The following is a 72089-nucleotide window of genomic DNA, read 5'->3' on the forward strand; positions in this document are numbered from 1 at the left end:
CTAATTCCAAATGATTCCTTACAACTCTATCCCAAAAACTAGTCGTACAGGCTGCTATCAGGGTCTTGTCAGATTTCATCCCGAGTACCTCATTAACACAAAGTTTCGCCACCGATGATTTTTCAGGCTATTGTAGCCCCTTGTATAGGAATGCGTTGTGTGTGTTCTTTCGGACACGTACGAAACAAGTATGCGGCTGTGGTACATTATATGTAAATTGAAGGTGGAGCTGGGGGAGAAAGGAAATAAGAGGCGTGTTTTTTAAGTAAGGTCCGTTTTGTTGTAGACACTAGTAGTTCGCGCGCATACCGCAACGAGCGCGTGTGTCGTGTACCGGCATGCCTCGGGAACAACTGTGCTCAGTTTCAGCTCTGTAGCTAACCAGTACGGTTCTGTTCTGTGCTTTCAAAACTCGCCCGCAGCGTGTGAGGTTCGCTCAGTGATACGGTTTTTGTCAGCAAGGAACCTGTGTGCTGCAGAAATTCTTCGACAGATTTGCGAAGTGTACGGTGATACTGTTATGAGGGAAAGCAAAGTGCGTAAGTGGGTACTAAAATTCAAAGATGGCCGTGACAACGTCCATGATGAGGACCGCTCCGGTCGCCCTTCCTTGATTGCAGACGATTTGGTGGCTTCAGTTGAAGCGAGGATTCGTGAGAACAGGCGCATCACAATGACAGGTCTCTCAAACGAATTTACTGACGTGTCGAGATCAGTGCCTTACAACGTTGTTTCTGGACACCTAAAGTTGGGTCCCGTGCTGCCGGGCTCCCGTTGGGTCCCAAAACTCCTAATAGAGGACCACAAAAAACAAAGATTTGAGTGTGCGATGAAGTTCTTGACTCGTTTTCACGAAGAAGGTGACGGCTTCTTGAGTCACATCGTAACTGAAGACGAAACTTGGGTTTCGCATTTCACGCCCAAATCGAATCAACAGAGCATGGAATGGAGACACACACACTCGCCTGTAAAGGTGAAGGCCAAACCGACTGTGTCCCAGCGCAAAATCATGGCGTCGGTTATTTGGGATAGGCATGGTATTTTGTTGGTCGACTTTATGCAACGAGGAACCACTATCAATGCAGAATCATACAGCCAAACCCTGAGACAGCTACGCAGAGCGATTCAAAACAAAAGATGCGGCATGCTGACAAAGAGAATTGTCCTTCTCCATGAGAATGCAAGACCTCACACTGCAGTTCAGACCCGCGATATATTGGACAGTTTTGGCTGGGAAGTTTTAGACTACCCACCCGCCGGCTGCGGTGGTCTCGCGGTTCTAGGCGCGCAGTCCGGAACCGCGCGACTGCTACGGTCGCAGGTTCGAATCCTGCCTCGGGCATGGATGTGTGTGATGTCCTTAGGTTAGTTAGGTTTAAGTAGTTCTAAGTTCTAGGGGACTGATGACCACAGCTGTTAAGTCCCATAGTGCTCAGAGCCATTTGAACCATTTTTTGAACTACCCACCCTACAGTCCTGATCTTACCGAGCGATTACCATATGTTGCTCCACCTCAAACAACACCTCAGTGGCAAGCGTTTCAGTGATAACGACGACGTGAAAACGGCAGTGAACTTCTGGTTATCGGAGCAGGCGGCAAGTTTTTATGAAGAGGGATTTTTAAAATTGGTTGAGAGGTACCATAAGTGTTTCAAAAAACTTGGCAAGTATGTCGAAAAATAGGGTGAAATATGTACTTTCTGAAAATAAATTTATTTTTTTGCAATAACCTTTCGTTGTGTACTTATGTTCAAACGGACCTTGCTAAAGAAAACACGCCTCGACGCGTCGTAAAAGGGAAGGAATTACTGATGTCAGCTGCATCGGGACATTACCTGCAATTAGCGGCGACAAGTGAAAACGATTAGCGGGTTGGGATTCGAAGCCGAGATCTCCTGCTTAGTAGGCAGGCGCAATAACCACAGCGCCATTCTGGATGCAGTGTTATCAGCACCGCCTGGATCATGTCGGCACGCTTCACGGCCGAGCCTCGTTCCCAGCGGGCGGCACCTATCCGCAGTTCTTGTTCATTTTCTCCGTGCTCGCTACTCTGAGATTCCCATGGAAGGTCGGACGTACTTGTACATCCGCACTGAATAAGGTGGAGCCATTGCCCATCTAGGTGAATCAGTTATATGAAAGCGTGGTGATTCGCCTAGATGGGCAATGGATCCACCTCCTTCAGCGCGCATGTACAAGTACGTCCGACCTCCCATGGGAATCTCAGAGTAGCGAGCATGGGAGAAATGGAAAGGGAGTGAGGATAGGTGGCGCTCGGTGGGAATGAGGTTCGGCCGTGAGGCGTGCTGAGAATATCCGCCCAGTGGCGCCAACACTCTGCCCCGGATGGAGCAGTGGTTAAAGCTCATGCCTCATAAGCAGGCAATCCTGGGTTCTAATCCCGGTGCAGTACACATTTTCACTGGTCGCCGCTGATTCTGCGTAATGTCCCTATCCAACTGACATCAGTAATTCCTTTCTTTTCTAGCCCTCCCCCCCCCCCCCCCTTCACCTTCAATATACATCTAAGGTAGTCCTATGTGGGGGCCATGTTCCATGCACATATGCTGAACTGTGCGAACCGAGCAGCCGATGTAGGTCTTCCGGTACTGACGCGGACTTTTGTATATATTAGGCTTCGTAAGCCCCGAATCATCCATGACACAGTCAAGTAGCACCCTAATCTTAGCAGGTCGACGGAACACTTATTAATGTCAACGCTCCTCAAAATTCTTCCGGCGTTAAAAGTAGTGCTCCCAGCACAAGGAATGAAGGCTACAGCTCTTGGACACAGATCTAATTTAGCATTGAGCCTTTATACAATACAATATGTAGTCTTAAGCACACTTAACGTCCTCCCCTCTTGTTCTCTTTCTACTCCTCTTTTTTTCTTTTTCTATTTTTCTTGTCCTTATATTTTCACTTTGGTTATGGCTATTATAAACCAAAGATGCGATAGGAGCCAACTATTTCCATTAATTATCACGCAAATGTATTCATGTCTATTTTGTAAAATGTTTGGTGCTTGATCCGATGTTGTAAAGAACTTAGATAAGGAACCGCATAAACACAATGAATAAATCACGGCCTGTCGTAATCAATTTTATGTACTTCACTACACTATAATTACTCTTAAATATCTTTATTTCACTGGCTATGATGCCCATAATTTCTTTTACTACTTGAAGTATTTTGCATCCATCTTCGCAACTACTAAAAATCAGTCTTTAGCTATCCTTACGACTTTCATGTCATTAGATTTATACATCGTCAGTGATCTGCAAAGGAGTAGGTATATTTACAGTTTTCGTCTGATTGTAAATCTATGCCGGCCGCGGTGTCCGAGCGGTTCTAGACGCTTCAGTCCGGAACCGCGCGACAGCTACGGTCGCAGGTTCGAATCCTGCCTCGGGCAAGGATGTGTGTGATGTCCTTAGGTTAGTTAGGTGTTCTAAGTCTAGGGGACCGATGACCTCAGATGTTAAGTCCCATAGTGCTCAGAGCCATTTTGTAAATCTATAAACCTATCCTTTAATTAGCTACTGAAGTGTGCCTCTTTTTACTTACTGCATTTTCGTCTGTTCTCTGCTTGCATCAGGAAGTGTCGATTCTATGTACATTTGCCAAGTATACTTCTCTTTGGCCTTCGCCATTTTGATCAGTTATCACATAACTTTTTGAGCACTATCCATTTACTGCAACTACATATTGCACCACAGCTGCACAGAACTATTTGTTCACGTTTCTCTGACGAAACGCAAGTCGGTGAATGTTTGTGTATGTAGTGTTGCCGACTTATCTATTAGATTTGGCTTTTATTGTGACTTAAAAAGTTGTTCAGTACCTGTTGTGCGTTGAGAAAATAACACACACAAAAGCACACAGACGTCGAAAATTCTGTGGAAAAGTAGGGCAATATTTAGTTTGGTGTTGTGTTAGGAATTGCGAGTACTGCAATAATGACATGTGAGAAATATATTAAAACGATTAGTGCCAAAGACAAATATTTAATCAGACGACGCTTACGAATGTAAGCAGAAAACAGACAAAAATGCAGTAAGCGAAATAATCACACTTCAATAACTAAAAGTACCATCTAGTGCTCTACAACAAAAGTAGAATTATAGATGCGTTTCATTCCGAACCACGTACAAAATTTTAATCCAATAAAACGGAACGTGTATGTGGAAATAAATACATATTTGTAGTTTTTACATAGACAAATCAAAAATACTCAAAGTATTAATCTTAAAATATTTCCATTTATGAAAGGAGAACATTTCCTTTTATCTTACTTTAGCATGGTCTTTCATGGACTAAAAAGAAGATAGCACTTAGAGGCTCTCGCCACAGTACGAACCAGTGTGAGACAATGCGGTATTAATTCGTGTACAGGTAGTGACGTCACGATGTGAAGACACAGCTAGAAGTCACGTGCATGGGGAACTGAGAACCGGGTACTTCACTTGAGACGTGACGAAATTCAGCTGCATAGAAGTACCGGGCCCCTTGCTCCCTACCACCGAGATTTCGCGGACTTTGAACGTGGTGACTACCGCTGCAGCAATATTCAAGCGAAGTGTCCTCCCCCCCCCCCCCCCCTATCTGCAGACATAGTACGTCACTCGACTTGAGTCTCGCGCTTGTAATGTTATGTGTGCCTCACTGCTTTTTTTTTTTTAACTAATTTGTGCCTGATTTTATTCTGAGAAGCTCAGTAATGTATGTAAATACCGTAAATGCAAATGTGATTCAAAAAGTACTTGAAGTGAAGCGCAGCTGGACAGTAAGAAACTCTTCAGCACGCAATCCCCGCAACGATAGTATTAGAGAATCTTTGAGTATGGACTCTAAAAAAAAAGTCAATTGATTTATTAAAAAAAAGATGATTGTTAATCTGTATCTTGTGGAAAGAGGGCGTGTTGCTAGGCCGTCGCCCAGAACGTATTGTTACATTTAATGAAAACTGATATTTTCGTGATAAAACCGAGTAAATTGTGTGTAAAAGTTGCCAAACATTTATGTATACAAATTTTCTGGAAGTGAAGAATAGAAATATCTTGTTTTTCGAAAAGAAGGTGAGCTTCATTGGATTATGTTCTTGAACAATAGTATGGTGCTAAACTTCACTGACCAATTTTGATGTAGCAGGACGTGTAGTTTGAAGGAAGTTTGCGTGCCAAGCAATCTCCTTTTCTCACGTAAGATTGCTGTTTGATCTTATTTACTTACAACAGTGGTCCCTTAGGTATGAAAAGCTACGAAACCTTGGGCTCAAAGCCATCCGCAATACGGCCAAGTAACTAACAGAGTCGTATTTTTTAAACCTTAAAGAACAGTAACTTCGTCCAAATTATAATACGTCACCAACTGGTGTAGAAGCTGATCATTCAAGGAGGCAGCAACCAAAATTCAGGTACCAGTTACGACTTAAAGTAAAAATCTCAATCAAAAATCAATCTCTCTCTCTCTCTCCAAACACATATATAAATATTCATATTATTAAGATAAAAGTCATTTTATACGCTGAGCTTGCTCTTGGATCTTCCGTGGAGAGGCATTTGTAGTAGTGCCACTCTCGTCCGCTCTGCTACGACTTGACAGCTTTTACATCTATGTACATATTACTCAAAACTCTTTTCGGTGCATGACGGAGGGTACATCGTAGCAATCTCATTGGTAGCAGGGGAACCCGGAAGAACGGTAACACTAACATTAAAATGCCAAAAGAAAAACTAAAACAATATTTGCGTGGCATTTAATGTACACTCATTAAACAGTGAAACAAAGAAATCATATACATTAAATGAGTTCGTAATTGCGAATAAGGACAACCATCAGCTGTAGAATGGAATGACGATAATGAGAATTTGTGTGGGACGGGGACTCGAAGCCGGCTTTCCCGTTCATCGCGAGCGGTCGCCTTACCATTTTGCTATCCGTGCACGTCCAAAGGAACTTCGCATCGAAATAAGATTAACACAGGCACGGCAATATCGCAAAGAAATCGTATCTGAAGGCGCACAGACGGGGAAACAAGCAGTAAGCGTTGAGAGTTTATAATTGGCAGAATGTTTTACTCTAGACATAAAATTCACAGATGCAGTAAAGACACTGATGGTCAGTCCTGGCTCTCCACTTTTGTTTTATTCTTACTTGCATTTATCGTGTTCCTTTTCCTTTTCTCAGGAATGATTTTTTGTCTCTTTTGAGCCTTTCCTTGCATGAAGTTCATTCTTGTAGGGAGACATCATAATCACAGCACGACCTTCCTTTCCTTTTTTTTTTTTTAACTCTCCTTACTTTCGCATCAACATTTAAAATGACAACAAGGTCTTCTTGAGAAACATGGGGAAATGTTGAGGAACTGGAATGGGAAGCTGCTTCTTCAAACTGCCCTACTTCTGTCTTGTGGTTAGCTCTGCTTCGGCAAATCATCAGAAACAGGAGTCACTGCAGGATCTGCGACCGACTAAGTTGATGGACTTGGCGTCTTGGCTTCCATAGGTCACTCAGCTATTCGCTAATGATAAGAAGTCTGCTTTAGTGAAGACACTCATGTCGAAAGTCCATATTCCTTTGGCCTCAAGCCCTTTAACTGTAGATATCATAGTCGCAGTATTTTTAAGCGCTAAGCCAGAAAGAGATTGTACTTGCCAAAGTGTGATAACTTTTCCAGAATGTGTTCTGAGCCACTTCTGAGTTTCTTGCGCATAGCATGAACTAAGTGGCTCCATTTGAGACACATCAAGGAGCTGCAGCCTATGAAAAGAGATGGTGGAAGACATAATATACAGCCACACCATGTTCTCTCGCCAGATCAATGACATGGTGATTCCTTGTGTGCGTTGAGTGGCCATCTGGAATCAATAGCACCACATTTTGTTTGGCTTCATCTGGAAAACACTACGAATTTCTCGAACTACTTGGTAAAACTCTTGGTGTTCATCCAGCCTGATTCACTGCATTCTGCCTAACCACCTACAGAAGGACCCAGCTCCTTCTGAATCCTTTTCCTGGGGAAGATCGGCATATGAGGCACGTGGGCACTGGCAGCTGAAACGCATATTCATTCTGTTACTGCTCCTCCCCTCTCTGATAACGTAAGAATGCCTTCTTGACGCTTTTCTGAGGATGCAGTTTTCTTTGAACGCCCCTTTGGGTTGACACATATTCCAGTCTCGTCGCACTTATAAATCTGATCTGCAGACAGCTTGTACTTGTCAAGAATTCCTACCAGAAAGTCAAAAAACTGGGAAACGTTTGTACGACAGAAGCCCATTGCTCGGGCACCAGACGTAGCCTCCAGTTTTCTAAGCCTCAAGTCCAAATGCCTTGAAAGAAACTCAAATCATTCAGTCTTCACCCGCCATTCTCACTTCTTTATTAAATTGGTGCTTCGTTTTTGGATAATGGGGATGAAATCGTCTTACAATACCTTCACGTACCGTTCGGTAGTCACCGTGCCATCAGGGAATATCTCATCGATTATTCCGTGACTGGACACTGCACACCACACAATCACCAGTTGAGGTTGAAGAGACTTCTCGATCGTGAAATGCGAATTGTTAGTCCCCGAAATGTGCCAATTTTGCTTATTGACGAACTCATCCAAATGAAAGTGGGCTTCATCGCTAAACCAAACCACACATGAGCATACTAATTCCCATCATGCCCCGTGGCCAACCGTGCAGTTTGAACGTCATAACGCAAACCGTTCAGAAGTCATGACGATTTTACTTCATATAATTCAATTATTGTCACCTTGCACATGTGCTGCAATCTTTATGACCGAGCAATTATCTTCCATTAGCGTATCTCAGTAGCAGTACCAAAGATCAGTTTCACAATACAGTCAACAAGATGCAGTCTAGTATTACGACAGCAACAGTCTATGTCACTATCATGTCTCTCACCCCCCACCATCTCCACACCCAATTTTCTCAAAAAGGCGACTGCATCAAGAATACAACATAGTTTATAAATTATTAAATAGTTAATTTTAGATCATTTCAGCAAGTTTGGTTTTCATAAGTATGCAGTAAAAATGCCTGATGAAGCGCGAAATATGCTGGAAATGTCTGGTAATAATTAAATTACATGAATAAATTTAATAATGTGTTCGATAGGAGTACAAATTAAATACTTTTTTGATATTTAGGATTCTCACTAAATAAAAATGTACCTTATGTTTTGTTGTTTATTTTGGTAACAACCTATTTACAGAATTAAGTATAAATTCAACACTGAACTCACACACTCTTCAGTGTTTACAGATAAATAAATGGTCGCAGTACAATAATCAGCAATGATCGTATATCTTCCCAGAATCAACGAGAAAAATTCTGGTGATTTTTCCCACATATCAAAATATTGATTAATTTTTCTTGGATGCAGTTCACAGTCATATAAAACTTTTCAAAAGACATCATTGTTGCCTCTGAATAAATAATTTTAACAGTTGAAGGTAACCGTCAAGTGTTCAACACAAAAGCACGTTGGGTAAGTTGATCATGAGAGGTGGTTCAGTAATATCTGACCACACAGCCGTAACCTAAGCAACACAGAACACTATGGTCACGTATTAAGGCGAAGAGGAGGAAGACAACTGCTTTCCCCCCTTGTACCAGGGGCAGGCACTCTGGACTCGCATTCGGGAGAGCGACGATTCAAATCCCCGTCCGGTCATCCACATTTAGGTTTTCCGTGATTTCCCTAAATCTCTCCGGGAAAATGCCGGGATGGTTCCTTTCAAAAGAGCGCGACCGATTACCTCTCCATCGTTTCGCAATGAGAGCTTGTGCTCCGTCTGTAATGACTGCACTGTCGACGAGACGTTAAACCCAATCATACTTCCGTTCAGTACCTGGGGAGTGCATACGAACGTACGCATAGCCAAGCATAAGAAGAGGACAACAGATCCACGCCACACACAGCTTGGGCGCCAACGCACAAAGCAGTACGTCGCCTACTTTTGGAAATCACTGAAATCGAATAGCTAATATACATTTCCTTAGTGTGGAAAACTTTCAGCCGGTTCCTTACTGGGACGCCCAGCCAAAGATGCAACCTTACGGAATGATGGGTTCAGAATAGGGAATACTATCTGGTTTATGGCATCCGCAAGCCTTTGTGTGTATTCTCACGACCGTCTAATAGTGGTGATAATTCTACCAACCCAGATCAGCGCACAATGGTAAATTTTATGTTAAACTAGGGCTAGAGCTAACGTCTTGTAACCGTCATTCGAGAAAGATGACAAACTCAGTCGGAAACAATGCAATCAGCCACACCCCTATTGAAACAATCATCCCGCCATTCGCAGGAAACCTAAATGAAGATGTCCATAACGGGATTTGAAACGCAATCAACCAGCGTACGAGTCCATTGTCTAAACCACTGTTTCACTTTTCTCAGTCACTTTCGAAGAATAAAGACAACAGCTTCTTTATAAGGAATGTAAAAAATTGCTCAGGCACTAAGGCACATGACACGCACACAAGTACGACTGTACAACAAGGTCTGGAGCTGACATTGGTGGCATTGCGTGACTGCCTGTCGTGTACGTTACAAGGTTAAGTGGACACTATAGAAGACTAAGGGGAAGCTGGCGCGGGCGAGACGTCGCTGAAGGACGCTGCGAACACGTTGATGATGGTGACCAGAAAGACGCCCACCACCACGTAGTTGTTGAGTTTATTGGCGTGCGCTTTCTTCTCCTCGCCCTTCAAGTCGGACTTGCCCTTGAAGATGAGCACCACGCCCACGGCCACCTGAAAAAAGTGGTTCAAATGGCTCTGAGCACTACTGGACTTAACTTCTGAGGTCATCAGTCCCCTAGAACTTAGAGCTACTTAAACCTAACTAACGCAAGGACATCACACACATCCATGGCCGAGGCAGGATTCGAACCTGTGACCGTAGCGGTCGCGCGGTTTCAGACTGTAGCGCCTAGAACCGCTCGGCCATCCCGGCCGACGCCACCTGAAAGAAAAGAAGCATTTAACTTCTGCCTTCCGTTTTCGTCATAGGCCGCAAAATGTCATTTCGGTTGCTGCAATATCAAAGAAATTTTCCCTTTGTTGTCATTTCACTCCGTCTCCAGTCATGGCGAATATGGGCTGGCGGCGGTCTACTCCCGATTTCAGCTAAGAACAGTAATAAAATAGACAAACATTGTTTCTAAGATATTTAAAAGTATAAAATATGTACATTTTTAAAATTATTAAAACAGGTATTTGCATATTTAAGATTTGAAGTAAAATAGCTTTTTTTTTCTTAAAAATACAGTTAATTGACGATGCTCTTTATAAAATAGAACACTTTACTGAAGTTGCAAGAGCAGTAGGTGAGGAGGACTGTTAGAGGAAAATGTTTTTGAATAGTGTCTGGGACTGAGGAATTGAGGACCCAGAGCCAAGCGTTTGGAAAAGGATGCAGCTCCTCCCGCCAGAGGTTCGAGTCCTCCCCTCGGGCATGGGTGTGTGTGCTGTTCTTAGATTAAGTTAGTTTAAGTAGTGTGTAAGTCCAGGGACCGATGACCTCTGCAGTTTGTCTCTTAGGAATTCACACACAGTTAGTTGACAACTCCTTCTATATAATAGATGAATTCTTGAATAGGAATAAATAAATCTATAAATACAGTACATGTATTTTGTGCCATTATATATATATATATATTAAAATACAGAGTTAAAGATTAATATTTCTATTATTTACCCCATTCTCTTAAATGGCACAAAATAACACATGTACTGTATTTATAGATTTATTTATTCCTATTCAAGAATTCATCTATGGTATAGAAGGAGTTGCCAAGGAGATATGATTTCAATTTATTTTTGAAGCTATTACTGCTGTCTGTCCGACATTTTATTTCATCTGGTAATTAGTCGAAAATTTTTATAGCACCATATTTTACCCCTCTCTGTGCCAAAGATAGGTTGAGTAAAGGACAGTCTAAGTCTTTCTTTTTTCTAGTATTATAATCATGAATATCACTGTTGTTTTTAAACTGGTCCGTGTTGTTGAGAACAAATTTCATTAGTGAGTAAATTTACTGTGAGGCTGTTGTAAGAATTTGAACATTTTTGAAGGACGGAGGAAAGTGGGAGGGGCGAGGAGTGGGGGCGGTGGGACGGAAGCCCGACAGGGACATGTAAGGACAGTATTTTGTTAAAGTGATACTGGGGCGGATTTCATGGTCAGGTAGGAGTTGTCGTCAAAGTTTCGTCGGGACACGATGTGGCGAGTGTGTAGGTGTAATGCTGGAGCGCAGCAGAGGACAAGGATTGACAACTAGGGATGAATCGGTTGGCTACTTGGTATCAAGTTTGCGGGATATAGAGGAAATCCGAAAGTGTTGTGTGTGAGAGGGAAAACTCGGAAGTTTTACATGGGGATGGTGGGTTGATATGGAAGGCAAAGTGCAGTACATGTCGTCCAATAATTTGAAGAGAGTGGCATAATTTTGGTGGAGCATAAGTTCAGGTGACTCTGGATTGGGAACTGGTCGGATCAAGGCTTTGAATGGTGGAGAGATGCATTCCTCATGTTTAATCGCCTAGTGGCTTCAGTCTATTTAGGTCTTTCAATTAGGTGGTTAGTAGATGCAATTTCTAAGTTAGTGCACAGACGGGGATTAGTGCAGAGTGTTTTAGTATGTCAGTTAATCGTACAGTGCGGTCCTAAATTATGAGGTATAAATCATGGGAGTGGAAGGTGCTGGTTTTTCGTTCTATAACTACTGCCTATATCTTGGAAGGGGTGAGCTTGAGGAGCCAATAGTTGCACCAGAAGGTAAAATGGTTGAGATAGATTTGCAGGGATCGTTAGGTTAGGTTAGGTTAGGTTAGGTTAATATATGCCCATCAGTAGGAGGACGTACAGGAGCAGAGAACACAGAGCTTTAAGGCACATCTGCATTGGGGTGGAAGGAACTAGAATTAGTGTTGTTTATGGTTACAAGGCGAACACAGTTTGTAGAAAGAGCAGATGGCTGACGTTTGTTGGGTGCCATACAAGTATATATGCTTTCTCATGGTCAAGGAATACAAGGATGGCAGATTAACGATTATGCAGTTGATGGGATACGAGCTGACTAAGTTAGAGGAGCTGGTCGTCAGAGCGAAGTTGGGATGAAAACGAGCTTGGTTGATAAGGACTGTTAGGTGCTGGTTTAGGTGTTTATGAACGTGTTGATAATGGATGGATTCGAAAATCTTGATGAACATGAAGGTGAGGTTGATGGGTCGGTAGGAGGACACGTCGCTGGGAGGTTGGATTTAAGGAAGAATGCACTATGAGAAGTTTTTCACAGTATAGTCGACTGTATGAGGGATCACATTGGCAAGGATTTCTAGCAAAGAATTTACACATTCTTTCATGTGCCAATAGGTAATACAGTCGTGACCAGGAGCAGTGTTTCGTTTATTTTGTAGTATTTGTATGATGTCTTGCAGTGTGATCTGTTCGTGTTATGTGGTCTAGGTTCTGGACACCAGAAGCAAGAGGTGAGACAGGTGTGCCACTTCATTAGCGAAATACGGGAAATCGGTGATGAAAATGAATGTTGTAGTCAAGGATCGAAAAATATGTGAGATGCGGGATGCGAAGCGATTAGCTTAGATTGTTAAATAAATGATGATTATTGTGCAGAAGTGGATAGTTGAGATAGAGATGCTTATCAGTAAGGCGGTGTAAGGTATTTAGAGGAGATTATAGGTAGTGTAGTACCGAAAATGACACATTTTTTGCCTGTATCAGTTTTTTTTTCTTGTTTTGCTTTTATTAGGCTTCTGGTGTGTCTCCGTATTTGCATGTGTGTGTATGTTTGTGTGTGGCTAGGTGGTTGGTGGATGGGTGGGTGGTGGGTGGGTGGGTGGATGGATGAGAGGGCGGGTGGGTGGGTTTCTGGATGTGTGTATGTATGTGTGTCTCGGCCGTGTGTTTGGAGAAAGCAACAGTCAATATGCGGAGACTCACGGAGAAGGAGATCATTGTGTCACTGTGTGCGATGAGGAAAGAAGGAATTGGTTGAGATGAGTGGACATGGCGTTTGACAAGGTGTGTTGCAAGAGGGAGAAGGCAATGAGAGCTGTCATCAGTTCAAAAGTTAGCGGATGGCTTCCAATTTGTATATCAATATATTCCCGGCGGGTACTCCAGCTGGCGTGAAGCACTCGTGGATAGGTTATCAGTGTTTCGAGGGGAGTGGGGGGGGTGGGGGTGTATGTGCAGCTGTGAGATGTTCTGTGGGGGTTAATGTGCAGGGTGATCACTTCCAGTAGTATCAAGTGTGCGTAATCTTTTAAAATGTTTATTGTTTAACGAAAAAGGGACGTAAATAGTAAAGACACTTTTATTGAAGATGAGTAAATCAACAAGCGCTGGTGATGCTCTGAACGGAATCAAACAAAGTATTTATGTCTGACAAGGGTGAGTACGAGTGCGGCAGTTGTTTACGTCCGGAACCGTGAAATAGCCCACTGATTTTGAGCAAAGATGCAGCTGAAAGGCTCTTTTTTCCACGCCACAAGTCTTGCAGCCCAGTGAAATGAACTACACTCATGCTCATAAATTACGGATAGTGCTGATACATGGAGAAACAATGTTTTTGGTGGGCGGTTTGCGGGTTTAAACCACCTCTAGGTATGACAATGCGGTGCATTTGACCTGCGGTCGTCGCACAGTGGCGCTGGCAGCAGTCCACATACGCAGAGGTGTGTTGGTGCATGTCAGACTACGGTGCAGCGAGTAAGTGTGCAGACGTTTTCAAACGTGCTAATGGTGACTGTGTGTTGAAAATGGCTCAAACAACACATATTGATGACGTTATCAGGGGTAGAATACTAGGGCGACTGGAGGCTGGTCAAACACAGCAGGTCGTAGCACGGGCCCTCCGTGTGCCACAAAGTGTGATCTCAGAGTTCCGGCAAAGATTCCAGCAGACAGGAAATGTGTCCAGGTGCTACAGTACGGGACGTCCACAGTGCAAAACACCACAAGAAGACCGATATTTCACCATCAGTGGCCGCAGACGGCCACGGAGCACTGCAGGTAGCCTTGCTCGGGACCTTACCGCAGCCACTGGAACAGTTGTCTCCAGACACACGGTCTACAGACGACTGAGCAAACATGGTTTATGCGCTCGGAGACCTGCAAGGTGCATTCCACTGACCGCTGGTCACAGGAGAGCCCGTAAAGCCTGGTGTCAAGAACACAGTACATGGTCATTGGATCAGTGGTTCCAGGTTATGTTCACGGACGAGTCCAGGTACAGTCTGAACAGTGATTCTCGCCGGGTTTTCATCGGGCGTGAACCAGGAACCTGATACCAATCCCTTAATGTTCTTGAAAGGGACTGTATGGAGGTCGTGGTTTGATGGTGTGGGTTGGGATTATGATTAGTGCACGTACGCCTCTGCATGTCTTTGACAGAGGAACTGTAACAGGTCAAGTGTATTGGGATGTCATTTTGCACCAGTAAGTCCGCCTTTTCAGGGGTGCAGTGGGTCCCATCTTCCTCCTGATGGGTGATAACGCACGGCCCCACCGAGCTGCCATCGTGGAGGAGTACCTTGAAACAGAAGATATCAGGCGAATGCAGTGGCCTGCCTGTTCTCCAGATCTAAACCCCATCAAGCACGTCTGGGATGCTCTCGGTCCACGTATCGCTGCACATCTTCAAACCCCTATGACACTTCAGGAGCTCAGACAGGCACTGGTGCAAGAATGGGAGGATATACCCAAGCAGTTGTTCGACCACCTGATCCAGAGTATGCCAACCTGTTGTGCGGCCTGTGTACGTGTCATGGTGATCATATCCCGTACTGATGTCGGGGTACATGCGCAGGAAACAGTGGCGTTTTGTAGCACATGTGTTTCGGGACAGTTTTCTCAACTTATCACCAATACCGTGGACTTACAGATCTGTGTCGTATGTGTCCCCTATGAGCCTATACTATTAGCTCCAGTTTTGTGTAATGCCACGTTGTGTGGCACCACATTCTGCAATTATCCTTAATTTATGAGCATGAGTGTAGTTGCCGTCTGAGATAGTGTAACTTAACTCTGCCGTCATGCCCAGTGGACTACACGAAGCTGCCTATAGAATCCTCTATTGTGCTATGCTAAGGCGTCATTGGGCACCGGTATTGAAGGTACAAGTTACTTTCGCATTGTTCTGGTTGTCGTTAATGTAAATATTCGAAACCGGACCGTCTACTTCATTTGAAGTAACTGCTTAGTTGCGCTTTTGAACCTGAACAGACTCCATTCTCTCAAGAAGAAAACATTCTTGTCATTATCGCGGTTTGTGGTTGTGAGGGATGGTTGCTGGGAGTGGAAGGAGGGGGAAGGCTGAAGGGGAACCCGGAACCTTCGTGTTGTTGCCGCACAGTGCGTTCGCTCAGAAGCGGCGACCGATCTTTAGAAGTACTTCGAGTATCAATGAGGATGAAGCACGCTGTCGAGCACTGTTAACAGGATCAGTAGCTGTTAAACCCGTTACCGAACCTGAGTAGTTTGCGTTCTGGAACGGGATATCGTCAAAATAAAAGTCTCTGACGTCATCAGAGTATAGCAAACAGATCAGGCCGAACTCAGAATGTCGTTCCTAATGGGGAAGTCTCGTCAGGACAGAGATAGCGTCCAGAATACCCCTACACAAGAGTTATATGGCCGCTGATATTTACAATATATAGAGCAGAAAAAAGTATTACATACTTTGGGAGTTGGTAGTATGTCCGGTTAACATGAGCCGTAAAAAGCGTAGCTAAAGATCTATGAGAACTTGTTCACCTCTGTTACTGTAAAACACATCTCTTCTACTGCAATCTTTTTGCTGTTATGAGCGATCGACGGACTAGAGTAAACAGACAAGGACACTTTCTTCTGTCATTGTCCATGAATTCTGCATGCAGTAAGCATCTGTTAGTGTCATTATTGTAAGCCATATTCGCTGTTCTGGCTAAGTGCAGCGCATGCACTAGTTCTAAAGGAACCAGTATGTGTCTTGATAAGTTTACGAAATGCTTTTACTTGTAGTTTCATCATTGCAATTACCAGCATAACGAAAGCCTGTTATTGCACACGGGAAATGGTGTATATGATGTTCTGTTATAGCCTAGAAGCAACCGTCTTCCCGTGTTAATGCTGGAAAATGTGTTCTCATTTTTCACTCGTATCTGTTGACCGCAGGCTGTAAACCGTTCATAATAGAAAGGAGATTTCTGTGGAAAAGATGTTTTTCACTATACCGGAGATGAACAAGAACTCATATCTCTCGAGTTATGCAAGTTTACTTGATATTGCTGTCTTTTTTTTGTCCATTTTTGTCCGTACTACAACCTCTCAAAATATGGAATACTTTTTCATCATCCTGTACATAAATGCAACGGTGGATAATATCTGTAGCTCTCTGAGGATATTCGCAGATGACGTACTTGTGCCCAAGGCTGTGTTAGAAACTTATTACGAAATGCGAAGGGGCTTGCAGATGATCAGCGCATGCAGTCAAGGTCGGCAGCTGAGACGAAACATATAGACGAGGAAGTAGAGTGTGTTTCAGCATGAAGCTCCAGTACGATATTTATGAAACTTTATGGAGATGCTCATAAAGTGACGAGTCTTAATTAATTAAACTTTCATTCCATTCGAAACTGATAGCGAGCTGCAACAGCAGTCTGAGGTGTAAGCCCCAGGGGCATAGATACACTCTTTTACACGTTGTGGCATGGAAGCAAGAAGCCCCCGCATGCCATCTTGAGGAATTTCTTGGCATGTTCTACCAGTTGATGAAGATCGCCGGTTAGAGGTTGTATGAAATTATAGGTCTTCCTGAGACGTCACAAGCATCGCTCGATGGGTGGCAAACGAGGGGGCTGGGCAGATCAGTCAAGGATTCGCACATTCCTCAAGATGTCTATGGTGTGAGCTACAGCGTGGGGTCTTGCATTATCCTGCTCGAATATGCCATTTGGTACCGTAGTCATGGAGGGAATAATAACAAGGTTTACCATTCTTACCACATAGTGGCGAGCATTCAGCCTTCTTTCAACAATCACCAAATTACTTCTGTTGTCATGCCCAGTAGCTCCCAACATCATGATTCCAGGAATTGGGCAGGTATGGGACTCTAGAATCGCTGTTTGCTGTGTCCTTTCACCATTTCGTCTCCGGACACGTTGGCGTCAATCTGATCGCTGCAAACAGAAGCGAGACTCGTCGCTGAACATCAGAGATGCCACTCAGCGTCCTAGTTGATTCTGCTTCTATATGATGCAGGTTTCTGTTGTCTGTGATATTAAGTAAGCGGTAAACGACGCCTGGTAGTTCGACATTTCAACCCAGCTTCCAGTAATCTGTTTCAGACGGCAGACGGTTCGTGGCGACAGTCTGCCTGAAACATCTGCCCGAATGTCAGCTGTTACCATCTATCTGTCGGTCACAGCCAGACTAACACCCTTACTGCCTCAAAAAATCCTTCTGAATGTGTCAGCGCGTCATATGTTCTAAAACTGCCAACGTTTCAGCTCTTACTGCAGGCAGTCTACATCAGGGATCACGAATGGTTGCAATAGCAGACGAAATGTTGCTAGTTTTTTAACAAACCGGGAAGGATTTTATTTAAAATGCAGTCCGGTGCAAAAGTCTACGCTTTTACAATACTACCATCTTCCCGAGGTGTAGTTCTTCTGGAAGGACCCGTGACTACACATCTTGTCACACTGTGTCCCGAGTCCATCTCATCACCATTCGTTCTGCATTCATTGCACTACAGCCAACTATCTGTGCTGTCGGTGTGTTTATTTAATGATTAGAGTTTTATCAAAGTCCGACATATTGAAACAAGCAGCACTTGCTTGTCCTCTGGCTATGCTGTGTTGCCACCTCTATTCGTAATGTCCCAGGAACTGTTGGATGCACCCGTAGTCAACGTGTTCTCACACCATTTTTCATCTACATGAATGGCTTTTTTAACTGGAAATACTGAAAATAAGCTCGTATATCGGTGAAATTTTAATCTAAATATCCCATAGGCATGAAAATACTAAAGCCAATTGGACAGTGTTCGATCATGGTGTTGATGGTGTTCCATTTCCGTCAATATAAATGAACGTTATATAATGCGCTCAAGCAGCCCGAAAGCCCCGATATTATTACTCTGCACCGTCGGAGAACAACCACTGTAATTAGACGTAGCCTTCAAGTATCTATAAGTTTCTATACAGAGTGATTCAATGTGAAACGACCACATCAATCTAGGGATGGGAAATAGTTCCCAAACTCAGATTTATAGAACAAAATTCTGGGAAAGTGTAATTCATGAGCGGAAAACATCGCTTGGAAGACCTTCGTTCAACCAGTTCTTCAATATTTGTTCCTTAGCAACTTGAATTAACGGAAGAGCTGGAAAACATCAAAGAAGAGCTGCACGATTCGTCAGAGGCTTTTTACTCGGAAAGAGTGTGGCACGGAAATCGTCAACAAACTGCAGTAAGAGTTATTGTGGGAGAGACTATTTACGTCGCATGGAACCATACTCGCAAGATTCCCAGAGTTCGCGTTCCAGTGAATTAAATTGGAAAGGAGGTGATGGGATGGGAAAGAGGAGGGGAGTGGAAGGCACTATGTACTGTACGCCTCACACCGCACAGCGGCTTGCGAAGTGCAGACGTACTTATCTGATCAAAAATATCCGGAATCTATTACTGGACATTAATGTGGGATGTGTCCACCCTTCGCCTTTGTGACAGCTTGAATCTTGCTGGAGACAATTTCAATGAGGTTTCTGAATGACTATGGAGAAATGGCAGCCGATTATTCCCCGACAGCCGAAACCAGGGAAGGTACTGTTTTGGACCCCGGCATCTGGTGCGAAGTTTATGTTCTAACTCACCCCAAATATACCGTAGTGGGCTCAGCTGGGGACTCTGGACAGGCCAATCCATTTCTGGAATGTTATTGTCCACAAACTACTGGCTCACAGATATGCTTTATGACTGAATGGATTGTCATTCTGGTACAAATAATCATCGTCTCTGAACTGTTCCTGTACTGGAAGCATTAATCCATGTCGTAAAATGTGTTCATATCCTTTTTCAATTAACATTTTGTAAAGTACAGTAAAGTGTCCACACCATAATTACTAAACACCCTCCGCCCCACATACCGCAATACCGCTTGCTCCATTCTTCGTTGTTGGCACTATATATCACCGCAGATATAGTTCTCCAGACATTCACGAGTGATTCTTTCCGCTGATTTCATGCGATTTTTTTTACAGTCAGCGTGCGCAATGTTCGGCTGTCCCTGTCCGTCAGTACATGAGGTCTGCCTGGACGTGGTTTAGCTCCGATTGCTCCTTCGCTTTTTCACTTCACTACCGCATTACCAACAGTCAACTTGGGCAACTTCAGGGAGGTTGAAATGCCCTTGATGAATCTGTTACTCAGGTGACATCCAATGAGTAGTCTACGACCAAAGTCACTGAGCGCTCGTAACCTACCCATTCTGATGTTACTGCTTTCCTGCTAACAACGCAACACTCCCCGCCTCCTATTATACAGACGAGTCCGCCTGTCTAGTGGTCAATTCCGCAATACGCGGGTGTGTCTGGATTCTCTTGATAGTGTGGTACAGAAGTAGATGTCGAGAATATCAACTGACCTGCAGTAAGATGCTGATGGCAATGAGCGTGATGCTGATGACGTAGGTGCTGCTCTGCTTGCCGTACATGATGAGGTAGCGCAGCTGGTTGGCGTTGGAGGTGAGCAGCGCAATGTCCATCATTCCCTGCGCCACCGTCTTTTTCGCCGCCCACGCGTTCCCTCTCGTTTTCACAGTCTCCAGATCATCCGCCGTTTCTCCATCCTTTAATGTGGCATACAGACAATAATAAATGAACCGTCCACTATTACTTCTGTGGGAGAAGTCAGCATTGTCAGGTAAAACGATTGAATTGCTTGTCAGATGTCTGCTTCTAGGTACTATTTTTGTCACATATTCTATTACATCTACATATATACTCCGCAACCTCTGTGCAATGCGTAGCTGAAGACACTTAACTCCTAAATTGGGAAATTCCTCATCTCTTACATTCACGTACTGTGTGATACAGGAGTCACTATCTGCTCTATACGCGCACATTCTCCCTCATCTTTTTTCTCATGATCCTTAACGCCAGTTAGACGATGTTGGAAGCGCAGTTGTGATACAGTATTACGTGAGTACCAGTTCCCTAAATTTACCCGACAGGGTTTCATGATTTAGCAGCACCATCTATCTTCCGATAATTTCCATTTAATTTTCCCATGCAGCTCGGTTACACTTTCATGTGGGCCATACCGATCTGCAACGGCCTCATTACCAGGTTTCCGTAACTGTTGCTATGACTACCTGATGAAGACTCCAAAGGGTGAACCAGTGCTCGAGAACTGGCCACGGCAGCATCGGGCTTGCAATTTCCTTTCCCAGGACTCTTCCAACAAACTTGGTTCTCCATTCACCTTCACCACTGCTGATTTTATCTGTTCGACCCAGATCATATCGACTCTTAAGGTTACACTTAAATATTTAAATAATCAGACGATCTCCAGAAATTTACTAATAATTGTATACTTCCGTGTTCTTTTTAATGGATATTACCCTACAGTTATCCACATTCAGAAGTCAGTTGACGTTCATTACATCAACTGTAAATTATGTCCAAGTCTTGCTGGCAACAGCATCTTCGGTCAACACTCTGGTAATGGTGCTGTCACTATCTGGTAAATGGTTTACAGATGCGGAGATACACTGGCACCAATAGCACAAGAATGTAATTAAATATATGACATAGCTTACAAAATACTTTAACAACTAACGCGACAAATTTATAATGAAATCGTCTCATTGGCGCTGATTACAATAAAATTATATCTTCTTGTAAAAAACTGTATTCAACCATAAACGCAGTTTCACCAAACAGATTACTAGCAGTTGTAATTGCTTCCCACCCAACGCCACCACATTAGTACTAGTAAATGTTTCCCGCTGTCAGCTGTTGGTTAATGTAGAAAACCTTAAATTTATGATAAACATACGTATTGTGATCTTTTCTTTATACTTTTCAGCAAATCTGTGAAGTTTGTAGTCGTGAATTTACAGAGTGAAAGAAAGATGAATTTGGTGCATCATATACCGGATGGTTAAAACTAAAATGCTGCTACTCCCAGGGTTCCCGTGTGGGCTATAATTATCGTTAAGCAGTGAAACTTAGTAAATATACTAACGTATTAAAGCGGAACCGATTTACGCTGGAAAAAATTAATTTCAGTTTTGGTCACCAGAGGCAAATCTAGCGCTGTGAATGCAAGAAAGACGTATAGATGTGTTTCTATATGTAATTGATTAGGAACTGGACGTGGGCAAGAAAGGTCAAAAAAGTGAGAGTGGTATATTGTCGACTTTATGATTAACCGGCGCTTACTCAGTTTGTTCAGTACGAGCACCGGAGTCTTCGACGACATGCTGCATCCGCGAAATGACGTGATCTACAGTTGCTCGCAGCAGTTCCGATGGCTTCTGAGCAACGTGGTCCTGTACACTGACCTACGATCAGGCAGAGATGGAACGTGTACCTAGTAAATGCGTTCTTTTAGATATCCCCAGAGCCAAAAGTCTCATGGTTTCAAATCAAGTGACCTTTGCAGGCCTTGCATCCGGAAAGCCTTTAGAGATAACACGTTCGTGGAAGGCTGCATGAAGCAGATCTTTCACTGGGCGAGAGACGTGAGGTATTGCCCCATATTGCACGGAAAGAGTGGTTTCTTCACAGTTTCCCCGTCCCAAAGTAAGAATCACATGCTGTACAAGAAGGTCTCGATAACGTGCAGACGCCGCTGTACGCATGACAGGCCCTCTGTTTGCATTATCTTCAAAGAAGAACAAACCGAGTGTAAAGGTGCTTAGTCACATAAGGCGAGTGCTATAGCTCTTCGTGCACAACACTCAGTTTAACAGTACCTCAAATTCGGCAGTTCTGTTTATTCACTGCACCCTTTAGTGTAACATGTGTCTCGTCACTGCGTAGAATACTGCCCGACCACATGTAATCAACTTCAGTCCGTTGCAGAAACCGAAGAGCAACTTCAGAACTTTATTGTGGATCATCAGGTTTCAGTTGCTGCACCTCTGGTCTTGTTCGGGTACTAGTGTAATACAGACCGTAAAACGTAGCGTACTGTTGACCATGAGATGAACAATTCTCGTGACACTGTACGAGCATTAACACTAGGAAGGGCACGTGCTGCATGCTTAGTTACAGAAACTGCAACCTCGGCAATAACTTCCAGGTGCCACATCAAACTAACCCGTGTTTTCGAATTTTATTATCGTCTTCTTTAAACCATTTAATGACCTCGGGTCTCTCCTCAAACTTTTCAGTCGGTGATACTCTCTCAATGCAACACTGTAACTGCTGCCGTTCGCATAAAACAGTTTCATTCACAATGCACAGTCTCTCCTTTCGATAACTAAACCGCTACTCTTGTTGCCGGTATTACAGGATAACATTACGAAATTTAGTTGGTGGGAAATCTCTAGCGTTTGGTGGCAGAGCTACGAGCAGACGAAGTGTTCTGAAACAGACTGTTTGCTATTACAATCATCGTGGCAACAGTCGAGACAGCAGTCGGCAGGGGCTGTTGTGCATTTCTCGGTTTAATTGTTGTAACATATGAAAATTACTACAAGTGTGCAGTACCAGATTTCCATCACAACCTAGACCTGTTGTGAGTGATTCGCCCAAACTCGCAGAGATATTTCAGATTCCCAGTAGCACAAAATATTCCTCTAGTTCATCAAAGAGCAGCAGCTATAGACTGCATGGATTTAGCAAGTGAATAAAAGACGTCAGGGAATTGGTTTGTCCCTCGCAACTACTGGATTCCCTCTGGCTTTATATTCTTGACTCTACTCACGATTTTAATTGTAATTAACTATAGAAAATTACAAAATTGTATTTGATCTCTAATTAAATTATAATACCTTCAGAACAGGTCATCTTAGATCTTAATCCGAAGTAAGTTCTTTATCACCTGATAATCGTACAAATCACAATCTTTATAGTGCCACAGTTTTATGTTGTGTATGACTCATTATTCTATCGGTGACAATACCACTGAGTGCAAATGAAGATGTTCTATACAATAATGGGACAAAGATTAACTTTCCAGTTATTAAGTTAATAAGCTATATCATGGGATGCTCTTTGCAATACCAGGAAAATAGAACACCTATATATACCGAGCGAGGTGGCGCAGTGGTTAGCACACCGCACTCGCATTCGGGAGGACGACGGTTCAATCCCGCGTCCGGCCATCCTGATTTAGGTTTTCCGTGATTTCCCTAAATCATTCCAGGCAAATGCCGGGATGGTTCCTTTGAAAGGGCACGGCCGACTTCCTTCCCCGTCCTTCCCTAAACCGATGAGACCGATGACCTCGCAGTTTGGTCTATTCCCTCAAAACAGCCCAGCCCAACAGAACACCTATAGACATTTTATCACATTTTTTCTTTCGAAAAAATAAAGTGAAACGAATTTCATTTCTTTTCCTGGAGCATTGAACAAATCATGGTCTGCGTTACTCTGTTTGCCGATGTTTCGATCACAAATTTATGTAATCGCATAACACTGAAATTTGAAATGGCACCTTGTCGAAGTGAGTGTCTCAACGATACAGGCAGCCGTATTGTAGGTGCAACCACTAAGGAGAGGTATTTGTAGAGAAGCTAGACAAACATGTGCTTCCTGTAGAAAGGCAGGAGCCTTTTCTGTAGTTTCTGGGGCAACATTCTGGATGATTGATCTGGTAACGTCAGCAATTATCGTCTTGCTGTGCTGGTATTGCGAACGGGAAACAAAGAAAAATTACAGCCGTCGTTTGCCATGGACGCACTTAGTTCTTTTATTTGGTAAATGATCATGACATCCTCTTGAGTAAAGTATTACGGGCGTAAAATTGTCCCACATTCAGATCTCCGGGGCGGGGACTACTCAGGAGGATATCGTCAAAAGGAAACCAAAAAGTGGAATTCTAAGGGTCGGAGCGTGAAATGTTGGATCCCATAATCGGTAGGGAGGTTACACATCAGACTGAAAGTAAGCTACAGAATAGTACAAGTTTGTATGTCAACTAGTTCCGCAGGTGATGAAGGGATTGAAAGAATGTATGATGGGATAAAAGAAATTATTGAAATAGGTGAGAAAGAGAAAATGTAATTGTGACGGGGAATTGGAATTCTATAGCAGTAAAAGGAATAGTAAAAAATAGTAGGAGACTATGGACTAGGGGAAAAGAATGAAAGAGGAAACCACCTGACACAGTTTTTCACAGAACACCGTTTGATCATTGCTATCACTTGGTTTAACAATCATGTAAGAACGTTGTGTACGTGGAAGAAACATGGAGACACTGGAAGGTTTCAGACGTATATGTGGTTGTCAGAAACAGTCTAAAAATCTTTTAAGGTTGGCTCACTTCATTGCTAATTAATTCTGAAACGGTGCAGCGTATCGAATTTTTTTCATGACAATTATTTCTCAGCACAACCTAGCCTGTAACAACCTTACAAGCTTTTCAGACTCTTCCCGACTAACATGCTTAATAATAAGACAGTGACTTCTAAACCGTATTTTAAACTCTAAGACGTTTCCAGCAGCAGTTACTGACCCTGAACATAATTTATTGCTTATGGAGTGTAAATTAAAACTTAAGAAACTACACAAAGATAAGAAATTAAGTAGGCGAGAGCTAGATAAACTGAAAAGAACCTTAGGTTTTTGAGAGTTTCTGCGGGAGCATCAGGCAACGTTTGACTGAAACAGGGGAAGCGAACACAGTAGAAGACGAACGGGCAGGTTTGAAAGATGAAATAGTGAAGGAAGCAGAGCATCAAATAGGCAAAAAGGTAATTCTTGGATATCACAGGAAATACTGAATTTTATTCATGACAGAAGTAAATATAAAAATGCTGCCAATAAGGCAATCGAAAGAAAATACAGCCGTTTAAAAATTATACTGGCAGAAAGTCTAATCAGGAATTTCTAGAGGATAAATGCAAAACTGTAGATGAATGTATTCTTTAGAGAAAGATAGGTTCTGCCCGCACGAAGATTAAAAGGACCTTTGAAGAAAAGAGAAGCAACCTATAAATATTAAGTGCTCATATGGCAAGCCAGTATTGAGCAAAGAAAGAAAAATTAAAATGTAGAAGGCAAATATATGGAGAGACCACAAGGAAAACGGAAACATTATTGCAGAAAAGGAAAAGGGAGTAGATGAAGGTGAGACGTGAGATACGGTACTGTGAGTAGAATTTGGCAGAGCACTGAGAGAACTAGATCAACACAAGACCGCTAGAGTAGATGACATTCCGTAGGTTCAATTGATGAGTTCACTTGGAAGAGCGATTGTTAATTTCGCTGCTCGAAATTAGGGTTGTCGAATGTCCCGATTACTCGGGACTCCCGGTTGTAGCTTTCAAGTCCCAGTGTGCCGGGTACACGTTTCGGGACGTTCAAACGTCCCGGTTTATCGCCTTTTTGATTCTTAACTATGTTTGCATAGTGAAACCGGTAGCACCTCCTCTAGTCGGCACGCAGCATGCCGTGTTTCTCACAATCATCTTCTCGCAGTTCTCAGTCTGCAGATATACATGCAGAGGGTCTGATTCGTACTGTATTTAGCTGACTAGAAGGTGTTTGACGACAAAGTCTGAAAAGATGATATTTATGTAGATATCAAATGTTTCTACTGCTTCTGCATACAGCTTGCTACCGACGTTAGTAAATTTTGCAATGGTTAGCAATTATAGTGCGACAATCTAGTGTCGGTAGAAGTCTACGGATATGGTGCCTTTTCTCGCTGTTCTCATCACTTGCGATCTAACAGTCTGACATGGAGTAAATACGCTACTGAAGTTTAAAATATCATTGGTTATCTACTTACTGAGTCATTACTACTTTATTTTATTTAGTATTTATTACTATAAGTAATACCATATTTGAATGTGAGCGTTCTCACATTGCGCAGTCGCGAAACCTTATTATTTGACATTTCTAGCGTAGCGGAAGATCGGCCAAAGTTTATGTTGTCAGCAATGCATGTGATGCTGTTAATTGCTTATCTCTGTGCTGCCCTTCCCCCTCATTGCCCACTGAGGCGCACTCACTAAAAATTTTCCGTAATGTACCTAATATACAGTTTTTTTTAAATAAATCAGAAAGTTTCTAAATACTGTATTTTATAAACTTTGAGTTATGTCCACAATGTCAAACAGGAAGTGGAAATTTTCGAGAAATAGAGCGAGAAATATTCTTTTGTTGTAAAAGGCAGACCAGAACATGAAGCCTTCTATAAACTCTGTAATACATATTTAAGTATTGGTCATGGAGGGTGTCATGGTGGCCCCTTATCTGTTAGAGGGCTCGCACAACAGACAAGCGAGATGGTCTGCTGACCTCCCTTCAAGAGTTCCCATTAAAACATCGCCAGCGAATGTAAACATCGACAGACCTTCCGCATAAACACGCCACTACTTCGTGAAATGCCATGTGACGGCGACCCACAAATTGGAACTAATTGTAGCACTCCGCAGAATCGGTATTATTAGCGCGCCAACAGAGTCAGATCGGCATTGTGTACCTACAGCTAGGACAGCTCTGGCCAACACCTACACTGGCTCTAGTCCAGTAGACACTCGCCGTTGTCTTCTGTAGAAATTTGTATCTTATTGAGAGTAACACCACTTTGGAATTGTACAGCGTAGTATTTTGGTTGTTATTATTTCTTTTCATTGTCTTGTAACTTATATCTGGTTTTTGCCACCTCAAGAATTATTGTGTTTCTTGTTCTTGAGATTGGAAATTAGTCCAGGCCAAGAAGGCGCTTCAGTTAAATAAAGTGTGGTCAGACTTGATCGTTAGTTCTTTCCTGCCGACCGCGGGACACTACAGAGGAACTGCAGATAAAAAGGATCACGTTCGAAAGGAGAAACATAAATCCAACGTATCATCTTTAAGTGCAAATAAAACTTTCACAAACTATTTTATAAAACACGATAGTTTAGAAGAAGAAAAAATTACTACAGCAGGTGTTTTGCAAGCCACATGGCCGAAAAACATCAGTCTTTTGCTTCTACAGACTGCCTCAATAAGTTAATACCAAAAATATTTAATGACTCCAAAATTGTCACACAATAGCAAGTTCTTGCACCTCAGTTAGCTGATCTCATTCGTAATGAACTTCAAAGTTGCTCATTTTATAGCTTTAGCACCGATGTAAGTAACCATAAAAAGGAAAAAAAGTCACATTTTATTCAGTATTTTACCGAGGCGGACATAAATATAAAATTATTGAAACAGAGAAGTTTGAGAGGGGAGACGTCAGATATGGCGGTCAATTATAGTGTACAAGTTTTAAGTGGTTTAAAACGTGACGTGAAAAAACGCACTGGATTTGGAGGCAAGACGAGACAGACATGGTATTAATAAGGTATACCAAAAAAAGGGAAGAAAAAGTCAATCACAGACTTCTACATGTTGTTACATCGACTAGGAACACAGCAATGGAAAAGTTGAAAATTCAGTTTTTATGTTCTCTAGTTAAAACAATGTAAATTTTCAAGAATCAGAATAACATGTTTAATGAAAAACTTGTAAAATTTTACAAAACGATGGCTGGCTGCTTGAAACGGTGGACCATACGATTAAAAAAATACTTAGTGTTTTCGTGGATGACTGGAAAAAATAACTGAATGGAAAGATTTAGAACAATCGGTGGAATATTTGAAAACAAAAAATATTATTTTAAATGACACATTTTTATTTAACTGAATCACCTCGGTAAAACCCAACCTAATCTGTGAATTACAGTCTCCAGACTGAGAAAACAAAATGGGTTGTTGTATTTTCCAAACTAGAAAAGGAATTTCACGAGAAATATAGGGATTTATTAAGCATGTGCGTTGTTTCCATACCAAGCCACAACGGTAACATAGAAAGAATATTTCCTTTGGTGGAAATACAGTGGAGGGAAGAGAGGAATAAACTTTCAGTCAATGCCGTTGTGAGCATTCTTCTATGCTTGGAAAAATCATGATTTTGATTGTTCGGAAATGACCGATTATTTATTAAATAATAAGGCTGGATTAAAAATGGCCAAGTCAAATGCAAAGCATAAAAAAATAAAAGTTCAGGTTTATTTCTGTTATAGAGCAGTTAAGGTGTAAAACATGAAATTATTTCCCTTATTGTTTCTGTTCCTAAAAACATTTATACGCCATAAAGGCAAAAATATAGTTGGCAGACATGTTCGTACATACATATTTATGCATTTCATTTGCATTTTTCGTTTTTGTTCTTAATAAATGTATTTTATCTTACAATTTGAGATGCGATTTTTCATTGTGTTCCGGTTTGATGACCGAGAAATCAGAATTTCCTGGTTGGACGAGCGAGAAATCTGACAACCCTACTTACAGCTACTGTAGAGTTACGTTTCGCATAGATTTGTGTACAAGTTGGTTGTCAGTTGTCATCATTATGCGCAGTATCTATTTTTTTAAGTAGTCTGTACAAGAGGATGAGTGGTGTGAATAAGCTATTGGTGTACAAAATAGAAAACCAACAACTGAATGAAAAAAGGTGACACTATTCCAGCTTGAAGATTTGGCGAATGTTTTTCTAAGCGAATTCCTGAAAGACAGAAAGACCACTGTCATATACAAGCAACAGAAATGAAATTCCTTAGGATACTACTGGGACACACACGCCCTGATAAAATAAACAACCAGGATATACGGAATCAGTTACAAATATTCGCAATGTAGTGTAAAATGGACCAATATAGAATCAAGTAGGAAGAGAATTTAGAAAGTGGCACTGTCATACAGACCTGTTATACAGACCTGTTGGCCAAAGAGACTCAGAAGGCTGAGGCAAACACGGACTGAGGCTGGAACAGGCAGTAGGGCCTAATCCCTGAAAGGATAATGATGAAGATGATGAAGTTTATGATGTTTTTCTAAGCGTGAGAATTCAAATTTGCATTACCTTGTGGGTAGTAATATCATTAACGATCAAAGTGACATTATAAAAACGTTTAATGAGAGAGCTGATGGCAGTCATGCCTGTGGCGACAGCGCTGGTATAGTTTGAAGTGGTAGCGATATTATTGTTGGTGTTTATTCCTAGGAGGCATTAAAGGCGAGAGTTGTGATGGTAACATGGAGCTTCCACTATTCGGGAGCAAGGAAATAGACGACAAAGCCGGGGAAACGTAAGAGTGTGTGGTGGACAAAGAAGAAATGAGGCACGTGAGCGCAATTGGAAGTGTGCACATTGTTATGAAACTGTATTTTAAAGACGCAAACAATGAAAACGAAACATTTAATGACCCAACTATCTGAGCATTAAACAACCTACAATGTCATGTTAGGTCTTTCAAGAGTGTTTGTTAGAGACGAACACCATTTCTCATGATCCTTTCAACAAATCCGTCGGAAATCATGGTATCGCGGGGATATTTATAAACAAAAACAAACCTGTCGTAGCGGGTTGGGGTTGCGGAATCAAGGGACTCAGAGGACACCGGAAAGTCTTTGGCCTAGGGCGCTGTGGTGTCTAAATCCGGTCGTGGCACTTGCTCGACACGTAATGCATTGTAGCAGAAGTAAGTTCACCACTCAGTTCGTCGTTCACGTCTACCTAGTGTGAGCTTGACCGAATTCCGTAGTCAAGAAAAAAACTTGCTAGTGTAGGCATGTGACATCCTGTATGAACTCCAATCATACAATCTACTTCAGGTCATCGGTGGGACAAGAGATGGGTAGATTTCTTTTGACTATTACTGCCGGGTTGACTCACCTCGTCATCAATATCCTCCTTGCTTGTCGCGGCTGACAAGTTGGCCAACTCCACTTTGACGACTTTTTCGTCCTGGTCGGCCGGGTCGACGACTGCTAGCGAGTCTGCAGCACCGCTAGGAGTGGATGCCGCCGCCCCCTGAGCGCCAGTGGAGTGTGAAGAGGCCACCACGTCCAGGGAGTCGACGCTCACGCTGACCGCTCGGCCCTGCATCGCTGGGCTGCTCTGAGTCGTCTCCATCGCCGCCATGGCCACCATAATCACCTGCTGCCATATCCACAAAAGACGCGTATCACCACTGGGAACTGCGCTCAACATCAACTATACTGCCGAAATTGTAATAAATAGTAAGTTTGCAACGTTAATTTATTGGCAACATACCACTCAACGAACTAGTCTTTCATAAGGAACATACACTGGCTGTCAAAGAAGTGATGCCATTCACTGTGAGATGTAGAACGGCTGCCAGAATACATTAGTGACAATCGTATTTAGTGTTGTTAGCAGGTATATAACGTGAGTGAACAGCGTCAGATGGTGAGTGATCATTCTGAAAGACACAGAGTTGCCACCTACTCGTATTATAAAGCCTTTTCAGCATTTTACAAGGTTTGAAGAAAGGCCTTGTTGTGGATTTCCATTTCGGTGGCTGGTCTCATCGTGCGACATCCAGAATTGTAGATCATTCACCTGTGACAGTGCCCCAATGTTGAAATGCATGGCAACGTTAAGGCAGGAATACTCGTCGCCAAGATTGCAGCTGACACGCCTGATCACTACAAGGGAGAATCGCCGTATTGTGCACCAGGCACATGGTAATCCCCTCACATCTGCACCTGCCATCCGACAACAAGTAAAGGGCTCTGCGCAACATTCTATATTGGCCCATATCATTGGTCAGAGACTAACAGCAGCCGGACTATGGAATTACCATTCCATGCGTATCCTGCTGTTAACACCACTACACAAACGGCTGCGTCTGGGCTGGTGCCGTGACCAGAAAGCAGTGACTGATGGCGTATGACGCCACAATGTTTTCAGCGATGAATGGCAGTTCTGCACTACCCCGGATGACCGTCGTCGGCGCGTATGGTGGCGACCTGGGGACAAGTCTCATTCTTCCAATGTTTTAAACAAGCACAGCGATGTTACTCCTGGCGTCACGATGTGCGACCGTCAGATCATGGCCAGTAGTGACTGAGGAAACTCTGATAGTACAATGGTACGTCATGGACATCCTGTGTTCTCAGTTGTTAACTCATGTGTGACAGTATCGTGGCGCCGTTTTTCAACAATACAACATTCTTCCACAGATGCCACGAGTCTCTGTCAGCTTTATGCGGTATTTCCGTTGCCAACAAGATCTCCAGATGTGTCTCCAATAGAAAATGTTTGGGACGAGCTTGAACATCAACTTCATCTCTTGTGGCATTATCCAGGATATCAAAGACCAGTTAAAATAATAACTGACTAGGTCGCCTCAGGGCAGTACACGACGACTTTATGAGACCCTTCCCAACCGAATCAGTGCATGCATCTTGGCCACAGGGGATGCAAAATCATACTGATAAGGGGCTTTCTACTGCGGAGTTCTTTGAAAATTTGACTCGAATTTGGAAGCACTGAAATAACATCACATACTCTCTAAATCAGTGACGTTGTGTTTGATTCCTCCTCCTATTCTCGGTGCTTCACTTCTTTTCTCAGACAATATATATATGTACTAACCATTTATAATATACACACCGGAATTGAAATCCATTCAGTATCAAAACCTCTAACTCTGGAATAAAATTATTGCATGTTTAATAATCTCTCTCACTTCTATGTATAGCCTTTCCTTAATGCCCGTTCTTGGCAGCCAGTACCTGAGGCCTATCTAATCTGATGGTCTCCCTGCTGCAAAACATCTTTAAAAGGAAGGAGGGGGTATGCAATTGAACGGAATGCGGATGGTGGTCCTGAAGAAGATGTGTACCAGTCGTCCACGACGGGGAGATAGCGATGGCGGACGACAGCAACGGACAATGGCCAACTGCGTTCGAGTTTCAAGCCTCCCCAACGGAGACCGCGAAAAAAAAACTTTTATTGTTGTGTAGCGAGCCAGGATGTGAACCGAACATTCAGAGAAGCTACACTCCACCTTGACTATGTCCTCCACAGATAGGGACAAAACATCAGGTTTCAGCAAGAAGTTCATTGGATCATAGCAAGGAATAGTTCAATGAAGTGACATTTCCGGCCGTGAAAGTTCACATTTTACAGCAAGCACGCATCAGATCGTTATTACAGTACCATATTATGGTACAAGTGACAATAATAACTTAAAATCAAAACTGGCTACATCCAAGTGAAAAAATATACTTGTCCCCCTGATCCACCTGAAGGTTAGAGTGTACGCCCACGAAAAGCATCTTGGAAGAGAATAAAAATGACTAACTCAGATGTTTTAATTCATCTAAGAATCTTCATTGGTTCGCCTGCGCAGTGTCTTAGTTCGGTAGTGCCACCTCGTGAGATTCTTGGTAAGACTGGCTTCACCTCATGATATGTCAAGATTACGTATCCCAAACAAGAGAAGGACGAAGAAACTCATCACTGTCCACACGAAATACTTCTTCTACCGTGCACCCCATGTTTGAATTTTTTGTAAGCCCTACTTGTTTCATATGGACTGAGAACCGAAACAACTATGTTGTTCTCTCCTCAAAATATGGACCTGTTCCAGATCGAGCAACACCACGAGACTATGAACTAGCAACATTCTCACTGTTACGATAACGCCAGACACAGGATTGTGGTTAAAGTAACGTCTGATCTGTCTTTCCCCTTTCCCTCCCCTTGTTAAGTTTTGCAAATTAATTTTTGTCCTGTTTGTTTGTTATTATTACCGTCATTTTTCAATCTGAAATTTATAGTTCACCGTTTAGTTCAGATTATTTTTTTCTCTTATTACATTCTGAATATTTTACGACGGGCAATATGGCATTGTACCAAATGGTTCAAATGGCTCTGAGCACTATGCGACTTAACATCTGAGGTCATCAGTCCCCTAGAACTTAGAACTACTTAAACGTAACTAACCTAAGGACATCACACACATCCACGCCCGAGGCAGGATTCGAACCTGCGACCGTAGCGGTCGTGCGGTTCCAGACTGAAGCGCCTAGAACCGCTGGGCCACGTCGGCCGGCGGCAATGTATCGTTGACATAAATATCAAACTGAGTACAAAATAAGCAAACAGTACCTCTTCATCTCTGCATAACTACTGGAACCTACATCCGTTACGTGGTTACTGTATTCAGTCTTGGTCTCTCTCTACGATTGTTAACCTCCGCATTTGTCTTGATTCCTTGATGCCTCAGCACTTTAGGTTGTGACTACACAGCGTTTAAAAGAAAAAAAGACTGAAAGAAAAGCGAAACCAGAAATATTTTATTACATCGTGAAACACGACCTTTCTTTTTTTCTCCTGTTTATACTTCACGAAATAATTTACATCAAATTCAGAAATGACGCCAGTAGCAGAACGTTTTTTAGTATGGGTTTATTAATCTGGAAGTTTTCGACAGAGTTGGCAATAAAATTCATTCATATACACAACTTTTACCGCATTTCTGGAGAGCTTGGGAATTTCTGTCGCGCTTACACCACGATGGCAAAGTAACTATTCCATGTCCTTGCTAGAGTATAATTTCACACAAATCAGTCATGACTTATGGTAATGGTGGAGATTTGAGGCAACTGAAAAAGTATGGCTACATTAATTCATTTCTGCTGCCATTCTCTGCAGATTTCTTGCCTCGAAACTCCAACGAAGCTGCTTAATTTTTATCTTGTTTTATTTTATTCATTTACTTTTTCTTTGTAAACTACTAAAGACGCGCCTTGGGATGATTGCAGCGAAAAATGCTTGGTATCCAGGTAACGTTCTTGCATTATTGCATTAAAGTTCTCACACATCTTAATGGTCACAAGAATGTTTCCACATATTGTTGCATTTAAACGCCTTGTTATATCTCTTCTAAATGTAAAGTCTGCTATTAATCAGTCATACCTCAAGTATGGCGTGGCTTCTTCAACATGGTGATTTACTCGGGAATCGGAGGGCACAACTCGAAAACAGAGGCTCTTCCAAACCAACATATTCACCATGATTACATACATCACTAAATGCTGACGCCATCTCTGCGGCCAGTAATCCACCAACACTGTTGAGAAAGCCTCGTCTTACAGCATGCGCAGTCGTAAATGAGAAATAGTTGACAGTACAGAATTTTTGAGGATAATCCGAATATACACTGCCCAGCCACATTAATGTGACCACTTGGCGGAAGCCTGAATAACCACTTGTTGTAGCGCGGACCGACGCGAATGGTGCAGGGAGAGTCAGTGAGGCTCTAAAACGCATCGCGGAGGGTGTGGGGCCATGCTGACTCCAGTGCCGTGGCCAGCTGCGATTGACGCTTTTCGTGTTCAAAATGTTCAAATGTGTGTGAAATCTTATGGGACTTAACTGCTAAAGTCATCGGTCCCTATGCTTACACACTACTTCACCTATTGGGTTTAAATCTGGGTGTTTTTTGGTCAGGGGAGTACGATAAACTCATCCTGATGCTCTTCGAACCAGACACGTACATTCCAACCTGATTTTCGTGTTCAAAATGTTCAAATGTGTGTGAAATCTTATGGGACTTAACTGCTAAAGTCATCAGTCCCTAAGCTTACACACTACTTCACCTATTGGGTTTAAATCTGGGGGTTTTTTGGTCAGGGGAGTACGATAAACTCATCCTGATGCTCTTCGAACCAGACACGTACATTCCAACCTATGTGACACATAGCGTTGTCCTACCGCTAGACGCCATCGTGCCGACGAAAGACAAACTGTACATAGGGGTGGATGTGGTCCCTAAGGAGACATGCATACTCGTGTTGATCCAGTGTCCTTCCAGAATGACTAGATCACCCAGCAGTGCCACGAAAACAATCCTAAGACCAAAACGCTCCCTCCTCCGGTCTGGACCACGCCGATGACTGTTGCAGGAGTTTTTTCCTTCCAGAAGTATCACGCTGTGCACGTCAACCGACGTTTGCCCGATTCTGCGCGATTCATCTGAAAAGGCCACCCGTCGCCACTCGGTGGACGTCCAGCTGTGGTACTGGCATGCAGATTCCAGCCTTCGGCCCCAATGAACAGAAGTCAGCATGGGTGCATGAACCACGCGCTTTCTGCCAGGGTCCATAGGCAGCAACGTTCGCTGAATGGTCGTGGAGGAGTCACTGTTGATAGCCCCTCGATTCATATGGGCGGTCAGTTGCTCAACAGTTTTGCATTTCTATTCACGCGTACACTTCTCCGTAGTCGCCACCCCGTCGTGCATCCCAGTCATCTATGGCTCGAAGTGTACCACAGTTGCTTCGGCGTAGGTTTTGGATAGCACCAGTTTGCCACGCACGGTGTACTCTAACCACGGGGCCACGCGAGCATTTTATAAACTTAGCTATTTCGGCACTGCATCCATCTTTGCCCCGAAAACCAATGCTCATGCTCTTCTGGACGTCAAATAAGTCGATCCATTTCAGCATTACAACGATTGCACTGTTTCCGTGTCCCGCTGACACGCCTCATGTATCGTCCAATGCCAGTGCTGTCACCTGGCGTCTGTGCACGTTGACGTGGAACATAGGCGGTGGTCACATTAATGTGACTGGACCGTGCATTTTAACGGAAGTAGCAATGATGTACTCAGTACATTGGGGAAGTTAAATGTATGAGAGTGAGAACTGACTGACAAAAATGACAGTATTGTATAACGTGGATTGATAGCCTGTCTAGACATTTCTGTAGAATATCAGAAGACTTTAATGAGATACGAAATCAGTGTGTTACTTTGTACTGGTTCAACTCCACACAGAAAAAAATAGCTGTCTAATGTTAGTAAGATAAAAAAGCGTTTATTGACAATGACTGTAGTGCAACAGTTCTTTTATGAACCAGTTTTTATGAACCAAATCTGTTGATTTTCAACTAGTATTTTATGACAGAATGCAAGAATATTTTACAACAGTTTGGAATTTCTAAACTAAACTTTAAATACGCGTCGTATTGTAATAAAATGATGTACATCATATTTATAGCCCAGTAGAATAGGATCAATAGTATCGCATTGTAGTCCAAGTACTCAAAGTCGGTGTGACATAGATCTATCTTTGTTAAGTCGTGTAGAAGAGTGATATCATAGCAAAGATGATTACGTTTGCACTAAGCACCATAATAATACCGTGCACCAAAACGAATTTTCACTCGACAGCGAAATGTGTACCTAGTCCGCCTCTCTAGCTGCGCAGTCAGTGCGACGGATTGCAAACGGAAGCGGCCCGGCTTCGATTTCTGGCCGAGTCGCAGATTTTTCTATGCTTGGGGACTGGGTGCTGTGCTGTCCTTACGTACATATCGTCATAACTGACATTCCACTATTGAGGTGGCTGTACATGCAACCTCGAAAGCAAATGAATAGAAAAAAAGTGTGCGCTGATCCGAAAACCCCTGGCGGATTGAAACTAGCTAACGGGACGCGGCCTCGCAATGTCCCAGATTCGAATCCCGGTTCGGCAAACAATTTCAGTCTGCCAGGGAGTTTCAGCACAATACCCGTCACTCTCTCCGTGAGTTGTGAAGCAGTTAATAAGGTTTACGTATAGGGAGGTCAGCACGCAGAGGCAGATTGGTGTACATTGCCATCTCATCATTTTCTTTCTTCGTTGTTTGGCTTGGTGTCAGTTCTGCTTAAAGAGAGCAAGACGTTCCCGGTAATTATGTGGTTACTTCAAATTTCAAAATGGTTCAAATGGCTCTGAGTACTATGGGACTGAACATCTTACGTCATCAGTCTCCTAGACTTAGAACTACTTAAACCTAACTAACCTAAGGACATCACACACATCCACGCCCGAGGCACGATTCGAACCTACTACCGTAGCAGCAGCGCGGATTCGGATTGAAGCGCCTAGAACCGTTCGGCCACAGTGGCCGGCTACTTCAAATTTATGTCATAAATAAATCACAGTGTGCACTGTAGTGTGCACTGGCCGTTTCTGTCATATAGTGTCTTTTGTAGTGTGAGGAATATTCTTAGACTGGACAAAATTTCAAGTAGCTGCATCCCATTCAAAGGCAAGGCAAACTGCTGTCAGTGATACTTCCTGCCTACGTTCGTCAGCAGCTTACCGCATTTAGCCAAACAGCTGTAGACTGCTTGTGCGTCTACACTAAAGGCTTACGTGTTATGGTGTTTCTGAGTAAACGTTGTTGCTTTCCTCTGCACTCATCAAATGCCTGGTTTTGCACCATAGTAGGTCTGAAGAGTGTATGTGGTATCTGGCAGAATCTTAAGAGAAGACACAAAGTATTCTGCAGAGTTTCGGAGTCCCGGATCGAAAGCAGGAAAGTCACTGCCCTTACACGTTCAACATCCCTTGCTTTTCTGGATTTAAGGCCAAACTAGGAACCCTCTCCCATATCGTTCACAATTGTTACTGCCATTACCCCTACCGCTACGAAAACGTAATGTCGTCGGAGGTATCATAGATTTCAGACCTTCACAAGCGCTTCCAAATACAAAAAAAGTCTTCCTCCCAAAACCGGAAACTTAAAAAAGAAATTAAAATCAAGAAAGGCTATATAATGTGAAGAAGTTTTAGACAAAAGGAAAAGTGCCATTGTACCAAGAAGCCAGAGCTATTCTCTGTTCTCAGTAACAGTCATGACTGTATTAGTGATTGACAGAAACATTGTGCAAAGTTAGTTACTTTCGAATATGCGTGATCATTAGGGGGAAGCGATTGATTGTCACCAATAAAAAATTTTTGTTTGACGAGATCGTCATTTGCTGACATTTTCAATTTCGCTCAAAATAAAAGTAGGAAAATTCTGACAACTGTTCGAAAATTCAATTTACACACAGCGGCAGTAGAGGATGACGTCAGCTTGTAGTGCACGGGATGGGAGTATCACTCCTTTTATGTGCCTCATACGAAATCAGAAGCAATATGCTGGTAGCTGCGCGATTTTCAATCTTTTGTCAGCAAACAGGTTCGATCTGCTGGCATAGATGGAAGAGGGAACATGCCTACCAAAACTTCGCGGGCACTCTGCGGATTTACCCGGAAAGAAACGCGAGAAGATATTGCGCTGAAACGTCGCTAGAACTTTCAATTGCAAACAACTTCCAGTTTTTTTATGCAGTTAGACTACAAGTTTTACTGTCTGCGAACCACTTAAACCATACACATTAAGGTGCAAAAAAAGCAGAAAAAGAAAGAAAATTTGAGAAAATCTGTAGGCAGAACACTTCATCAGCAATTAATGAAATTTTCGCATCAGCGGTGTGGAACTTTTAAGTTCAAATGTATTGACAGTACATACACACATAACTCATTATTATTATTATTATTATTATTATTATTATTGGAGTTTGTTGTAACCGTGCTGGCCAGTCCTCAGATCCTCCTCTCCAATATGCGCTACGAACCTCCTCGCATTCGTGATCTTGCCAATATTAACATCACTTGTTTTGTCCGGTCTTCTCTCGGTCTTCTTCTTACTTGTGGCTGCCAACCCCATACTCTCCTTGGCGGACGATCTTGGCCCGTTCTTCTTGTGTGGACTCATAATTTTCACCCTTCCTTTCCCTAGCTCTTCAAGTATATCTTTTTACACCCCTTTCATTCATTGCGATTCTTCGTTGGTCTTTTGAGACAGTTTCGGTAATGAACGACTTCTCACAAAATTATTTGGCACTGCTGCTAATTTGTATCGCTCTTCTGCTACAAAAGTGTAAGAACGCGACCGTTTTGACTGATCGTGTAGTGTAGGGATAGATCATAGACTTAAAGGTTTGGTCATTCTCATTTGTTGGAATCTATCCAATTAATATGCAATTTGACCGTCTCTAAGTGGAATAACGTTTATTATCGACTAAACATGCAATTCTTTCGAATGTCATAGTACAAGTCAGGTTCGTATTCCTTCTTATCCCGCAGATGCTGTACTACATTTACATTGTTCATAAGTTATACCAGCAGAGACGACTGACGGATCGGAAGATTTCTTAAGAATCAGAGCTCAGTTCATCTCTCAGGACGGTGTTCATTAAGAAATATGAAAGTGGACTCACGCCACTTCGTTCTTACCTGACGGTGTTTGGAAACGCTGACAGTTCCTCAGACGCGAAGATAAAGGCCGATGCGCGGATTCAGTCACTAGTAACAATATAACGGACGAAAGAAATGCCCGTTAACACATGACAGGTTTCTCCTCGCAATGCTCAACAAAATTATAATGTCCGCACTTGCACCGTGCTCGGGGGAAACTGACGTCTCGAAACTGGACTGGCGACGCATACGCAGCCACGATAAGGCGCCCACCGCAGGGAGGATGTGCGTATCGCCTTGGCCAATGGTGCCTTCTCACGGGCAGCAGTGAGTTCCCGCACGAATCCGATAGTCACTGCGCAGAATTCGCCACTGTGTCACGGCCAGTCCCGGTAGGTCCTCGGCCTATACCTGCAACAAAGTCGTCGGAATCTGGGGCACCATTCTGAACGTGCATGTCCTCTCAACGTACGTAAGACGGGGATACAGCGAAATCACAAGTCTTGTCCATTTCATTCTGAAGAACTGCGACTGTCTATCTAAAAACGCATTTGGCGCTTTCCTTCACTTATTACGCCAATGTTTTCTGTAATTCGTGGTACTTGTTACAATGATCACCTGTTCCTACTGTTTTTCCACTGTCGACTACCCCCCCCCCCTCACCCCCTCCCACCCCCTCCTCATGGCCCCTTCCCGGTACCTATCGAGGGCGAGAAGGCGCAGTGGACTTACATTTGGGAGAACGGTGGTATAAGTCCTCATCGGCCGTAAAGTTGTAAAATTTAGGATTTCCATGGTCTCCCTGTATGCTAGTATGGCTTCAATGAGAATGAAACGGTTCGTTTCTTTTCACATTCTCTCCAACATAGAATGTGCTCCATCTTTAACGAAATGGTCATCGAGGGACGCCGAACGATAACATTCCTTCCACATTTTCTCCCGTTATTCTCTCCTCTACCTGTGTACTTTAGTACTTTATTTAGCTTTCTTTAGCCCTCTCTGCTAACATATTCTTGCACATTCTCTTCATTTTCTATTTTACCTGTCCATATACTTCTATCATACTTCTGTAAGCCGGCCGGAGTGGCCGAGCGGTTCTAGGCGCGACAGTCTGGAACCGCGCGACCGCTATGGTCGCAGGTTCGAATCCTGCCTCGGGCGTGGATGTGTGTAATGTCCTTAGGTAAGTTGGGTTTAAGTAGTTCTAAGTTCTAGGGGACTGATGACCACAGCAGTTGAGTCCCATAGTGCTCAGAGCCATTTGAACCATCTCTCACTTCGTTGACGGTAAGCCTAAGGTTTTATCTTATTTTGAAATTTAGCACTACATGTTGCCTTACGGAATTATCCTGTGCCGCAACGCAGCAAAAGCAAGGAATGAATTTCTTCATCAAAATCAAGCAGCAAAAATACCACGTACTGTAGATAGCAGAACGCCATGCAGCGGTCTCTTCAAACATGTTGAAATTCTTGCACTTATTTCCCAGTACATTTTGTCCTTAATGGCGTTTTCTGCTAGAAATAAAAGCATTTTAACTAAATTATAAATTACACAAGTACATAAAATTAGTGTCCCTGTGAATTTTATCTCTTAATTTAGGATTCAGAGTGGGGTCTAATGTAAGGAAAGAAACTGATACTCTCCCCAATTAAATAAAAACAAAAAAATAAAAACTTATTAGCCACTCCTTCCATAAAATATCTGATTTTCTAGATTCAAGAAATAAAACTTTCTGTTAGTTGTTTGGCAAGTAGCTATGTTCGTTTTAAGTGAGCCCCTGTTGTTACAGCATACCGAGGGAGTTCACTCGTACGACACATATACCACATGCTACGGACCCTGAGCTCTCGTGGTCCCTCACAGCAGCAATGTCCAATTTTGAGCAGAAAGTTAACTGTTGGCAGTTTTAATTTTAAAATAATAATACCCGTTTAGGATTATACGTAAATGATTGTGCACGATTTTTAACGAACTGTAAGTACTGGATCGTTGACGTAAAATGGTGTTTTTCGGTAGTTTGAAGTGCTCATGCGCCGCATTTATCCTTTTTTAAACCACATCTTACGTACTACAAATTGGCACAAGATTTGCGTGTCCTGTTCTCTAGTCTCTGTTCAATATCAACAGCGACTGTTTGCATCACATTACTGGACCGAATTTTGTTCGACTGTGGTATCTAACGGAAGAAAAGTAATTACTGATAAAGCTGGCTTAAAAGACATTTCTTGATGAATTCTCGCTAGAAGCGGCGTAGACCGCGAAGTGAAATAGCTGAACAACCAGAAAATTCCCAGTGTTGAACAGCTGTTCTTCTGAATTCAGGTTAGCGATAATCCGGCTCGTTTAGTGCTGTGTTTGGGACCCTACGTTATTTATTTTCCTTTCATTAATTTTGAACTTTAGGTAAGCGTGCCTTTACAGTATGTTTGTGTACCATGTTTCACCTCATGTTTTTATGCATTGTTTAATATTTGCAGGCCAGACCAGGCCAGGTCTGGCTAGGCGTCGCAGTATTGGTTTCCAGCTTCCGCTCCTAAGCAGAAAGCGGACCAGGCTTTCACAAACAGTGCGTCACGATGATTTACTGCGGTATAGTCCTATGGAATGTATAGCGAAATTTGTTCGGTCTATAGGTCTAAGCTATGTAAGTATATAATACGAGGCATTTTACCCCTTACCGTCAGCTGTAATAACGTATAATACATTTCGCGAAAGTCTATGGATGTCAGCGCCTGATACGGCTGTCAACTGTCACTTCTGCCGACCGGTAATTCGGCCGAAGGTAAAAGCCTAGACCAGTGGTTACCCCACTTTCCTCACTTAAAGAAAGCAAGAGAAAAATGCTCTGATCAATCATCGGTTTCAATGTATACACGGCCCAAACAGATAACGTCAATTTTACGCTGCGGAGACTCGTTTTTTGTGGAGACTCATTTCTCATAAAGGCAAGTTGTGGAAACCTTCTGGAATACCAACAGTTCTGTACTAATTACAAGTAAATTGAACGAAAATGTGGTTCTCTTCAGCATTTATGAGAAAAAAAGCACCAGGTGACATTCAGCTATTAGGTTGTCCAGAAAATTTTTTTTTTTCTTTTTTTTCTATTTGAACGGAACATATAAAAGTCAACTGTGACAGTTAGTTTATGTCTTGACCTGGTCAGATATTGATTAAAAAATGAAAGTGGGCTGCAGATGTTGTACCTTAAATTAGTCACATAAAATTTTGTTTAGAAGTAAATGGCTCAAATGGCTCTGAGCACTACGGGACTTACCTTCTGAGGTCATCAGTCCCCCAGAACTTAGAACTACTTAAACCTAACTAACCTAAGAACATCACATACATCCATGCCTGAGACAGGATTCGAACCTGCGACCGCAGCGGTCGGGCGGTTCCAGACTGTAGCGCCTAGAACCGCTCGGCTGTTTAGAAGTAAAGCAATACTGTTAAAAATATGCAAAAATAATAAAAGAAATTTGGTATGAGAATTAAAGTTCAGACAGGAGAAATACCCCTTTAAGACTTGCCAATGACACCGCAATTCTGTCAGAAGCAGCAATGGACATGAAACAGCAGCTTAACGGAATATATAGTGCCTTGGAAAGAGGTTTTATGATGAGCATCAACAATAATAAACTACGGTAATGGTAAGTAGTCGAATTAAATCAGGTGACGCTGTGCGAGTTCCATTAATAAATGATGCACTAAAAGTAGCAAAAGGGTTTTGCCATTTGGGCAGGAAACTGGCTGATGGTGGCCGAAGTAGAGAGAATCTAAAATGTAGACTGGCAAGAGCAAGTAAAGCATTTCCCAGAAAGAGGAAGATCTTAACATCTAATGTAAATGTAAGTGATAGGAAGTCTTTTCTGAAACTATTTATCTGGAGTGTAGCCATTTACGAAGTGAATTTCGACGATAAGCACTTCAGCCAATAGGGGAATAAAAGTTTTTTCAGTGTGATGCTACAGAAGAATTCTGAAAATTAGGTGGACAAATCGAATAACTAATGATGAAGTACTGAATAGAACTGGGGAGAAAAGAAATTTATGGCACAACTCGGGTACAAAAAGTTAACGGTTAATGAGACACATTCTGAGACATCAACGGATCATCAATTTAGTACTAGAGAGAAGCGTAGGAGGGGGCACTTAAAATGGTGCAGGGAGACCATGAAATGAATAAAATACGTGTGTCCAAATCGATGTAGGCTGCAGAAGTTATTCTGAGATGAGGGCGACAACGACATCATCATCATCAACAACAACAACAATACTGTTAAACAAAGATCCCGCAATTCAACAGTTCTAGGGTCTCTCGAGGCCTTTAGTAGTCCCCGACAGCATATGGATAACTTCTGTTGTAATAATGACTATATCAGTTTGGTGACGCGTACAGGGTGTTCACAATTAAAGTTTCAGTTTCACAACACTGTAGAAAGAGAACCACTGCTAGAATGAGCTCAAATTTGAACATTATTGGTTCAAATGGTTCAAATGGCTCTGAGCACTATGGGACTCAACTGCTGAGATCATTAGTCCCCTAGAACTTAGAACTAGTTAAACCTAACTAACCGAAGGACATCACAAACATCCATGCCCGAGGCAGGATTCGAACCTGCGACCGTAGCGGTCTTGCGGTTCCAGACTGCAGCGCCTTTAACTGCACGGCCACTTCGGCCGGCTGAACATTATTGACGCAGGGAGAAACGTCATGGTATAAAAAAAATTAACGAAATTTTAATTAGTAGATCGCGCTGTGGGTGTATTAACGTAAATGAAGTTGGCTATAAACGACGGATGAATCGCAATACGACGGCTACGGTTTGAGTTGCACAGTACTCCATCCGTACTGTCAATGTGCATGACTGCACGAGTTCAACAGTCAACGGTTATACCCTGTTAGTTAGGAAAGTCCATCCGCCACAGTAAAATCGCACCACATCGGATGGTAAAATCGGTTTTTAATTTCCTGAAGCCAGAACCCAAATAAAAAGCAAAATGACGTCGGTTTCTGATTGTCGTGAGTCTGGCACAAGACACGTTCAGTAAGCGTGACTTCAATTCAGTTACGTTCGTAATTGGAGCATTGAACACAATATCTTTCAGATAACCTCACAGCCAGAAGCCACACGGGTTAAAATCAGGTGATCTGTATGGCCACACTGTAAGGAAATGACGGCTGATAATCCTAACATTTCCAAAATGCCTCTGCATAGGCCGCTTCGCTGGCTGTGCATATGCAGAGGAGCGCCATATTGTATAAAAACGATCCTTGTCACACATCAACGCTGTTGAAAGGTTGGAGCGACTTTGGTGCGCAAAAGAGTCTCAATGCGTTTACCAGTGACGCTAGAGGTAACAGGGCCCACAGGACTCGTCTCCTCGAAAAGTTACGGCCCTTCCGTAAACGATGTCGTCAACCCGCTCCACGCAGTCACCTTTGCAGAGTGACGTGGTACCTGTTGACGTGCATGTGGACTTTCCGCTACCCATATTCTGAAATTCTACACATTGAAATGCCTTGGAGATGGTAATGGGGCCGACAGACATGGCCGAGTGATTCTAGGCGCTTCAGTCTGGAACCGCGCGACCGCTACGGTCGCAGGTTCGAATCCTGCCTCGGACATGGATGTGTGTGATGTCCTTAGGTTGGTTAGGCTTAAGTAGTTCAAAATTCTTGGGGACTGATGACCTCAGACTTTGAGTCCCATAGTGCTCAGAGCCATTTGAACCATTTTGAAAATTGAAGATAACAGATTTAAGGCACTTAGAAACATGGAAGTTTCCGCATGTGAGAAGATCTCTTAGTATTCTAAACATAATATTTATATTCAAAATGTCACCTTGTCTCACGTTCCACACGTTTTATCAGGCAAATACTGTAGGACGGGCGGGATAAACTGACATCAGGGGCAGGATCCGGACGGCGGGCCGTAGTTTGGAGGCCCCTGGTTTAAGTGGTCGCATTCAGACGTGCAACTCCGCCGCCATTCTGTGGGGTTCACAAGGGGACCGCGGCTACTCGTTATCAACGATTTCGTCCAGACTTGTGGTTATGCAGGGCTTCGCCAGAAATGAAAGTGGCAAAAGTGGCTGTTGCAGATACCCAAGCGTTTAGGGAGAAAAAACAGCATTTTTTACCCTAGTCGAGCATGGTATGAGCGACTTGGATTAGCATAGCTACCAGGCAACGTTTAAAGAGTTGTTGTTGTTGTTGTTGTGGTCTTCAGTCCTGAGACTGGTTTGATGCAGCTCTCCATGCTACTCTATCCTATGCAAGCTTCTTCATCTCCCAGTACCTACTGCAACCTACATCCTTCTGAATCTGCTTAGTGTATTCATCTCTTGGCCTCCCTTTACGATTTTTACCCTCCACGCTGACCTCCAATACTAAATTGGTCATCCCTTGATGCCTCAGAACATGTCCTACCAACCAATACCTTCTTCTACCCAAACTGTGCCACAAACTTCTCTTCTCCCCAATCCTATTCAATACCTCCTCATTAGTCACGTGATCTACCCATCTAATCTTCAGCATTCTTCTGTAGCACCACATTTCGAAAGCTTCTATTCTCTTCTTGTCCAAACAATTTATCGTCCATGTTTCGCTTCCATACATGGCTACACTCCGTACAAATACTTTCAGAAACGACTTCCTCACACTTAAATCTATACTCGATGTTAACAAATTTCTCTTCTTCAGAAACGCTTTCCTTGCCATTGCCAGTCTACATTTTATATCCTCTCTACTTCGACCACCATCAGTTATTTTGCTCCCCAAATAGCAAAACTCCTTTACTACTTTAAGTGTCTCATTTCCTAATCTAATTTCCTCAGCATCACCCGACTTAATTCGACTACATACCAATATCCTCGTTTTGCTTTTGTTGATGTTCATCTTAGATCCACCTTTCAAAACACTGTCCATTCCGTTCAACTGCTCTTCCAAGTCCTTTGCTGTCTCTGACAAAATTACAATGTCATCGGCGAACCTCAAAGTTTTTATATTTTCTCCATGGATTTTAATACCTACTCCGAATTTTTCTTTTGTTTCCTTTACTGCTTGCTCAATATATAGATTGAATAACATAAGGGATAGGCTACAACCCGGTCTCACTCCCTTCCCAACCACTGCTTCCCTTTCAAGCCCCTCGACTCTTATAACTGCCATCTGGTTTCTGTACAAATTGTAAATAGCCTTTCGCTCCCTGTATTTTACCCCTGCCACCTTCAGAATTTGAAAGAGAGTATTCCAGTCAACATTTGCGAAAGCTTTCTCTAAACCTACAAATACTAGAAACGTAGGTTTGCCTTTTCTTAATCTAGCTTCTAAGGTAAGTCGTAGGGTCAGTATTGTCTCACGTGTTCCAATATTTCTACAGAATCCAAACCGATCTTCCTCAAGGTCGGCTTCTATCAGTTTTTCCATTCGTCTGTAAGGAATTCGCGTTAGTATTTTGCAGCTGTGACTTATTAAACTGATAGTTCGGTAATTTTCACATCTGTCAGCACCTGCTTTCCTTGGGATTGGAATTATTATATTCTTCTTGAAGTCTGAGGGTATTTCGCCTGTCTCATATATCTTGCTCACCAGATGGTAGAGTTTTGTCAGGACTGGCTCTCCCAGGGCTAATGGATTGTTGTCTGCTCCTGGGGCCTTGTTTCGACTCAGGTTTTTCAGTGCTCTGTCAAACACTTCACGCAGTATCGTATCTCCCATTTCATCTTCATCTACATCCTCATCCATTTCCATAATGTTGTCCTCAAGAACATCGCCCTTGTATAGACCCTCTATATACTCCTTTCACCTTTCTGCTTTCCCTTCTTTGCTTAGAACTGGGTTTCCATCTGAGCTCTTGATACTCATTGAAGTGGTTCTCTTTTTTCTAACTGTCTCTTTAATTTTCCTGTAAGCAGTATCTATCTTACCCCTAGTGAGACAAGCCTCTACATCCTTACATTTGTCCTCTAGCCATCCCTGCTTAGCCATTTTGCACTTCCTGTCGATCTCATTTTTGAGACGGTTGTATTCCTTTTTGCCTGCTTCATTTACTGCATTTTTATATTTTCTCCTTTCATCAATTAAATTCAATATTTCTTCTGTTACCCAAAGATTTCTAGTAGCCCTCGTCTTTTTGCCTACTTTATCCTCTGCTGCCTTCACTACTTGATCCCTCAAAGCTACCCATTCTTCTTCTACTGTATTTCTTTGCCCCATTCCTGTAAATTGTTCCCTTATGTTCTCCCTTAAACTCTGTACAACCTCTGGTTTACTCAGTTTATCCAGGTCCCATGTCCTTAAATTCCCACCTTTTTATAGTTTCTTCAGTTTTAATCTACAGTTCATAACCAATAGATTGTGTCAGAGTCCACATCTGCCCCTGGAAATGTTTTACAATTTAAAACCTGATTCCTAAATCTCTGTCTTACCATTATATAATCTATCTGAAACCTGTCAGTATCTCCAGGCTTCTTCCATGTATACAATCTTCTTTTATGATTCTTGAACCAAGTGTTAGCTATGATTAAGTTATGCTCTGTGGAAAATTCTACCAGGCGGCTTCCTCTTTCATTTATTACCCGCCATCCATATTCACCTACTACGTTTCCTTCTCTCCCTTTTCCTGCTACCGAATTCCAGTCACCCATGACTATTAAATTTTCATCTCCCTTCACTACCTGAACAATTTTTTTTATTTCATCAAACGTTTCTTCAAATTCTTCGTCATCTGCAGAGCTAGTTGGCATATAAACTTGTACTACTGTAGTAGGCGTGGGCTTCGTGTCTATCTTGGCCACAATAATGCTGTTTGTAGTTACTTACCCGCACTCCTATTTTTTTTATTCATTATTAAACCTACTCCTCCATTACCCCTATTTGATTTTGTATTTATAACCCTGTATTCGCCTCACCAAAAGTCTTGTTCCTCCTGCCACCGAACTTCACTAATTCCCACTATATATAACTTTAACCTATCCATTTCCCTTTTTTAAATTTTCTAACCCACCTGCCCGATTAAGGGATCTGACATTCCACGCTCCGATCCGTAGAATGCCAGTTTTCTTTCTCCTGATAACGACGTCCTCTTGAGTAGTCCCGGCCCGGAGTCCGAATGGGGGACTATTTTACCTCCGGAATATTTTACCCAAGAGGACGCCATCATCATTTATCCATGCAGTAAAGCTGCATGCCCTCGGGAAAAATTACGGCCGTAGTTTCCCCTTGCTTTCAGCCGTTCGCAGTACCAGCACAGCAAGGCCGTTATGGTTAGTGTTACAAGGCCAGATCATTCAATCATCCAGACTGTTGCCCGCGCAACTACTGAAAAAGCTGCTGCCCCTCTTGAGGAACCACACGTTTGTCTGGCCTCTCAACAGATACCCCTCCGTTGTGGTTGCACCTACGGCACGGCTATATCTATCACTGACGCACGCAAGCCTCCCCACCAACGGCAAGGTCCATGGCTCATGGGGGGAAAGAGTACAGAACGGTAATCCGAGTGCCGTGGGATCGAGTCCCTATGCGGAAACTTTCTATATTTTTAGTTTTTACGTTAATTATTCTGCAGGTAAACAGGGATCATGCTCGATATATTGTTAGAGTTCCGCCTTTTGTACAAAAACACTGTTTTTTTCTCTTTACCCAAACATGTTTCGCCATCTCTGTGCCATCGTCATTGGTGCCTAAACTTGTTTGGGTAAAGAGAAATGACAGTGTTTTTGCATAAATGCGGAACATGTACCCTATAATTTATCTGCAGACACGGAAAGAAAGACAAGCGTTGCAGATCTAATAATCAATATATTGAATTTGATGTAGTGGAACTCTTTGTGTGGGAAAACAAACTTTATTTGTTAATTGACTCTTCGGCAGAACGAACAAATACACAATTATACGACGAGATTTTTCAAGATGAAGCGGGACTGGCATCACGCAATGTTAAAGTTATTCGCGCCCCCCCCCCCCCCCTCCCAAATACACTCCACTAGTGCAACACTGCAATGTTCATTTCCATTGTCAGCTAAAGAATTTTGTCAGACTCCCCAAAATTGCTCCTGTCTTATCAGGAAAGAAAAATAAATGATTACCCGAGAATATTGTTCTAAAATACATTCCACTGTACATCACCCGCTATTGTCGCGAATATGTGATGAAATGCTGCATTACGCGTGGTTTGCTGCCAAACTGTGCGAGGAGGCACAACCTTTTATGACCGTAAACCGGATTTGTTTTTCTATAGAAACTAAAACAACCATGTAACTGAAAGAGATGCGGTGTTTATAACGTGTGCAAAATGCCGAGAGAATTAGTGTTTTCCCTGTTTTTATGACGAGTATTACTCCAGCATGCATAAATCACCAACTGTAAAATCATAAACGTTTCTAATTTTATGTACTTAGTCCTCGTCTACGCTTTAAAATTCCTTCCCCAGAAATTTATTTCCAATTCCAAATTTCGCTTTGTCTTTCCTTTCATGAAAAAAAGCAAATACAATATATTGAGCATTATTTCGGTTTATTTGCAGTGTAAGTAAAGTAAAAATGGAAAATAAACAAATAAAAAAGTTTCTACAAACGGACTCGTTCCCAGTATTACCGCTCTGTACTCTTGACGCTGCGCCAACCTCTCGTTGGCAACTACGCAAGCACAAATGCTCATGCCTCGCCTGGCCCCCGCCAAAAATGCTATTTTTTTAAATATACGCTTGGCCATCTGGAACTCCCACCGTTTTTCGCCAACCTCTGCATATACCAAGAATTTGGACGAAATCGGTGCCCTATTGCCAGTGGCAGACCACCGTTATCGGTGGCGAAGAAGTGCCGCTGGGCCACCGCTGGCCGAACATTGCTTCCAATGGAGCCCTTCGCACGGCGTCACCCGATGGCGCTGCTAATCGGCCAAGCAGCGGGTAATGCCGCAGGTCAACAGTCGGCAAGTGAGCTGATGGGACCAAAATGCCGTGTAGGTCACACTATTGACCAAGAGATGAAGTCAATACAGGATATTTCATCTGTGAAGCAGTTTTCGTCAGTCGATTTGAAACATGGTGCGTGGCGTATTTTCAGACAAACGGGTGAAGACTGTAACAAAAATGGTTCAAATGGCTCTGAGCTCTATGGGACTTAACATCTCACTGGCCGGAGTGGCCGAGCGGTTCTAGGCGCTACAGTCTGGAACCGCGCAATCGCTACGGTCGCAGGTTCGAATCCTGCCTCGGGCATGGATGTGTGCAATGTCCTTCGGTTAGTTAGGTTTAAGTAATCCTAAGTTCTAGGGGACTGATGACCTCAGAAGTTAAGTCCCATAGTGCTCAGAGCCATTTGAACCATTTTTGAACTTAACATCTGAGGTCATCAGTCCCCAAGAACTAAGTACTTAAACCTAACTAACCCAAGGACACCACACACATCCATGCCCGAGGAAGGATTCGAACCTGCGACCACAGTGGTTGCGCAGTTCCAGACTGAAGCGCCTAGAACCGCTCGGCCACACTGGCCGGCGAAAACTGGAACATGAGAGGCAGTCATTCCTAAGTTTTCACCGGACTTTGGGGCAAATGTGATTCAAAGAAGAAGATAATTGGTGACTGTCGTAACAACCAATGATCAACAAACTGTACGGATACTACGTTTTCGTTTTATCAAATGATTAAGCTCACAAAATATGCTTAGTTTTAATACAGTTTTTGAGTGAGGCGACCTCATATTATTTTTCAAAGTGCAACGGTAGTTCTCCACCTTCACTCATAAAGTAGTCTGTGAATTTGTCACGACCACTGTTGGGTTGTTTTGGGGAAGGAGACCAAACAGCGAGGTCATCGGTCTCATTGGATTAGGGAAGGGAATCGGCTGTTCCCTTTCAAAGGTACCATCCCGGTATTCGTCTGGAGCGTTTTAGGGAAATCACGGAAAACCTAAATCAGGATGGCTGGACGCGGGATTGAACCGTCGTCCTCTCGAATACGAGTCCAGGGTCTAACCATTTATTTCCAGCTTGTGTTGAGTTTGTTGACATCTCACGTAAAGCTTTAACTACAAGTAGCTATATTGTCACCAGACATGTATCCGCTTCGATCACGTATAAAAGTATACAACACACACTTTGCTTTTACAATATCTCCAGCAAGTTCTGAAGATACATTCAAAGATCGATGAAAAATTCTTCACTCGTTCGTCAAAAAATCCTCGAGACCTTTGTAAATACATCTAAAACTTCCTGTTGTCCTGTTGATGGTCGCCGTACAATGCAAGAAAGTCTTTAGCTATTCTCTCTTCTAGAAATGGATGCGCCCAGAAATTCCTTTTAAAGTTCCTCATTTTGGTTTCCTTACTGGCTTCGTAGGCAGCCTGCTCATCAGAACCCAGCAGCACAGCAGTCGACTGAGACAGCGACCTCACGACAGCTGCGCAGCATGACACAGCCCCTCTTCTCGAGGCGTCGCGGAAAGCCAGCCTTTTAGACTCCTTGGTCTGGTCAAGGAAGGGTGGAAGGAAGACTGGTTATAACCTTCCGTCTACACGGAGGTTCACTAGAGGCGGAGATGCGAAAGGAAATCGGCCGTACCCTTTCAAAGGAACCACACCGCCATTCGCCTGGAGCGATGTAGGGAAATCACTTAAAAGCTAAATCCGGTTAACCATGACAGCAGACTTAAAACCTAAATCTGTATGGTCGGACGCGGGTTTGAACCGTCGTCCTCCCGATGCGTGTCCAATGTGCTAACCATTGCACCACCTCGTTCGGTGGTCTCGTCAAGATCGTATGGACTCCAGAAACGCTATCCTGTAGTAGTGTCAGTGAGGGTAGATCCCTGACAGCTGGTAGCACTGTTTCCAGCTTTCAACTCGAAGTGCAAACAGCTCCAGGTGAAATCTACTGTCGTCTACAGAGTTGTAACGACTCAGGCGTTGTCATAGAAAAGTATAAAAAATTGCGCTATGTGATTGGTTGCGGAAGACGGGTCGAGCAGCCGCATCAAGCCCATTGCAGTCGTCAGGGATGTTCTCTCGCTAAAACCGCTTAACAGGCATTTATCTACTATTACCAAATACCTGTTGACAACAGTACAGCTACAAACTTTACATACTGAAAAAAATTAGCTGTAGTTTCTACCTTTCTAATTGTAACGTTTCGGTATTAATTTCTTTCCCTGCACATTAAAAGGAAAGATACACAGAAGTAAATAATAATAAATATTACTCATGTTCATCTTGAATATTCTCACATATACCTCAGATGTACTTAGTACTAATTAAACAAGGGATGTAAAATGTGAATGTCGTGTGGCTAGGGCTTCCCGTCGGGTAGGCCGTTCGCCGGCTGCAGGTCTTTCGAGTTGACGCCACTTCGGCGACCTGCGCGTCGATGGGGATGAAATGATGATGATTGGGACAACACAACTCCCAGTCCCTGAGGGGAGAAAATCTCCGACGCAGCCGGGAATCGAACCCGTGCCCTTAGAGTTGACATTCTGCCGCGCTGACCACTCAGCTACCGGGGGCGGACCAAGAAAAAAAAGGGATCAAAACGCTAGTTGGTAGCTAATTGTTTTGTAAGTGGGTAAGTTTGATTAGAACGTAGTATAATGGTGATAATTGGGGAATTAGACGAAAAAAGTTTTAATTAACTTCGTCATTGCGTAAAATTACACATTTGAAGTTCGCCCGCATCTCGTGGTCGTGCGGTAGCGTTCTCGCTTCCCACGCCCGCGTTCCCGGGTTCGATTCCCGGCGGGGTCAGGGATTTTCTCTGCCTCGTGATGGCTGGGTGTTGTGTGCTGTCCTTAGGTTAGTTAGGTTTAAGTAGTTCTAAGTTCTAGGGGACTTATGACCACAGCAGTTGAGTCCCATATTGCTCAGAGCCATTTGAACCAGCCATTTGAAGTTCACTTGGTTATTTTTGTTACACTGTATTAGGCCATGATCTAATGCATGTTTCTGTGCCTAACGTTTCGCCTTTTAATGCTGGAGACATCACCACGCTATAAAGCTCAATAGTAGTTACAAACTTCAGAAAGACGAACTGTTTCTGTGTATCCACCAACGATGGGCATGTGACGTCATCAGGTCGCTTTCTACGATCTCAGAGTGGCCCCTACGTGTGTAACTAACGCCCACAACTCGTCTAATTTAAATATTTCTTCTCTTCTGATCTGCTACTGCAGATTTATCCTTGTTGCCCAGACGACACTTGCTCTTGTGTTCATACACTGAGACTAGGGAAACACCAAATTCGTTTCTCCGACACTACGGTTTGTCAAGGTCCAATCAACACTATGCTAGAATATACAGAAGCACAATCTTAATAGAGAAGAATAAGAACTGAAATTAGAGAATTAGTGGGCCTTAGTGCAAAATAAAGCAAACATCGCCAACTGTTTCGCACTATAATCTCCAGAGCACACGTCGGCGTAACTCTGCGATTATGAAGCTGTCTGATGACGTCACGGTTCGACCGTTACGTGGATGCGTATAAACAGATCACCTTGCTGAGCGTGCTGAAGTTTGAGAGTACTGACCGAGTGCTTCTAGCGTAAGGAGATGGAATGTTAGAACATGAACATGCCTCAGAGGACAGCCTGATACTCACAAAACGAAAATTATCAAGCGTGCAAATACCAGACCTGAAAGCGTGCACTCTATGATCAGATTTAAAGTTATTGAAAAATTACGATTCGCACTAGTTTCAAGACAGCAGACATCAACTTGTGTATTGCAAATACACTAATAACTTCGTCATTTGTACGCATGGTGCACAGATTCCGTAATTCGAAGCGAGTTGATGAAGTGATCGCTAATATCAGACCAGGCATGCAGATGAAATCATTCTTCTTGTGATCTTGGAGAACGGCAGCGTATATCAGAAAGGTATTTTTCAAATGTTAAATGATCATTTTTTTTCGAGGATATTGCATGACGATTGTGTTCTTAATTGTGGTACACTCTATACACTATAAACCCTGTCGATGGTGCACTACCATGGTGAATGTTTTAACAAAACCTCTTAAAGTGAATAACTTGCAACCGCTTGCCAATTTCTTCCGTGATTTTGTTTATGTGAGTGTGAAATACGAGTACATTGTGATCAGCTCACCAATAATGTAGACCGACAAAGATCGAACAGTAGACGAGTTCCACAAGATCTTTCGTGCAATTTTTTTTTTCATTACCAAAAAATCATGAATGTTTTAAGCAATTCATGACTGACAGATTGTTGGTACGTACATTTAAAACAAAACCGAACTCATATTTCTATATATATCATCTTCTCTCGTTTCTTTCCGTTTAATTTCCCTATAAACTCTGACCTTTATCATCGTACGCTATCCGTAAATAAAAAGGAAGACGACGCCAGTCAGAAGCTTCAGAATATTTTAAATCAGATTTTTTGTCGTTTATTTTCCGTATTCTGAACAGGATTACAGTAAATTAATTGAGAAAACGCTAGTTTAACTATAACATCTGCATGTAAACAGTTGTATTTCCATGTTGATCACAATGTGCGCCCTACTTCTTTGAGGTGGCAATATTAAATAGCAAATAAAAACACATCAACTCGTTCTAATTTTATTTGAAAGCGAATAGCAAGACTAACGCCATAAAAGCGTTTGATACTGTATGATAAAAGCGGCCGCGAACAGAAAATGGCAACTTGCCTTTAGAAAATAAAGAACCGATTTTATTCACAATTAAAACAGTGTTAGTATCACTTAAGACATTGATTACAAGGAAGCTGTTGCACCGCAGGTGGCATCTCCGACTTTTGAACCGGTATTTTATCGCCTGGCAGAAGATATCGAATGTAGGGAACATCGACATCGTTCCCCAGCTCATCACTACAACATAACTGAAGAACCAAAGAACGCTTTTTGGAATCCAGATCTTTTTTAGAAACTTCCTTCACCACTTCGGACAGTGGACGACCTAATCTTTCCTGGCATTTGGTCTTGTCCATGAAAAACGAATACACAGTGGACACTCCATACGAAAGCATTGTAACATCCAGATTGTACGTCTCTTTGAAATGGCTGATTAATGCCTCGAGAGTAATTTCTCCATATATGTCAAACCTGTCCCACAGCGTCCACTCGGTGCCCGCTAGGTCCTTTGTTGGAGCAGCTACAGGCTCCGACAACGTGAAGAAAGGCAGGGCAAGATTTATGAAAGAATTTTTGTAATAATCAATCTCCGCAAATTCTTGAACTATCTTATATAATTCCAGGCACAGAAGTCCCGCAACCACGGAAGTTGTTGTGGCTATAGCAGGAGTAATTTTACCTGCGATTAATTTGCTCTTTTGCCGGTCGGCTGCTGCAATTTTGTAGTTCGCCGCCCGAAGATTAGACGCGGCAACAATGAAATCGATGTGTAAATTTGTGTCGTCGTCTTTCTCGAATTTCAGAGGAGTTATGACAATTTGCTGAAATTTTGATTTCGGTGGTAGGTCGTTAATAATATTCTTTATGTCGTCTTCTCCTGAAATGTTGTCTTGTATGTCACCCTGAATTTCATTGATGGGGATCTTAATGTCATTTTTTGGCTGAAATTCTGGTATCTCAACTCCTTTCACAATATTAGTGATAGCTTCGAGGTCTCTGTTTTGTTTTATTCCGTGCACTTCAGCTTTGAGATTTGCAGCTGCAAGTATAAAATTCAAATTGAGCGGATCGCCCGCAGAGAATTCTAAAGGCGTTGGGCAGCGTTTCGCTCCAGTCCAGAAAGGTTCGCCATCGGAGGTAGTTTGGTTGGGCGGGAAAATGTGAAGCAGTTGACGTATCTGATTATTGAACAGCTCCTGCCACAGCCTGCGAGCCCAAGCCACGCAGTCCTCGAAGGTATTAGGATATTCGTCTAAGAGCACCTTCTTCACCGATTTTAATACTTCCACGGGTTGAAATCCTGTCATCGTTTTAATGTTCTGTACGAAATCGCTTTCGGACAAGTACCGAGCTGCTTGCTCCGGCTCTTGACTGAACAAGCCCTCAAATGCGTCCCTAGCCCATATGAGTGTGTGTTCGATGGCGTACGGAAAATTTTTGAGGGTGCACATCGGTATCGTTTTCTCCGGTGGATCTTGAGAAGAGCTGTACGACTCCGTGAGAAACGGAATCACAACTTGCGTGTGACCTTTGGTTCCAAGAGTCCCAGCCTCCAACATCGGTTTCTGATAGAAAACGCACCGCTGATCGAGGTATATACGAGCCGTGACGTTATCTAGCGCAGCGATGACTGCGTCTGTGTCACTGAAGAATTCGTCGTCAAAAACTTCTTCCGTGTCTGAACCTACTTGTAATTCGTAAACACCCATATTTACGTAGGGATTCATGATCTTTATAGCTTTCGCAGCAGTCTGCGACTTGGGTCTCATAACATCCTGAGGCCTGAAAAGAAATTGTCTGTTCAAGTTCGAAACTTCGATATGATCCATATCTGTGACATCAATACGACCTTTCTCGAATGTCCCGACACCCATCATGGCCAGGTTCTTCAGAACTTCGCAGCCGACGGCTCCGGCACCGACGACGAAGCACTTGAACGAGCCTAGGCGTATCTGCACCGAGTGGCCGAAAATGGTAATCTGCCCGTCGTAGCGGCAGTCGATAGGGCACCTGCCGTGTATGCCCACGCGGTCGACATTCTTCGGCAGACATTCCAACGCGTCGAGATAAAGCCACTGGTACAGAGGAGTAAATTTGCCAGAGCACGCTTTCAACGCCTCCTGAGCAGCTATCCCTCCAACTGCCGCGATCAAGGGCTGTACGCTTCCACTGCAAATTTTTGAAAACACCGAGTAGAATTCGCGGTCGGAGTCGCACTGAAGGTTCAAGTCCGTCTGTGTGGTATTTACTATCTCGATGAAAGAGTCCGCGTCGTTTTCGTTCCACGCTTTGGGCGGTTCTCCGCACTGTTCGACGTATTTGTGGAAGGCGACGAATGCCAGATGCAGTTTCATGGGGCGGTCTTCCTTCCCGAAATCCGTCTGTAGGAATTCCGGCGCTCGCATAGCTTCAGCGAGCGGCTTGAAGCTCATCGTTTTCGGAACTTTCACCTGTTTGACGACACCGCCGGAGGTGTACTCCGAGTACTGCGACGTATCGCCGATTCCGAACGTGTAGGGATTTATGTAGCGTATTTTGAGGGGCTCGCAGTTGTTGAGCTCCTCCATCCCGCGGACCTCGGAGAAGGTGACGAAGTCGCCGTCTTGGAGGCCGTGGTGCGTGTCGGCGAGGCAGGTGACGACGCCCTCCTTGGCGCGGGTGATGCTGGCGACGAGCGAGCTGGCCGGCTCCTCGCCGTCGCAGTCGGACACGGTGAAGCGGTCGCCGAAGTCGCAGAAGAGCTGCCCGAAGAGCCCGCGGCAGTCGGCGACTACGAGCGCGGCGCCGGCGGCCCTCGCCAGCTGGGCCACGCGCAGCTGCTCGCGCAGCGGCCGGCCCGCCAGCACGAGCACGCGGAAGCGGCGCACCAGCTCGGCCGTGACGGGGCCCTCGGCGCAGCGCACCGACACGTGCGGGTTGAGCTGGGCGAGGCGCGGCGCGCTCGCCTCGGCGCGGTTCTTGCCCACGTCCTCCTCGGTGAGGAAGAACTGCGAGCCCAGGTCGGACAGGCGGCAGGCGTCGCGGTCGTGCAGCGTCAGCGAGCGCACGCCCGCCAGCGCCAGGTTCTTGGCCACCTCGACGCCCAGGCCCGTCAGACCGGACACGAGCACGTCGGCGCCCGCCAGGCGGCGCATCGCGTCGCGGCCCAGCACGTACAGCTGCCGCGAGTACAGCTGCTCGTCGATCTCGTCCGCTGACGACTCGGCCATGGCGCCTACAAACAATCGGGTGGCCAGTCGTGACTAGAGGAAAGGCAGACTTAGATTAGGAAATTAGTATTAGAAACCTGCAGCGAATAACATCTTGGCCTGCCCAGTGTCAGGGGCACGCCCATTGGGATTAGCTCGATGGGCAAGGCAATAAAGTTGGTTTATATACAGGGTGTTACAAAAAGGTCCGGCCAAACTTTCAGGAAACATTCCTCACACACAAAGAAAGAAAATATGTTATGTGGACGTGCGTCCGGAAACGCTTACTTTCCATGTTAGAGCTCATTTTATTACTTCTCTTCAAATCACATTAATCATGGAATGGAAACACACAGTAGCCGGCCGGTGTGGCCGTGCGGTTCTAGGCGCTTCAGTTTGGAACCGCGTGACCGCTACGGTCGCAGGTTCGAATCCTGCCTCGGGCATGGATGTGTGTCATGTCCTTAGGTTACTTAGGTTTAAGTTGTTCTAAGTTCTAGGGGACTGATGACCACAGATGTTAAGTCCCATAGTGCTCAGAGCTATTTGAACCATTTTGAAACACACAGTAACAGAACGTACCAGCGTGACTTCAAACACTTTGTTACAGGAGATGTTCAAAATGTCCTCCGTTAGCGAGTATACATGCATCCACCCTCCGTCGCATGGAATCCCTGATGCACTGATGCAGCCCTCGAGAATGGCGTATTGTATCGCAGCCGTCCACAGTACGAGCACGAAGAGTCTCTACATTTGGTACCGGGCTTGCGTAGACAAGAGCTTTCAAATTCCCCCATAAATGAAAGTCAAGAGGATTGAGGTCAGGAGAGCGTGGAGGCCATGGAATTGGTCCGCCTCTACCAATCCATCGGTCACCGAATCTGTTGTTGAGAAGCGTACGAACACTTCGACTGAAATGTGCAGGAGCTCCATCGTGCATGAACCACATGTAGTGTCGTACTTGTAAAGGCACATGTTCTAGCAGCACAGGTAGAGTATCCCGTATGAAATCATGATAACGTGCTCCATTGAGCGTAGGTGGACGAAACTAAAATGAGCTCTAACATGGAAATTAAGCGTTTCAGGACACATGTCCACATAACATCTTTTCTTTATTTGTGTGTGAGGAATGTTTCCTGAAAATTTGGCCGTACCTTTTTGTAACACCCTGTATATCTCTGACAGAATTGTGACGCTGCAGGCAGTTAACATTTTATACACTAAATACTAACACTTGTAAGAATTTAGCTGACCGTTGTAATTAGTTATTGCTGTAGCTCACAATCAATTAAATTACAATTAGCTGCAATTGATGTTTAAACAAATTAAGACCCACTAATCACATAAGGAAGTGGGTTATGTTGTATAATTATTATTGTTGTTGAAATAAAGAATTTTTTTAAAAAAAAGCTTGACGCTATCTATATGAAACTTAGAGAGGCATTTCGAGAAAAGAGATGCAGTTCATCATTTCGCAAGATACTAGAGGCATACAGTACCTAACACAACACATTTTTTCTCGGCAAATATCCGTTGAAGAAATATGGAATTTGTTGGGGAACATCGTACAATATTCCCACTTCAGCCCCTGTAGTTTCATGAAGTTCAAATAGGTCGCTCTATACGTAGCCTGAAAATGGCGTCTGTAACAGAGGTGCGTTCCAAGCAGGGAGCTGTCATTGAGTTTCTTTTGGCGGCAACCAGAGTATTGCAGATGTTCATAGGTTTCTGGAAACGTGTAAGAAGGCTGTTTAGGTTTTTATGTTGGTAACGTCACGTAGCGCTCTGTATGACAATCACTGACTGCGCTGTGTGCAGTCTGTGGCTGGTTTGCATTGTTGGAATATTTGCTATTGTAGTGTTGGGCAGTTGGATGTGAACAGCGCGTAGCGTTGCGCAGTTGGAGGTGAGCCGCCAGCAGTGGTGCATGTGGAAAGAGAGAGATGCCATAGTTTTGAGCGAACGATCTGGACGTGTGTCCGTCAGAAAAAGGAAATTTGTTTAATTGGATGTCACAAAATTATATATCATGACTTTTGAACTCTATTAAGATAAATACATTGTTTGTTCTCTATCAAAATCTTTCATTTGCTAACTATGCCTTTCAGTAGTTAATGCCTTCCCGTAGTTACAATCTTTTATTTAGCTGGCAGTAGAGATGGGCAAACTGAAACACGTAACTGTTTCGAAACAAATGAAACAGTACAATGTAATGTTTCGATACGCTGTTTCGAAACAGTGAAACAGTTTGTGTTTTGTAATCTAATAAACCTACACATTTTATCATCTGTCCACATAAACACAAATGAGTTGCGAGGGCGCTAATCATATCCCAGAAAGTATGAAATTATCACTTACGCCTCTTGGCAGTTTCGTATTTCTGCAGAAAATGCGCTGCTTTCGTGTCGTGTGGCTTTCATACTTTTCAATTGGCTGAGGACAGTCATAGCTGAAGACAGAAAGGCCACCACGAACGGCACTGGAGATGGGAGCGAACTGCAGAAACAACGGATATGCTACTGGAATTTCCACATTCCGTTAGTATGGGTAATATACCCATCCTGCTAATTGCCATGCACACAAAGGGAATCATTGAGGATAATAGGCACAGTGACTATAGACTCACAAATAACGCCAAATAATTCGAATAAATAACAAAATATAACAGAAAAAAATTTTGTCTTTCAAGGTGTTTCGAACCGTTACTATAAATTCACCATGCTTCCTAGTCCTTCCCGTTCACCATTACACTATCAGTGATATGGCAAACAGATTGCTTGCAATTATACCTACGTCAGATTTATGTATATGTCTAATAACTGTCACTCTACGCCTTTTTTTATTCAAAATGTTGTAGGCTTACTTACGTTTCTTAATATGATTACTGTACATGAGCAGAGAAGCGTATGTTATCAAAAAGTGTAATTTAACTGAATGATTTTCACATATTTATTATTTTGAATGTGAATAGTATGCGTTGTTTTATTGTTTGTTTAGTGTTTATAAAGCAGATATTACGCCATTTCGGAATATGACAGTCAGCTAGAAACGAAGCTTTATTGTCGGATATCTTGAGCTTCATGCTATTGTTTGTCACAAAGATTTTGACACTCTTGAAAGTGTTTCATGAAGTGGTATGTTAAACGTGTTTCAGTACCTGTGCCGAGCCCGAATCTCGTCCGACACAGAGGGGAATGAAACATCACTGTTTCGATACAATTAGTCCGTTCCAAGCACTGGTGGACTGAAACAGCCTTATTCTGAAACAACGATACAGTTTCTGTGTCTGGCTCGAGACCGAATGTGGCGCAGTTATCCGAGACAGGGGTGGAATGAAACACCACTGTTTCGAAACAGCGAACCGTAGCCGTTCCGAAACACTGAAACAGTTCCACGTATCGATACACTGTATCGAAACATAGAAACAGTGGCCAAGTCTAGCTGGTAGTATTGGCGCTCTCTGTATTGCAATAGTTCGAGTAACGAAGTTTTTGTGAGGTAAGTGATTCATTCTTTTGTAGGGATTATTGAAAGTCAGATTACGTTGCGCTAAAAATATTGTGTGTCAGTTTAGTGTTGATGAGAATAAGTAAAGAGAGAAATGTCTGAGTACGTTCAGTTTGACTCAGCTGTCTCTGTATCAAATAACGTAAAAGGTATACCAGCACAGTAATCTATAATTTTCCTAAGGGGACGTTACAAACGTTATCATAGACCTGATGAAAGCACGATGAGTCGTTGGGAGAGTCGTCTGTCATCATCGCAAGAAGGTCGCGCAAACCTGTCTCGTGTGCCGGCCGGCCGCACACAGCTGTAACTCCTGCAATAACAGAACGTGCGGACACTCTCATTCAGAGTAATAGATGGATGACAATCAAACGCTTCGTTGCTCAATTGGACGTCTCTGCTGCTAGCGCAGACACACTCGACCACCATTTGGGGAATTCAAAGGTGTCTTACCATTGCGGTCCTCGCAGCTTAGGAAGACCGCAAAGAGTAATGAAGGACCATCTGCAGGGAATTGCTTACGCGTTACGAGGCTGATGGTGACAATTTCCTGTCGAACATCGTGACAGGTGATGAAATATACGTTCATCACTTCGAACCGGAAACAAAACAGCAAGTCATAGAGTGGCGCCTCACCACTTCTCTTCCAAAGAAAAAGTTCAAAGCTGCACACTCAGTCGGTGAAGTCATGGCGACGGTCTTCTGGGACTCTCAGATGATTATTCTGTTTGATGTCCTCCTTAATGGTGCAACGATCAATTCTAACCTCAGGGAATTGAAGAATAGAGTTCAGCGTGTTCGTCGCCACAAAAATGCAAACGGACTTCCCCATGACAACGCGAGGCCTCACACAAGTTTGCGCACCTGAGACGAGCTCACGAAACTTCACTGGCCTGTTCTTCCTCATCGACCCCTCGGCCTGGACGTCACACCTTCTGACTTCCACCTGTCAAGCCCAACGAAGGATTCACTGTGCGGGAAGCAGCTTATGAATGATGGTGAGGTTACTGATGCGACAAGCCGTTGGCTTCGAGGTCGACCAGTAGAGTGTTACCATGTGGGCGTACAGACCCTCAGTAAGGTGGCGCAATGCCGCCGTATTGATCGGAGATTATATTGAAAAATAGGGTATTGTAGCCAAAAGAAAGGGGAATAATATGATGTATTAGATTCCTGAATAAAACCGATCTGCTTTCAGAAAAAAATGTGTTGCATTACTTATTGAACGAACTTCGCACGTAACGTAATCTTCATAACCGTAACACAGCACAGGAGAGCATATTCGTTTGTACCAACAGTGTAGGAAGTGGAATGAAATTTTCACTCTGCAGAAGAGTGTGCAATGATATGCAACTTCCCGGCAGATTAAAACTGTGTGCCGGACTGAAACTGAAGCTCGGGACCTTTGCCTTTCGCGGGCAAGTGCTCTACCGACTGAGCTACGCAAGTACTACTCCTGACTCGTCCTCACTGTTTCACTTCCTCCAGTACCTCGTCTCCTACCTTCCAGACCTTACAGAAGCTCTCCTGCGAAGCTTGCAAGATTACCACTCACGGAAAAAAGGATATCACGGAGACACGGCTTAGCCACAGCCTGGGAGATGTTTCCAGAATGTCATTTTTGCTCTGCAGCCGAGTGTGTACTTGTATGCAACTTCTTAGCAGTTTAAAACTGTGTGCCGGACCGAAACTTCAGTTCGGAACCTGTGCTTTTTGCGGGCAGGTGTTGTATTGTACCCAAGCAAGTCTCGTGACTCATCCTCAGCTTTTTGAGGCCAGTGCTTCTCGGTAAATAACACAGTGTGTCCAGGATAGCACGAAGCGCCTCCTTACGGACCACAGCTTGTAGTCCGGCGTAACGGCGAGCTACACTGCGACCTCCGTTTGCACATACACCTATACAGTTTTCCCAAATGATATTGTTTTCCTCCATAAATGAGTCTAGTATTTCGAACAGACTGAAATTTGTTGTCACGTACAGAGTGTCCCAGGAGGAATGATCAATATTCAGGAATATGACAGGAACGATCATTCAAAACAGAACTGTCCTGTAAACATGGGCTCTAAAATGCATAGCTTGAGAGCTATGAGCATTTCCTCATCTTCGTGACAGCACGGGTCCCACAAGGAAAAAATGTCCACTGAAGATGGACTCTAAAGTGCACATCATAAGAGCAATGAGCACATGCTCATCTTCGCTTCAGTGAAATACATTGATTCTGAACAAGCTGCTCATAGCTCTTAACGTATCCATTTTAGAGCCCATGCTTACGAGACAATTTTTCTTGTTTTGGTCCACACTACCTCCTCCCGATATACGGAAAGCAAATAGCTTGCAGTATAGGAGATCTGTTTCACAGTGTCGAAAGTGAAGAAGTGCTTATAGGTCTTACCGTACGCATTCTAGAGGCTACGCTTACTAGACTTTTTTGGTTCGAAAGACATAAATCACATGTAACATATAAGATGTGCATCATTGAGATTGTATCTTCATCCAGCTCAATAGCGAAGTTATCATTATTTTTGAGTTTTTAAACCAGCTGGTCATTAAATAAAAGATACGAACAGGAGAACTGAACTCCAATTATCGTTTGGGTGAAAATGATGGATCACTGCCTGATAACATTTATACAGGCAGTGCTCAGGCTGAAGCAATTAATGTGTACCCAATTGCTAGTGGACTATCTGATCATGATGTACAATTAATGGAAATAAACAGTATGGCACCTTACAAACCGGAAGCAGATTCATACAGTGCAGTGAGGCTTGTTGATGGAAAGAAGATACTATGTTTTAGGAGTACGCTAAAAGAAGTGGAATGGGATTGGGTATATGTAGAAAGAGATGCTAACGTCAGATTCAGTTCATTCTGTAGTAAGTTTGTGTCAGTATTTGAAAGTTGCTTTCCTAAAACATTGTCACAAAGATCCATTAAAAAAAAAAGAAGAAGAAAACAAGTACACCATGGATAACCGAAGGAATTAAAATGCGCCGCGCGGGATTAGCCGAGCAGTCATGGGCGCTGCAGTCATGGACTGTGCAGCTGGTCCCGGCGGAGGTTCAAGTCCTCCCTCGGGCATGGGTGTGTGTGTTTTTCCTTAGGATAATTTAGGTTAAGTAGTGTGTAAGCTTAGGGACTGATGACCTTAGCAGTTAAGTCCCATAAGATTTCACACGTATTTAAAATTAAAATGCCAGATAAGAGGAAGAGGGAAGAATAGAGAAAGTCAAGATCCGACATTACTTGCATACTATAAAAAATTGCGGTATTTTATGGAAAGTCCGGAAGTATGCATGTGCGATCAGAAATAAATAATGCAGATAATGAGATTAAAACTACATGGGACATTCTCAAACAGGAAACAGGAAAGCCAGTCACTGTACAGGATTCTATAACAATTAAAGTAAATGGCAATGTTACGATTGATAAGTCAAAAGTTGCAAGTTATTTTTAGCAATCACTTTCTAAATGTAGCAGCAAATAGCGGATTAAATGGTTCAGTGGAAAAACTGCAAAACTTTAAGCAACTAGAAGTACCACCAACATCCTTCACTGAAATTAATAACTTAATAAAAATTCGAAAAAACAAAAGCTCTTGTGTTGTTGATGATATTTCAAACATAATTCTGAAAACTTGATCCAACTTAGTAAGTAATGTCCTTAGTGATATAAGCAATGCAGCCCTGGTACAGGGAATTTTTCCAGACCGTTTAAAATTTGCAATTATTAAACTACTTCATAAGAAAGATGACAAGACAATCTTAGACAGTTGTAGTACAATTTCCTTACTGACGTCCTTTTCAAAATATTCGAAAAAGTAATGTACTCAAGAGTAGCCGCACACTTGTGGAAACAGTTTACATAGCATATTACAGTTTGGATTCCAGAAAGGTTGCTCGACTGAGAATGCTATTTATTCATTCACTTAGCAATTAGTACAAGCGTTAAATAAAAACAAATCGCCTGTTGGTATTTTTTGTGTGCTCTCCAAGGCCTCCGAATGTGTAGTTCATAATGCTCCCTTAGAAAAACTTAACACATAGCTGGTTTGAATCACACTTGAGAAAGAAAATGCAAAGGGTCGTGCTAAATAATTCAGACAATATCGGAAAGGTAGAAATTTTCAAGACTGTGGTAAAATCACAAAGGGAGTCCCAAAGCGTTCAGTTTTGGATACACTCCTATTCCTTATATATGAGGATGACCGTGCACTTAACATCCAACGAGCAAAATTGGTACTTTTTCCAGACGATACAAGTGTTATAATACACACATCAAAAAAAGTTTTGCATCACCCCAGTTCCCAGATCTCCTGAAGATAGACGTTGATTGTGGATATTGTATCACAGACATAGTCTCTTTGACTGTTCAGAGATGTCACTAAACCCGCCCAAAGGTGTAAACAGCCATGCATGAGCAGCACCCATTAGATGGAGGGGGTCCGACAGCCGATCAGTTCCAGTCATTCCACCAGGAAGGAGGTACACAGCTCGTGTTGTCTGTAGTTCAACCATGCCTAGACGGTCAATAGCACGTTTCGATCGTGTCCGCATTGTTACTTTGTGCCAGGAAGGGCTCTCAACAACTGGAGTGTCCAGGCGTCTCGAAGAGAAACAAAGCGATGTTGTTCGGACATGGAGAAGATACAGAGAGACAGGAACTGTCGATGACATGCCTCGCTCAGGCCGCCCAAGGGCTACTACTATAGTGGATGACCGCCACCATGTTGAATAATTCTTTTCGTGCACCCACAGGACGTCATATTACGACTCAAACTGTGCGAAATAGGCTGCATAATGAGCAACTTTACTCCCGACGTCCACGGCGAGAACCATCTTTGCAACCACAACACCATGCACCTCGGTACAGATGAGCCCAACAACATGCTGAATGGACCGCTCAGAATTAGCATCACATTCTCCTCACCGATGAGTGTCGCATATGTCTTCAACCAGACAATCGTCGGAGACGTGTTTGGAGGCACTCCGGTCAGGGTGAACGCATTAGACACATTGTCCAGCGAGTGCAGCAGGGTGAAGGTTCCCTGCTGTTTTGGGGTGGCTTTATGTGGGGCCGACGTATGCCGCTGGTGGTCATGGAAGGAGCCGTAACGACTGTACGGTACGTGAATGCCATCCTTCGACCGATGGTGCAACCATATCGGCAGCATATTGGTGAGGCATTCGTCTTCATGGACGACAATTCGCGCCCCCTGCGTGCTCATCTTGTGAATAACTTCCTTCAGGATAACGACGTTGCTCGACTAGAGTGACAATTCTCCAGACATGAACCCTATCGAACATGCCTGGGATAGATTGAAAAGGGCTGTTTATGGATGACGTGACGCACCAACCGCTCTGAGGATCTACGCCGAATCGCCGTTGAGGAGTGGGACAATCTGAACCAACAGTGCCTTGATGAATTTGTGGATAGTATGCCATGACGGATACAGGTATGCATCAGAGAAAGAGGACGTACTACTGGGTATTAGAGGTACCGGTGTGTACAGCAATCTGAACCACCACCTCTGAAGGTCTCGCTGTATGGTGGTACAATATGAGCAATAAAAAGGGGGTAATGATGTTTATGTTGCTCTCTATTCCAACTGTCTGTACATGTTCCGGAACTCTCGGAACCGAAATGATGAAAAACTTTTTTTTATTTGTGTAAATCCTATTACAGAGAAAACAACAGAAGAACTATTAAATGATATTTTCCAAAGCATTATTAAGTGGTTATCTATGTAGTCTCCCTAAATTTTGGAAAAACGCATACATTCAGTTCCGTACAACAGATAGGATGGTATCGACAATTGATGTAGCACATGAGCAGTAGTCAGTAACTAGGGCAGAACGCTCCAAATTTTTGGGTGTACATATCGATGAGAACTTGAACTGGAAGAAACATGTTATTGATCTTCTCAAACTATTAAGTGTCTTTAGAACTGGTTTCAACATGTGAAATTTCATGTTTTGCACTTAACATCTAAAAACGTGTCCATGACGACAGAGAAACACAAATCACAGAAGACAAGCAACAATTGAAAACGACCTGTATTCGACAAAATTAACCTCAAAACGGATTGTTACCACATAAAAAATGAATCACGAAGTACGATTTGAATGTCATATACCACGCTGCTTTAGAAACAAGACTTACTTGCTGGCCTGCTAGATATCACTGCTGGCTGACACGTTGTTCCTTTACTCAGAAAGCGAGTAAATCCTATTATTATTTTTGTAAAACCACCTCTATACTCCTCACTGTAAGGCCGCGACGCCCCTGGGAACTGCGATGCAGTTTGAAAACCCCTGGGTAGATTGCATAACAAATATGGTGTAACTGGGAAAAAAAGAAATTTATGACACAAATTGATTAAAAGAAGGGAGCGGTTGATGGAACAGATCCTGAGGCATCAAGGAATAAGCAATTTCGTGATGTTGGTAATTGTGCAGGGTAAAAATTGTAGAGGAAGACCAATGTTTGACTGCAGTAAGACGATGGAGACTGCGTAGTTACGCAGTAATGAAAAGGCTTCGCAGAACAAACTAGCATCAAACGAGTCTTCGCACTGAAGACGACAACAACGCATAAAGCTGACTGTGAAATTGCTTAGGAACGTGACAGACTACGAAGATCCTGCAAGCGAACTGGATGTTAACAAGCAAAATACGGATGTTTCGCTACGAAACCACATAGCCGCTGCTACCGGAGCCATATAGCGATTGCGTGTAGCGGCGGACCAACATTTCCCTCCTCCTTGTTGAACCGTCAATCACTTCGTTATTCTGATCCAGCATGGGAATCTCAGGACAATAGTTGTACAACAATAGTCCCAAAATCTGACAGTTATTCGTTTGAATTAAGGTTAATGATAATTTAACTCACTTAATACTATTTTTGCTGTGATGACGTTACGTTCCTGTCACTATTTTTTTTCTTTTTTTGTCCAAGCACAATTGTTTCAATGTATTACTGTAAGGTTTTCATACATGCTTTCATATTTGACATATTCCACCAGGCAAGTGTCCTCATTCTTCCTCAGTGAATGTCACTGTGTTACCGTTTCCAACTACCAGCATTGACGTAGATTAGAATTTTCAAGCCAGAGTCACTAAGTATTACTCGCTGGTTCGAACTATGGAGTGTGAGGCGTAACGTTGTTCTGTTCAGAAGTCTGAGGTATATAAGTTTACTGTGCGACACGTTTTACTTTTAATGTGCGTTGCAATAATTGATAACCAATATCGAGACAGTTTGCATAAGTCGTTGCCTGTAGATGTGGGCGACCGTCACTTGTGCTTTCCGGTAATTCGAGCGATGGCATAAATCTGAAACTACGATTGCATTACCCTTCACACTTTCTGAAACCAAGAGTAAGATCACCTTCATCACTTGATCGGTTTGGTTGTATGTATGGGCTCAGAAAATAACATTATTAAAACTTCATTTCATTTTTGCATTGGAAGGAGCTATTATTTATAATTAAATAAACTGTGACGATTTGTTGTAATGTCGTGAGTAATGTTCATTATACTATGCGGTGCAAAAATCATGGTGCATAGCATCTGTTAGTGCTTAAATTAGACAAACAAAATTTCATTAATCGCCAGCTCAGTATGTTATATGGAAGCAAAACGATATGTTTTTAAAAATATAAGTAGGCCCTACATGTTGGTGAATAGGCGTGCACCAGTTATCAGTGCTATGGGTCCCATTTGATTTTGAATCGGCCTTCAAAACAGCCACGTAAGGCTAGATGCGAGGAAGGTAAACGATAGATTCAGTTTATTAAAAGAATCATGAAGAAGCGATTCATGCACAATACGGTGCGACTAATTGTTGACTATTGCTCGTCGATATAGGAGCATTACCGACTTTAAATAACGAAAGAGATAGAATAGGTTCAACGCTTGGCCCCACTCTCCGTCACGGCTTTATTCAGTTAGTATGAAGAGCGTCACAAAAATGCGCAGTAAACTGCAGTGGGTTACGTTACAAGAGGGAAGGTGTGCGCCGGACAAAATTCCGAGAGTCCACATTCCAAAAGGAATTAAGAAACATGCTAAGCCCATCGGACAGAGCACTATTCAGCGCGCAGCAGTCATCAGGCAGTACGTTGTCCTCGACGGAGAGTGTTCACCAGAGACAAGGATATCGTCTGGAGTGCCCCACGTGTGATAGGTTCACTGTTATTTTCTGCAGCATGCATAAATGAACTGGCGGGTAGGGTACGCAGCAGTCTGCGGCTGTTTGCTGATTATGATGCAGTGTATGGGAAGGTGTCATCGTTGAGTGGATGTAGGAGGATACAAGATGACAAAATTTCTAGTTGGTCTGATGAATGGCAACTGGCTCTAAAGGTAGAAAAGTGTAAGTTATTGCAGATGTGCAGGAAAAACAAACCTATAATGTTCGAATAAAGCATTAGTATGGTTCAGCTTGACACAGTCAATTCGATTAAATATCTAGGCGTAATGTTACAAAACAATATGAAACAAAATGCGCATGTAAGGATTGTAGCAGGGAAGGTGAATGGTCGACTTGGGTATATTGGGACAGTTTTAGGAAAGTGTGGTTAATCTGTAGAGGAGACCTCATATAGGACACTAGTGCGACCAGTTGTTGAGTACTGTACTGTTTGGAATCCGCATCAGTGCCCATTAAAGGAAGACATCGAAGCAGTTCAGAGGCGGGCTGCTAGATTTGCTACCGGTAGATTCGAACACACGCAAGTTCTGCGGAGATGCTTCGGGAACTCAAATGGTAATCATTTATGGAAGAGCGACAATATTTTCGAGGAGCACCATTGAAAAAATTTAGAGAACCGGCATTTGAGAATGACAGCAGAGCGATTCTACAGCTCCCAATGCACGCTTCGCATAAGGATCACGAAGACAGAATTAGAGAGACCAGGGGTCGTACTGAGGTGTAGATGCAGTCGTTTTTCCCTCGCTCTGTTTGCGAGTGGAACAGGAAAAGAAATGACTAGTAGTGGTACAGGGTACCCTCTGCTATGCACAATACGGTGGCTTGCTGACTATGTATGTACAGGGCTATTACAAATGATTGAAGCGATTTCATAAATTCACTGTAGCTCCATTCATTGACATATGGTCACGACACACTACAGATACGTAGAAAAACTCATAAAGTTTTGTTCGGCTGAAGCCGCACTTCAGGTTTCTGCCGCCAGAGCGCTCGAGAGCCCAGTGAGACAAAATGGCGACAGGAGCCGAGAAAGCGTATGTCGTGCTTGAAATGCACTCACATCAGTCAGTCATAACAGTGCAACGACACTTCAGGACGAAGTTCAACAAAGATCCACCAACTGCTAACTCCATTCGGCGATGGTATGCGCAGTTTAAAGCTTCTGGATGCCTCTGTAAGGGGAAATCAACGGGTCGGCCTGCAGTGAGCGAAGAAACGGTTGAATGCGTGCGGGCAAGTTTCACGCATAGTGATGTGAAAGATTCAGTGTTTAAACCTCCTCTACCAAGAAACGTGCCAGAACTGCGAGCTCGCATCAACAATGCTTTCGAACTCATTGGTGGGGACATGCTGCGCTGAGTGTGGGAGGAACTTGATTATCGGCTTGATGTCTGCCGAATCACTAAAGGGACACATATCGAACATTTGTGAATGCCTAAAAAAACTTTTTGAGTTTTTCTACGTGTGTGCAAAGCATTGTGAAAATATCTCAAATAATAAAGTTATTGTAGAGCTGTGAAATCGCTTCAATCATTTGTAATAACCCTGTAGATGTAGATACTGTGTTACAACGCCTCTATCCTTGATAATGGCCCACACTTGGCGAAGAATAGTTCCCACAAGTTTCTTCACATGTGCCATATCCACTTGAATTCATTCATTGGTTGTTAGATCCCGTAGAGCTACTAAGTATCGGGGACGTACACCTCCATTTCCAAACAGTGGGATTAAGATCGGGTGGTTAGCGGGCCAGCCGAGGTGTGACAGGATGCCTGCGTATTCGTCAAACCAGAAACGTATGCATACGGCCCTCTGATGATGGCTGTTGTCATCTTGGAAGAAGAGAGTGTGTACATCATGTTCATCATAAAGAAGTGGAAGAAAGGATAACACTTGGTCACCGAGAGTGTTGACGTAAACAGGTGGAAAGCTCTGGAGTTTGCAGCTGGGTGTCAGTATTGAGATACGGCGACGTTTCCACTAGTGTCAGGATCCAAAAGCCACCGTATCCCAACGCCGACAAACGGCTTTAAACCCTAGAGTTGTTCGTGAGCAGTACATGCCGGGTTCAAAATGGTTCAAATGGCTCTGAGCACTATGGGACTTTACGTCTGAGGTCATCAGTCCCCTATAACTTAGAACTACTTAAACCCAACTAACCTAAGGACATCACACACATCCATGCCCGAGGCAGGATTCGAACCTGCGACCATAGCGGTCGCGCGGTTCCAGACTGTAGCGCCTAGAACTGCTCGGTCACTCTATGTTCCTACATACTAGTTTTTGTTCACGGTAACCTCAATGAAGGTGTTAGAGTCACGGTACGAAGAGCACCCGCAAAGTATAACACAGCCACCTCCGACCTGAACTATACCCTGCATTCACCGTTGGTTAAACGCCTCACGACCTCTTTGTCTGAGATCTACACTGTCTATAGCGCACCCTGCGATCAGGTGTACGATTTTAATGTACATATTGACAGATGAGCTTATGTTCCCAGATACCAGGGAAAGA

The 72089-nt window shown here is 43.2% G+C and overlaps 2 protein-coding genes across 3 annotated transcripts; both read right to left on the reverse strand.

The window, feature by feature from the left end:
- Positions 1-8186: 8186 nt before the first annotated feature.
- Positions 8187-39296, reverse strand: LOC126455699 (ninjurin-1-like). 2 transcript variants are annotated; one of them, XM_050091468.1, is made up of 4 exons: positions 39109-39296; positions 29912-30175; positions 19672-19875; positions 8187-9773 (listed from the first exon to the last, which is right to left on the reverse strand). In XM_050091468.1, the coding sequence occupies exons 2-4, from the start codon at positions 30167-30169 to the stop codon at positions 9597-9599; spliced, it is 639 nt and encodes a 212-aa protein (XP_049947425.1). In that variant the 5' UTR covers positions 30170-30175; positions 39109-39296; the 3' UTR covers positions 8187-9596. The 2 variants fall into 2 exon arrangements, with proteins under 2 accessions (XP_049947425.1, XP_049947424.1); XM_050091467.1 differs by having other exon boundaries at positions 29912-30178.
- Positions 39297-54775: 15479 nt separating this feature from the next.
- Positions 54776-57877, reverse strand: LOC126456396 (ubiquitin-like modifier-activating enzyme 1). The gene has a single exon (XM_050092150.1). The coding sequence runs from the start codon at positions 57875-57877 to the stop codon at positions 54776-54778; it is 3102 nt and encodes a 1033-aa protein (XP_049948107.1).
- Positions 57878-72089: the final 14212 nt, after the last annotated feature.

Source organism: Schistocerca serialis, chromosome 2 (genome assembly GCF_023864345.2).
Source record: "Schistocerca serialis cubense isolate TAMUIC-IGC-003099 chromosome 2, iqSchSeri2.2, whole genome shotgun sequence".
In the NCBI taxonomy this organism is placed as follows: domain Eukaryota; kingdom Metazoa; phylum Arthropoda; class Insecta; order Orthoptera; family Acrididae; genus Schistocerca; species Schistocerca serialis.

Coding starts and splice junctions, on each gene's coding strand:
- LOC126456396 (XM_050092150.1), bottom strand. CDS start 57,877: ATGGCCGAGTCGTCAGCGGACGAGATCGACGAGCAGCTGTACTCGCGG.
- LOC126455699 (XM_050091468.1), bottom strand. CDS start 30,169: ATGGTGGCCATGGCGGCGATGGAGACGACTCAGAGCAGCCCAGCGATG. Junction 19,876..29,911: donor AGGAGGATATTGATGACGAG/GTGAGTCAACCC, acceptor GCCACATTAAAG/GATGGAGAAACGGCGGATGA. Junction 9,774..19,671: donor CCATCAGCATCTTACTGCAG/GTCAGTTGATAT, acceptor CACTTTTTTCAG/GTGGCCGTGGGCGTGGTGCT.